This window comes from Mytilus californianus, unplaced genomic scaffold, assembly GCF_021869535.1.
Source record: "Mytilus californianus isolate M0D057914Y unplaced genomic scaffold, xbMytCali1.0.p SCAF_19, whole genome shotgun sequence".
NCBI lineage: Eukaryota > Metazoa > Mollusca > Bivalvia > Mytilida > Mytilidae > Mytilus > Mytilus californianus.
In genome coordinates, this window is record NW_026262667.1 from 3,775,059 (window position 1) to 3,847,147 (window position 72,089).

The 72,089-nt window shown below is 32.2% G+C and overlaps 1 protein-coding gene and 1 long non-coding RNA gene across 2 annotated transcripts; one reads left to right on the plus strand and one right to left on the minus strand.

The window, feature by feature from the left end:
• The first annotated feature begins 32,534 nt into the window (after window positions 1-32,534).
• LOC127727090 (uncharacterized) lies at window positions 32,535-35,579 on the plus strand. The gene is made up of 2 exons (XR_007993775.1): window positions 32,535-33,103; window positions 35,265-35,579. It is a non-coding gene; the product is annotated as an uncharacterized LOC127727090 (long non-coding RNA).
• Window positions 35,580-41,492: 5,913 nt separating this feature from the next.
• LOC127726989 (uncharacterized) lies at window positions 41,493-44,294 on the minus strand. Its single transcript, XM_052234361.1, has 4 exons — window positions 44,288-44,294; window positions 43,824-43,969; window positions 43,387-43,606; window positions 41,493-41,731 (listed from the first exon to the last, which is right to left on the minus strand). Exons 1-4 carry the CDS (start codon window positions 44,292-44,294, stop codon window positions 41,493-41,495), a joined length of 612 nt encoding a protein of 203 aa, XP_052090321.1.
• Between the last annotated feature and the right edge of the window lie 27,795 nt (window positions 44,295-72,089).

A 72,089-nucleotide genomic window follows, 5' to 3' on the forward strand; every position in this document is an offset into this window, starting at 1 on the left:
GGTACGCAACGGCGACTTCTGAACGAAATTAACGGCATATATTTTATAATATTTGATAAGTAGTTTATTTTGTATATTTGTAAGCCGGTAAAGCTTTGATACAGCCAAAATTTCGTCACTTGATATTATCTAAACAGTGATTAATTTCATCTTTAAATTACAATATATTGCAAGTCGCCGTACAGACAAAAGTTGCTATTTTGCAATTCGCCTTACAACGTCCTGCAATTCGCCGTACAATAAACAAACAATGTTTTGGTCCATATTCTTTAAAAACATCTGTGACAACAGATTTCAGTCAATATGATGTCACACTATAATAATCTAAAAACGTGTCTGGAAAAATAATGAAAAACAGTTGAATATCTTGCCAATGGGGCGACAGAGGACAATCGACCTCGAAATTTTCAGGTACTAAGTGGCAAGCTTTGGAGTATTACACACAATATTGTCTTAATTGTTTACTTATCGGCCTAATAATTTAAAGAATTATATATCAGAAAATCATTTCTTAAGCGGTACCCTCGTCAAATCAGTAGAAATGCTTTAAATTGAATGAATTCTTACCTTGTTTACTTTTTTTTTCCATTTCTCTCCGCTTCGTTAGTACCCAATTTCCGGTGGCGATGATACACAGTGAATACATTGTGATAATGTCTACAGACAAGACATTTTATTGATATTTAACTCAATGCATTAAATAGATAATTGTTAAAATTAAGATTAAGTTACCCATTTAATTTTAAGCTGTGTTTTTTAATTTTTGGAAAATATAAAAATGTACCCATGATTCTTTACATATCTCAAAATTTTATTGATTAAGCAAAAATGAAGACACATTCTTTCAACTGAAATCCATAAGTCTGACTGTTTAACAATTAAACTTTTATTAAAACTCAATTTTGACATAGTTGATTGTGTTCTCTTGAAAAAAATAACATACATTTTATCTATCAAATGAGGCTGAACTCAAGGAAATTGGAAACAAATAGATTGTGGTAATGTCTACGGACAAGACAATTTCAGTTGAATAAACAATCTGTTAGAAATAATTGTGATCATATTTAAGGTGAAAATACTGAGTTTTAATGTGTTCAAAGAACTTTGATCACCTATAAATTAGATTTAAGTTCCAAAGTAGACAAATAATTGAATTTAATACTTGTTATGTACAAGTGTCTTGTCCGTAGACACATCCTCATCTGCTGGTAATCCTAAAATGCAAAAGATCAAGTGAGAGAGAGAGAAATACTATTTCTTCATTTGATCAAGTTTATCTTTTAAGTTATGAAGAAACTGGAATAATAATATTGAAGTAAAATAAGGTATGCTTTTTATGACTGAGAATTTGCCACTTTTTAAAATCCACTCCTGTAAAGTAATTTTACAAAAAAATGAGAACAGTTAAATGGCCATTAATTAATCAAATATAATATATTTCTAAGTTTAAACAACACATAGGAACAATTTAGATCCATAAAGCCTAGCAATATTGATATAAAGACATGTCTACGGACAAGACATGTGTCTACGGACAAGACATTCTGACATTTTTTTCAAATTCTTCCTCTTTTAAAAGATGGTAGAAATTAATGTTTGTAGTGTTTTCATATCTACAAAAGTGCAGGAACTTAGCAATGCAACATTTATGTTATTACACTTCAAGTTTACTAGGAAATACATGTCTACGGACAAGACATTTTTTCACTTTATTTGTATATCCATTTTAGATGGCATATATCTCCAGCTAGGGTACTGCAATATAGATATATGAGGTAGTTGTTGCTAATTCATATACAAGAAGAGAAAACAAAAACACATAATAGCATAAATTTCATTTATTTTTCTCTTTTATTACTACACTATACAAGGTAAAAACAAAAATACAAAATTGCATAACGAACGCATAGTATTCCACTTTTTATCATAACTTTGTAACCACTGAAGATTTTTCGTTGCAACAACCAGCAAAAGAAAGATGAATAAATTGTCCATAACAGTGAACCAATAATGTAGTTCAAATTAGGTTCAATTATTAACTATCAATTGATAAAAACAGTGTATTTTTAAATGAAACAACATAACGTGAAATTTTGCCCATTTTTAGCGTGTATTTTGTGGGTTTTTTTCAAAATGGTCACACATATACATGATATTTAATATGCATTGTGAAGCCCTATATTCTTTCCTTCAGTTCAAAGATGTAATACTTAAATTAAGTTCATCTTCTTGTCTATAGAAGCCTATAACATAGACCTAATATGAAATGTACATCTGATTGTGACTAGGCCATTGGCCTGGTTCGGAACTTTGCCGTAGGGACTTGCCGAGAACTACCGAATGTGTGGTTGGTATGCCCCGTTACGTATTTTCCTTACAAACCACACATTCGGTACTCCTCGGCATATCCCGACGGCAAAGTTCCGAACCAGACCTAGCTTATTTCAAAGTAACCCAGGCTATTCGCCACTAAAATATTTTTCTGGGATCCGGGCCCGTCTGGCCACCACAGGGGTTCAAAGTCGCCCCGTATCTTATTTTTCTTACAAACCACACATTCGGTACTCCTCGGCATATCCCTACGGCAAAGTTCCGAACCATACCTAGCTCATTTCAAAGGTATTGACCCAGGCTATTCGCCACTTACATATTTTTCTGGGATCCGGGCCCGTCTGGCCACCATGCACAGTTTTAGTTATATGTCAATTATTTGTAATGGCATATTTGATAAGGAAAATTTCAGTTTTAGATTATAATAATAAATTAGTAATGTCGCATGTCGTACAAAATAGTCCACATGGGATTTTTATAGAAAATACTTATTCACATTCAAAAAAAGATTAACATTACATGTATATCGAATTGTTTTCATTTTATATATACAGAAATTGATATTGTAAATGGTTTCAATTGAAATACTAGATATTTGAGAATGCTGAGTGTATGGAAAGCTTGTATGTAATTTTTCTCTCGTACATTGCATCTTTTTTATTCAGTTCATGATGGAATATATATATCACGATTTCTCAAATCTTACTTAAATCCATTATTGACAATATTATTTTTTTTTTATTTTCTCTTCCTACATTGTTTATGTACCTCTTAATCATAAGGAATAAAAAAACGAGAAAAAGAACGGAAAAAAAACGATTTTGAATGGAACAATTTTTTATTAAACAAACAGTGTCCTCCGAAAAAAAGTGGCTGCTATCATTATTGATATTTAAAACGGACTGAAATCTTTTGAGAATCACCTCAAGCCGTGAAATTGTCGAATTCCGCTGTTAAATTATATTTAAGTAAGATTTTGAGATTTTTGGAACGTTTGAGTCTGATATTGTATTTTATTATTTTAGACATATCATGAAAATTGGCTGCTGGAAAAAAGTGGCTGCTATCTTGATTGGCTGCTTAAAGTGGCTGCCAGCTTGGGTCTGGTCAGATATAACTGACATTGGGTCTTAACAGAAATTCTCTAAAAATGTTACTCTAGAATAGACTTTATAAAACATGAACATTTCATACCCAAAATCTTTATAAAATATGTTTTCATGTAGATCTACAAAGAAAAAAAATCTTGTTTCTGAATCATTGAATGCTTAATCAATATGAAGTGTTTATGTGTATTCAAGGATAATACTTGATTTTTTTAAGGAGATGTATGCCTTGAAACAATTATGTCTATCAAATAGATTTGAGAATGGAAATGGGGAATGTGTCAAAGAGACAACAACCCGACCAAAGAGCAGAAAACAGCCCAAGGCCACCAATGGGTCTTCAACACAGCGAGAAAATTCGGCTCCCGGATGCGGGCTTCCTCTGGTCCCTAAACAAAAAAGTGTACTAGTTTAGTGAAAATGGACGTCACACTAAACTCCGAAACGTGAAATTAAAAAAACATACAAGATTAACAAAGGTCAGAGGCTCCTGACTTGGGACAGGCGCAAAAATGCGGCGGGTGAAACATGTTTTGTGAGATCTCAACCTTCCCCATATACCTCTAGCCAATGTAGAATAAACAAACACACAGCAATACGCACAGTAAAAAGTATGACAAAATAGAGGGAAACATGCCATCTGGGAAAATGCTGAAACATTTTTCCACCTTTATTGCTGGATATTATTCACCTAAGCTTGGGATCAGTTTTTTTCTAATAATTTACTGGTCCAAAACCCCTCACTTTATGTAAATTTAATTTATTACATACTTTTTTATTTCTTCTGAAGCTATTTGTGTGTAGTATAATAGTTCAAAAACAATGTATCTTTTGTTAAACTGAATGTGATAAATGGCAATTTTCCTAGCAATATATATCCACATGATTTTTAGATGATTATAAGGAAGACATTTTGAATATTTCGATTAAATAATGATCCACCAAAGCATACATACATTCAGATTCTGTAATACTTTTTCTCACTGTTTAATTAGGTCCTGAAACTTGCCAGGTGCCCTCATTTCAATGATTAATTATAATTTCCAAGATAGTTTTCATATTTACACATATTACTATCGCATACGGATACATTATTGGATATTATGCCCCAGAAACACTGTTTTCCCTTACTAAAAATCGAGCGAAATACTCATTCTCACTCGTTTCTGATCAGCTGTCCCTTGAAAAAAGTTTACATTCGAGTTATCTCCCTTTGGCCGGTCGCCAATTTTGGACCTGTTGAATTGACACACGGCCGGTTTACCTGGCGAATTATGGTAACAATAGGCATTTCATGTTCATAATATCAGGAGGTATTATCCCTCTTATGGAAAAAACGTTACCATTCAGTGTGTCATTTCAACCTACATTTATTTACTGACAAGTGTCACGGCCGCAGCACGTTTTTTCATGTTTGCCAATCAAATTATCAAGGAAATTCTACATTTTCATTTCTAAAAGAATAACATAGTGAAAGTTTGAAACCTGCCATATTGAATGACATATTTGGTTGAGCATGGTAAATACATAAAATATCTTTACGCCGGCGATTTCGTGCCGTCATTACCGTTGCTAAAAAAAATGTCTATTTTTAACTGAAAATCACGTGACCAGAATAATAAAATCGACGCCATTATGAGATTTGCTGTCCGGCTGACATGTTTTTTCAACAAACAGTTGGCAATTCCATGGGAACCAACTGTGCTCATCTTCTTGCCGGCTTGTTCCTGTATGCATATGATGCTGACTTCATACATGAACTTCTTAGGACTTGAGATAAAGGATACAACAGATACAGTTAGGTCTGCCTCATGTCTTGACTTACATAAACAATTGACAATTTGGGTCCGTTGAAAACAAAACTTTACGACCAAAGAGATTAGTTCAGCTTCCCAATTGTGATCTTTTCATTTCTATGTAAATGCCTGCATGCAGAGTATATATATCCCAGCTGATACGATATTCTGGGAGGGCTTTTGTTTCCTATCATGATTTCCTTGATAGAGAGTTTCTGCTCACAAGGAAGCTATTAAACAAAGAGTTCCAAGTTGTGAAAATGAAATCCTCCCTTCGTAAATTTTACGGACGCCATCACGAGGTGGTTGACCGTTATGAAATATCCGTCTCACAGATGACGACGGATATGTTCCAATTGTCGTTACTACAATCTTGTCTCCTTTCCCCGAATGTGACCCATCTAATTGGACATATCCCTGGGTTCGTACTTACATAAGCAACACAACGGGTGCCACATGTGGAACAGGATCTACTTACCATTCCAGAGCACCTGATATCACCCTAAATTTTTAGTTGGGTTCGTATGTGGTATGATTGCCAATGAGACAACTAATCACAAACGTTCAAATTAAGTGGAGGTGAGCAATTATAGGCAACCGTACGGCCATCAAAAATGAGGAAAACCCAAAAATCAGTTGAAAAAGGCATAACTCATCAGATCGATACAAAGCAGAAAAACATCAAACATAAACACAGACCGGACGTGGCAGGGTACAGACCTTCTATAATTCAAACTGACCACACGCACGATACACGCACGATGAATGCACGATGAATGCACGGTGAATGCACGATCCAGATCCACGCACGATGAGCGATGAGCGTTACACGGAGGAATAACGAAAAACGAATGATGAATGATGAACCCACGATACACGCACGGTGAATGATGAATGATGAACGTACGATACACGCACGGTGAATGATTCATTGACGAATGAACGATAAGCACTTAACATACGATTCGTAAAGCCATTTTATTTAGAATTGCATTTAAAATTGAAAAATGATGATTAAAATGTATAAGGGTATACAAATTTTAGATATCGCGCTTTCAGTGTTGATTGGTCGGCAATTTTACTAAACATTCAATGTTGTAAATAAATTAATTGTCGTATATCTTTTAGTGTATTTCCAATATCAATGAGTGTTGTCAAATTATAAAACTCATCGATTTTTATAATTCAACTTAATATTTAATAAGATAAAAACAAATATTTATAAATTGTTACATTTTAAAGAGTGGTGGATCCAGCCATTTTTAAAAAGAAGATTCTTAACCCATGATAAAAGGGGTGGTTCCAGCCATATGTCCCAATTCAAAAGCATTGATCGTCAAAAATAGGGTGTTCCAACCCCAAGACTCCCCCCCCCTTTTCCCTTTTTTGATCTGCCTTAATTTGTAACCTTATCTTATTTTTGATCATTTGTTTTCGTTCAGAAATGTATGAAATATTTGCCAATGGACATTTCGCAAACATCAATCCCGGCGAGGGAAGAACAAAAATTTGCTTCCGCAAATTTACAGATTTAACACTGATATTTAGAGTAATTATATATATTTAAATGAAAAAAACGTGCATTGTGAATGCAACATTGGAAATAATACTTTTTTATAATTCCCATTATAAAACTTGGGACTTTTTTAGTATTTTTGACGGGATAATGAAGTTTTGAGAATTTCCCGGCCCATAGAAAATACCCGAAAGAGACAAAAGAAAGCCCTTTTAGATAAACAAAACGTCTAAGATGGCCATTTCATTAAATATTATTTCAGAATGTGGTGTATACTTAATTATTTGGACATCTCTGTCCCTGGATCTTAACAAGGATTTGTATAATCTAAATTTCATCATCATACATGTCATGTCATTGTGTATTATTACTTATCAAATATGATTTCATGCTGCATAATGTCATTTCCGTATTTGATTTAAAAAAAAAAAAAAAAAAAAATCCAATAACTATTGATTTTTTAATATATTTGTATAATTACTAATTCAATTAGTTGACATGCGCCGATGTTGCCGACACCGTAAGTCTTTAAATATCAACGAATACGTGTTATCTCTGCGGTCAAGCGTAACCGGGAGTTTAAAACATGCGTTTTTAATTGGAAAGATAAAACCGATCCCGACGGTCCGTAAATAATTGCATATCACTAAAACGGAACTATATAGAAAAATGACAAATTCAATATAAAAAATGTTTACGAAATTTAAAGTGTAAAATAATAAGTCGTTTTATTTCTATTACATTTAGTCTTTTTTTTTAAATAATAAACATTCAATTGGTTGTCATTCTCTCTATCTCTCTCTATGATGTTTTTGCAGACAAAAACAATTAGCAGAATTAATCTAATTTAAAATAGTCAGACATTGAACTCTCTCTCTTATAAAACTTTTAGCATTAAAACCTAATTGCATGACATTTTATAAGTATGTTATTATTATCATCATTTTTTCGGATGACCTTAATAATGTTTACCTATAAAATGATTTTTTTACAGAAATTTATATATTGTAGAATTCGTTCTTTTTATAGACTCATTAATTGCTAACGTAAAATGTCATTTTTCGCGACGTCAGACTGTGAAATATCTGGAAGTAATGCATTTTATTTTCGAATGATTTGATCATTAGCTTAAAAACGAACACATGGACACCTCTTTTTTTTTAAATGACATTTGGCTTGATACTGTATGAACATTATTCGTTCCAACTTTTATGAAGGATTCATCGATTATTTTTAAACTAGATAAATATACAACAAAAATGCCGTTTTTTTCTAAAATCAATTTCTTTTAACAAAATTGAATTATTAAACAAATGTACAGCCTAATTTTGTAACGAAGATATTCCCAAACTCTTTACCGAAATCCGCATATGTTTATATTTTGAAACAAAAAAGTTAAGGATGTCTGTTCAAAGGACAGAAATGTCCAAGAAACCGAAATTTTAAGTAAATGTCGAAAAATTCAAACCCATTTATAGCTAAATTCAGTACATGAAGATATATTTTTTTATTACATATTCAAATTGATTTTGTAAAAAAATAGCTTGTATGCAAACTTTCGTAAAAAAAATCACTGTGGGTTTAAAACTGTATGTACATTGTATGCCCATAATTGCCCTAAAGCTAAATGTCATCGGGATTCATTATTTCTGTATTCTATTATTTTTAGGCCATTTTTTCTATTCGTTATACTTTTTGCTCAGTATTCTTTATTCCTTATATTCTAGTACCTCATTATTCTCTTTTCTATATTTGTTTGGTTATTTTCTCTATTCTTTATTTTTTTTGTCAATTATTTTCTATTCTGTTAACCCAATCTACACCATCATGTATAATGGAAGACGATAAACATTTTAGTATACGTACCACCTGTTGTTATTTCTCACCTGGACACAGGACTTATATATATATTACGTAATAGTAACGAATATAAGATTATCGATATAGTAAATTCAGTAGACTATAATCTGTATCAATGCACTGGCTGGTTAAATGTATTTTGATCTGACAACATTTGTTTATCATAATTTTAGTTTATTAAGTTATATTTGGTCATGTTTTAGTTTCGAACAAGGCAAAAACCATCGTATTTTCAAAAAATCTCTAAAACGTGCTGAATTAAGAGCCTATATCAAAAGATAGGTTTTACCTAGGTTTAGGGGTTTTGAAAAATATCTAATTAGGAACCAAATTGTGGCTTTTTTTATATTTATATCAAAATTGAAGTTCAAGGCCGTATTTTGTCGAAGAGAACAAGGTTAACAATTACCCAAAGTGCGACATGCGAGAAGAGGTTTCGTTTTCCCTAAAAAAAATAATTGATTCAGAAGAAACTAATCTTTTGAGGTTACGTCACGGAAATATGTTTTAAATGAAAAAGTGCAACTGGATGCATCCCTAAACATAATTTTAAAAAAACCCCATAAAATGGCGATTATGCATCAATCAGACAACAATCCAACATAAACACAAGTAGGTTACCTGACATCTAGAATAAGAGGTTTAAGCATAACCCGAGCTGGTATCAACTTACTGAGTTCTGAGTAAAATTGTTAATTTGAATATATAGCATATAATTTGGTTTATAATTGTTTCGACAGCTGCATTTTATTGCTCGTTTGAAAAGTTCTTCTCTTAATGATCCATAACGACATTCGGAAGTTTGTTTTTGTTTCTGTGTCTCGTCGAGAATTTTATAGCTTAGCAGTCAGATAGCGGTCAGACCATAGCCGTTAAAATAATTATTATTGAAATTAATTTGATAGATAACGCTGTCTTCTTGTTTCGATCAGTTTCGTTAGCAGTTCTTGTCTTACCAAAAATATTATTATTCCGGAATTAATACAATTACACTTTTTATATATATCTAAAGCTGAGTTGGAACTTTCGAATGTTTTTACGGATTACTTAACACTATGGCTTCTCGGAGAAAAAGGAAATCTACATGTCGGTTTTCTCCGGATTCAATTGAAATCAACAGACAAGAAAGTGACTGTTCGTCTTGGACAGTTAAGAAGTTCAAGGAAGAACTGATAAATATTGGAATAAACATTACTTCAAAATTAAGTAAAACAGTGTTACAACAAATTTATTTTGATAATCTCAAATCAGTGTCCGAACCTGAACAATTGTCAAATGAAGACCAGGAAGGCTCGCCAACTTTACCAAATGTGACCAGTCATTCGTCTAATGAACTTCCACTTCTGATCGGAAATTTAACAGAAGTTGTTTTAGGACTAAGGGATTCTATGAATTCTAACACCAACAGGAATAATTCTAATACTCCTTTATCAGCATGATCATGTGTTTACATTATACAAATGGTACGGGGTTTCTCCTAGTGAAAGCGATTTCGGGATAAATCCCACCCTTAACACATCTACAGCTACTATTAACGGAGTGCCATCATCGTCTGTTCCCTTTTTGGATATCATTTCACCAGCGCTTAAAAAGCAAATCATTGAAGGTAGGGACGTTAATCTAGTCGGATTACTAATGAAAGATTACGAATCCGTTCAGGCAGCTAGTATACTTTACTTACTAGCAGTGGTCTAGAAATTAATTTGCCAGGAAAAAAGGATATCCGGCTTCATAGAACGCTCACTATTAAAGAGTTCGTATGCACTTTTGGCAAATATAAGCGCGTCATGTGTAGGGTTTTCCTCAACACAGCGAAGAATTAGATTGTACTTAGCTAACATTTTACAGATTGAATCTAGCTACGGCGAAAAATTTTATGAATATTATAAGCTTTTTGCCGCCAAAGCTGCAACTGCACTTCGCGATTTCAAAGTTAAATTTGACTGGGGAGTAAAAGACAATGACATTCTTACGCTTTTAGCTCCGTATGCAAGGCCAGAAGTTTGTAGACTTTGTTACGCTATTGATCACGGAACAAATTTTTGCCCTCTTTCTTCTCAATCAGTAGAACGTAGTACTTATCCGAAGAATAGACCATCTTCCGATCGCGTTGATAGGAGGGGCAGAACACGAGTTTTTGCACGATGGGAAAGAGGTCTGCAATAATTATTACACCACAAGGGGGTGTGCCAGACAGGGTTGTTCTTTTCTCATATTTGCAGTTCTTCTTTCGCTTTTCATTCCGCCTTTAACTGTAACAAAGATACTCAAAGGAAAAAATCTTCTAGAGGGTCGACTACAATCAACGAAGATAAAAAAATGACTAGTTACAATTCCTGTTATCGAAAATTCACCTATCAATGTTAACTTGTTACGTGATTTATTTCAAACGCATCCGGATATAAATTTTGTTAATTATCTTTGTAGTGGAATAAACGAGGGTTTTGACACTATGATTAAATGTACTGATATACCGACACTTGAATGTAAGAATAACTTTTCAGCTCGCTCTCAACCTTTATCCGTGGGGGAGCTTATTTTATTGACAAATAATGTAAAAAAGGTTTCTTGTCAGGTCCGTATAAAATTCCACCGTTTAACTATTATCGAGTCAGCCCTTTGGGACTTGCTGTAGGGAAGTACTCCAGGAAAAAGCGGCTTATATTGGATTTATCAGCCCCACATGACGATGATGATAATTGTAGTATTAATGACTTGATCGATAAAGAAGATTGTTCAATGACGTATGTCAGAATAGACGATGCGATCAAAGTTATACGAAAATTAGGTCGTTTTTCATTGTGTTCAAAGTTCGATATAGAGTCCGCTTTCAAACAATTGGGTATTAGAAAGGACCAGTGGCATTTATTTTGCATTAAATGGTGTAAAGAATACTATTTCTTTAATAGACTAGCGTTTGGTTGTAGGAGCTCGCCAATTATTTTCGATAACTTATCCAGAGCAATTTGTTAGATTGCTACTAATATCTACAAAATTGAATATACATTTCACCTTTTAGACGATTTCTTGACTATAGATAAACTCGATTCTTGCGCAGAGAGAACTACGGCATTAATGGCTACTCTTTTTAAAAGACTTAATATTCCACTGGCTAAACACAAGGTTGTTGGCCCTTGTACAGTTATTGAATATTTGGGTATTATACTTGACACGAAAAAGATGGAGACTCGCTTGCCTTTAGATAAAACAAGTCGCATCAGTGAATTTATCAAGAAGTTTTTAAACAGACAATCTTGTACTAAACGTGAACTTCTACAATTGTTAGGGCATTTATAAGTTGCTATGCGGGTTATAATTCCGGGTCGTTCTTTTGTCTCATACCTAATATCTTTATCAACAACTGTCAAGGATCTCAAAGACAAAATCTATTTGACCGATGAATGTCGTACCGATTTGCGTTTTTGGTACTCGTTTTTGGTAAACTGGAATGGCATTAATATGTTTTATGATTCTGACTATACTAGTGTTAGAGATATTGAATTATATACAGATGCGGCTTCTACCATTGGTTATGGTGGTTATTTCAAGGGGAAATGGTTTTGCTCTCCTTGGCCGGATGATTGAAATTCTCCATGCGAAAAGAAATATCCCATGGCTTTTCTAGAACTCTATCCTATAGTCGTTACAGCCATCTTATGTGGTCATTCATGGATAACTAAAAGAATCTTATTTCGATGTGACAATGAAGCTACCGTACATATTGTTAATAAAGGTCGTTCCAGATGTTTATTGATAATGAAACTTATGAGAACTCTTACTGTTTATGCCTGTATAAATAATTTTTGTTTTCGCGCCGAACACGTTCCTGGAGTTCAGAATAATATCAGTGACTCTCTTTCTCGTTTACAGCTAGAGCGTTTCAAGATACTTGCACCTTTAGCGGACAAAGTACCTCACAAGTGCCCGCCAGTCTCACGAGTAATGTGGCATTAAAGTCTACAGTGTCGGATTTATGGCGACATGTGTTATCAACTAGAATATCTCAGACGTATAAAGTTGGATATCGAGCTTATACTGCATTTCTTGCTAACAACGGGGTTGTCTGGTTAGGTTAACCCATGCCTCCGATTTCTGAGGATATTTTGATTTATTTTGTCGCACATTGTTACAAAAACTTGAGACTTTTACATACAACCATTAAATTGTATTTATGTGGAATTCGGTTTTATTATATCCAAAGTAACTGTGACCATCCGTTTGATTATACAAATGAATCGACACTCCATAAACTCAATATGATAATGCGCGCCGTCAAACGTATACAAAGGAGAGCATAATTCAAAACCACCTCTTCCTATTACTTTTCAGGTACTTGGGAGAATTTGCAATTCTCTTAGAGCAGGTGTTTCTCTACCTTTACTGATTGTATGTTAGAAACGGCCTGTACAGTAGCCTTTTTTGGATTTCTTAGATGTGGTGAATTTACAGTTTCTAAACATTTTGATTCTACTGTAAATCTAAGTGTAACGGATGTTGAGATTCTCGATTCTTGTGCTATTCTACATCTTAAAACCTCAAAAACAGATTCTTTTCGTAAAGGTGTCAGTATACAGCTTCACAAATCCGATCATACCATTTGTCCTTTCTCTGTTGTCCAAACGTATATCGCAATCAGGAAAGGTAGAGAAGCATCTTTTTGTTTTTCAGATCCATTGTTTGTCAAAGAGAATGGTAGCGCTTTAGACAGGGACTTTTTCATCAGAAGTCTAAGACATGTACTAGATATTTGTGGGTACAACTCAAGCTTATACAATGGTCATTCTTTTAGAATTGGTGCCAGTACATCGGCAGGATCTGTTAATATTCAAGATCATCTTATCAAAACTCTTGGTCGGTGAACATCAGGCAGTTATTGTCGTTATATTCGTTCCAAGGACACGATTCGAAAAGCACAGAAGTCTTTGACATTGTCTAAAAATATCTGAGTCATATTCGATATGTGGACATTATCGAACTCGAATGGATGTTATTTTACCAAGAACAATGAACATTATTTGTGAACTTGTTGACAATAATTGAACTTTTATGTGAATGAACTTTACTTGTTATGAAGTATTCAGCATTTCGAAGAGTTGCTGTTTTTCTCTCGATACACTTGGACACATCTTTATACAATATCGTTTAGCAGAAGAAACAATGTATTTTAACTTTAAGCCTTATCTATAGTGACAATTATTTGAATTCGAATTTACCGATTTCATAGAATATTCAGCCGTTTCGAAGAGTTGCTGTTTTCCGCTGATACATGTGGATTTATATTTTACTGTATTTAACGAACTTGTGTCATTGAGTTTTTGCCAAAAAGCGCGTATTTCAATTTAGAGCCTGCTTGGAATGTGAAAAGAAACACATGTGAACCTTATAGTTTTCTTAATATTCAGCCATGTGACGAGTTGCTGTTTTATTTTTCTAGATACAATCAAACTTTACAGTTATGTTTTTTGCATCATATTTGTATATTCATTTTGTTCTTCTCTCTCTCTCTCTCTAATACTTTTTCACCACATGCGACTTGAAGGCTCCCTTTATACTCCCTTTTGAATTCCACCTCACTTAATATCTTACAACTTGGGGGATTACTCAGCTCATATACATTTTTATTTTTCATATAATATGAGCAATTGCCATTCATTGCATTTTTAATCACTGGTCAGTCTTTTAAATGACAATTTTTTACCCCCCCCCCCCCAAAGTTCTATCAACTTACAACTCACATTTCATTAGTTATACTACAGTTGATAGGACAGGTTACGTCGAATTTCCTGTCAACCACTGTTTCGCAAGCATCAATAGTTCGCGCAAACTACGCTTTACAACAGCTCAGGATTCAGGGAATTTGACGAGAAAATATTTTCATAATTAGCAAAAGTATTTTCAAAATTAACTGAGATGATTTCCCAAGGGAAATACTATATAATTTTATTTTTTGTAATAAATTTTATATTTCTTTTATATTTGTCAGTTTTCTCTGTTGAACTGTATTCGTTTTCAGTCAGGCATTTTGTCTCTGTTATAGCACCACCAGCCACTTAATTACAGACTACAATACTTAACTTGGTACAGGTCATTAAGGTCAATCACAAGTGTATAACAGTTGTAACCTTCAGACGATAATCAATGAGCCTTGAACTATGTCACAACGTAGTTAATTTATAGTGTACCTTCTTGGAGAAACTTTGTGGTTATAAATCTATATACATGTAGGACTCTGAAACGTGAAATATACGAAAGTTGGTTTTTTTTTACGTACGATGGAGCGTGGCATTCCCTAAATACATACGGGTCCACAGATTCTTCTTATTATAATATAACGGTAAATGAGGATCTCATGAGAGGAACAAAGTAAAGATACATGTTAACGCAGAATAATTTCCACATGCAGAAAATCAAAGAGAACGATCTCTCAATTAGTATGCAACTGTAACTAATACATTCATAGACAATAACACTAGTCAATGCAAATTTATATAATGACTTTGAAACAAATATACTGCAAATAATAATTGCACATCTGTAGATTTTAATCTAGCTATCACGCGTCATATAGACCATCGCACACCATCGAACGGCTCACCGCAATTCGGCGCAGACCATCGCACTTCAGCATGACCATCAAACTTCATGGTCCCCATTGCACCTCCCAATCATACATATATATATATACCCTTCTTTTAACTTGATTTCAATAATTGCAAACACTTTTATACCGATTTTCTGATAATGGTTTTTATTGTACTAAAGTAATAATTTGAATTCCCGCTGGTATTGCCCGAGGGAAATACGGTTTATTTAAGGGTTTACAAATCTTCATAGCTGAAATATTTTGATACTTAAGTCACGAACAGATATATATGACAAACATTTCTTAAATTGTCAGTATATAAATTTAGAATTTTTTTTTAAAGAAACGTAGGTTTCAGCTACCACTGACTAAGTTGGCCTTTGATGAATTTAGCTCTTATGTAAAAATAAGAAGATGTGGTGTAATTGCTAGTGAGACAACTATTCAAGAAAGTTCAAATCAAGAGGATGTTAGCCGTTATTAACCGTATAGTCGGTTATAAAAGGCCCCGCCCCGACATGAAAAATATGAAAATTCAATTAAGAAAACTAACGGCCTTATTTATAACAAAGCAATTTTGCCAATAAAAAAAGCCCAAATATAACAGAATTGACGTTACGACAACCACTGAACTACGTGCTTTTGACTTTGGACATACACATATATATATAAAGAATGTTGCGAATGTGTATAGGTCCTTTATTGGTCATATAGCTCTTCACTCCTATCTTTTTTATACATTCTTTGGCTTTCAAATATTTAGCCTTGAGCGTTCCTAGTGAAAGTAAATCCAGGAAAGCGTTACGGATACATGAAATCTATAAAGTGTTGTTTTGTGAGGGTATCAAGACGTAGGGATGTGAATGAGTGTTTTATGTGTGCAATAATTTCGGCCTCCTACCTATAGTGTAAATCTGCAGTTGGTTCATGTATTTGATATGCAAATTATCACAAAACTAAAAGGATATGATGGATGAATTAATTATAGTTGATCGTTTAACGTCCAGTGGCATCTATTATAGATTCATTATTAGGGGAGAACATTAATTATGATATAATTATGAACATTGGCAATCATACCACATCTTCTTTTCATATAAGGACGTACATGTGTAGATTTTCGTCTTTTACTGTAAACTGGGACTATTATACTAATTAGTATAATAGTCCCAGCTGTAAACGACAGTGTCCCCGGGCGTCAAAACCGAAATTAGACTTGTGTAAATTATTTAACCAATGTAAAGTGTTCCGAATTCACTTCACATTTCTGAATTTATTCTCATTATGAAATCAAGAAGAAAGAATCATTAAATGCTCATGCAAAACAAATAATACCGTGTTGAGCTATAAAACCAAAGCAATCCTTAGGTAAGGATACAGACAAGACCTAACGGTTCACCTTTTATTATGTTGAACCAATTTGAGAGTCAAACGTAAATTACTACATGTATATTTGATGGATGAGTCATGTATTCTGTATTATTCCCCAACAATGACAGCTTGGATGAAAAGGAATTGGAATGATTTAAAAACAAAAGTTATAAATGTACATGAACAGGCAAAAAATGTACTCCATCTCATTCAATAGTGATTAAGTTGCATATCATATAATGTACGTATTACGAGACAAAATTGCTGGACGGGATTTGTTTTATCTTGATAGATGCATACGAAACTTCAATGAATTATTTGTATTTATCAAAATAACTATTATATCCGATACAAATGAAGAAAAAAAACTATCGGATAAAAACTACCGTTTTTTTCTATGAGACAAAATATATCCTATTGGAGTCAAATTTGTCCTATGGATTCGTAAAGGACAAAAATATTTTCAGTAACGGAACAAAAAATAGAAGGATTGTAAATTATTTTTTCGGAATTTATCTTTTAGACATACATTAAAAACGGTGTCCCGGATTTGCAATCATGAACACGATGAAAAGTTAATTCGAGAAAGTGTTACATCTTTATTTTAAATAAAATAAAGAATTGTTATGATACTACCATATATTTAACTATTTTATCAGAAAATAAAAAACTGTATTTTAAACCCGTAAACACAATTTCAAGTAAAAAAAGTTTCTATATTAAAATGATCTAAAATCGTTCTTAAGGAATACGTGATATATTTGCCTGATCTTATACTTGTTTATTTACAAAATGCCTTCAAATGCATATAATGTTTATTTTTATTTAATTTGCCGCAAAACGTATTTAGCTTATAGTTTAAATGAAAATAAAGAACAGAGAATAAAAATATTGTTGAAGAGAAAATACATATCCGTGTTAAATTCGCCTCAGTTTGTTAATTCAAGTTTGACATCTAACTTCTTAATCCGCAATCCACATTTACCCGACAACATTGTATATTGTATTTTCTTGATGGACTACCCTCATGTACATGTGACCATCAGGAACTGAGACAAATATGATATTTGTAATGGTATTTATCAAAACCTAAATGAAAATATCTAAGTAGATTATGAATTTGCCAAATAAGCGAAGAATTATAATCTAGCATAGTTCAACATTGGAGAAATGACTCAAGTTGAACGTTATTAATAAGATGTCCAAAATATATATACATGTATATTGCGATTGGTGCTGTAGTGTATCAAAGGTATCAAAAGCCCGTTGAGGGACAAAAATTTGTCAGCTTAAAAATCTAATTCTAACACTGTTGGTTTTAATTTTCAGACTCAATTATAGATTTAAGTAAAGTTTATTCAATATTTTCAGATTCAATATTTTATTATAGTCTCACCACATACAAACATAAAATGAGATTCACAGAAATAAACATAAAACATTAAAACATTTGCATTGTATGCACCAATCTTAAAAAGATTTATGAGAGACTTTTAAGACACAATATATACATATAAACATATTTTTACACATTTACATTTAAAATTTACAGTGTCCATCTATACTAAATGAAAATAAAACATTTGTTTCTTTAAGAACTAGTGAAATAAAATACTGTTTCTTTTCAATAAAATATTTTTGCTGGTTATGGCAACTATTGCAGCAACATTGTCGTTTTTAAATAAAAATATAAATTTTTCGCTATCTGATAATAGGTTAAAATGTTCATTAAAATGTATAGCTTCATGTATCATGATTTGTCTGAAATCTACATATACTGAGCATGTTAAAATGACATAAAGTTCTGAGTCATCTTCAATTGTAGAGCTACAGTTAAATTTACCATTGTATCGTACAGTTTTGAAAAAATTTGTGCTGGAAACCACCATGTGTTTTACTCTTCACAATTAACAATCACAATGCTCCTAAAGCCCAGTCACAGTGTCACTTTGATCTTTGAATACAAGGACGCCATTAATGCCATTATGGAATTTTCGACATATAAACACAAGTCGATTTCTCAGTTTTGTAGAATTTATGTTTTGGAGGTGTTTTTTGTAAATTTTATTCTGTTGTTTGTCATTTATGTTTGCATGACAATTTTTAACAAGTAACAGTTGTTCAACAGTTTATATTTTTTTTAGCCCATTGATAACTTTTCCGCGGCATCTCGCTCAGTTGAATAGAAATTTCAATTTTACCTGTTCTGTCGTATAAATGTCATCATGTAATTGTTTGTACGTAGAACATGTATCGTTATATTAAAATGTGCCAGTCCCAGCCAAGACTCACTGAATAAACACGAAATGTTTACAGATGATAAATAAATTTTACACAATAAGTCATGAATCTGAATGAACGTTATGTACGATGAAGTTTATTAAGAGTGCACAAGAAAGTAAGTAAGAATGTAAATTTTATTTAAAGTCGGAACATATAAACACACTAACAGATAACATATGAATTTTGATGAGCTCTATAACCGACTATCATATAAAAACACAATGAATGAACGTTACACGATTAGGGATGAACGATTGACGAATGCACGTTACACGGTTATAAGCCTGATACACGGTTAAGAATGAATGATTGATGAGCGCACGTTACACGGTTAAGAATGAATGAACGCTGAACACACGTTGAACGGAAAACACACGGAATGATGAATGATGAGCGCACGATTGGTGAATGTACGATACACGCACGATACACGCACGCAACACGATGAACGCACGGAAAAATGGTCAGTTTGAATTTCAGAAGGTCTGTATTTATCCATCCCCCATACCTAACAACAAAAAGGACACTAAGTACAGATCTGAGAGTTCTCGCAGCTACTGACAGCTAGTTCAAAGCAATTAACAACTAATAAAACAATCATGTATCTAAGACTAAATATCAGTCAGTACACATCCAACATCCAATAGATTTAGTGTAAAGACGTCATTAACAGTCAGAGAAAAACATTACCTTTTGCAATGCCAAAATAAAGGTATCGACCGATTGTAGTACTATTAATGTCCCTTTGTTATCCTTCGCCTTCTTTTTAGAAATGTTTTTTTAAATTTGACATGTTTGAGATACGTATTATTTTCTTACTTCTGTAGAATTTATATAATTTTAGTTGATATGTGAAAAACGGAAGAAAAAACTAACAGATGATTTTGTATAGTTTTCAACGTATTTGTTTTGACGGCCAATTTGAGTCATATGTACTATTATACCAAGACACATGCTTAAGAGATAGAAAAGAAAAAAACATGTTAATTTGCCTGTTAAATGCTGTAGGGAATAAATTAGCTGACAGATATATAGATTTCTGGAAAAACAGTCTTTTGATGACCAAAATAACCCTAATGGAAACAAACAAAGAATGTACAGAAAATTAAAAAAAAAAGATTAAAACTAGTATATTTTCTTACTTTTTAAGTTGGGTGGTGGTTTGGATAAATTGAGATGTCCCCTCGGGACTTTTGGCTGTGTGGTCACTACCTTCAATGAACACCTAGTGTGGAAAAATGTATTGTCGTAGGTTTGTTTTGTTTTAAGGTGAATCATCGGTATAGAACTCCTCAGATGGAATTGCCCAAATTTTATAGATTATTCATGAAATCACTTTTTTTTAATAACAAGAAACCAATGCGATAGAATTTTGAAGTAAGATATGAGGAGATAGGTCTTATAATATGCTTTGAGAAACTACAAATAAAAACAGTGTCACCAAGCTTGTTTTCTTGTTACGAGTAAAAAATAAAAATGTCTTTAACATTCCTTTATCAGATTTTTACAATTTGGGTTATATCCCCTTTAATGCCTTAGTTGATTCGAACAAGCACAAATATTTGGTATTTGCATTATTTGCCAATCTGTCTCAAAGTTTGCAAATTTAAGCATAGAACTAGACCGATTGTGTACTGCTTTTTTTACATTTTAAAGATGGCGATATAAGGTTAATCTACTTTAAAATTCGAAATTTGGGCGTTCGGATAGGTATATCCTATCAAATCTTAGTACATCTGAAACAGTACACCTGTGCGTCGCCCCTTTGTTTTTTGTTCATAATTTTTTACAAAGCGGAGCTCTTAGGCCATAACCAGCCACTAACAACTAATATGGAAAAAGTATTGCAGTAGGTTTTTTTAAGAAATATCGAAATAGGGGATGGGGACTTTAAATGACAGACCATGTATTTGAATATACGATTTGCTATTAGTGTTTAGCCTAATTGACCGAAGACCTATCGTACCTAGTGTCGATAACAGTATTTCTGTAAGAAGTGTTTTTTTCTTTTTCTATGTCGGTTGAGACAATGTTAGTCCAACATAGGTCCATAATCGGGCCTGATATTACTGATACCGTACCTATGTGTTGTAAAACATTTTGTTAATAAAGAATTGAATTTACTGACCACTCTGCACCTCAATATATTCAATATGTAAACATATCCTTACTGCAATGATTTAATCTACATTAGTTGCAAATGATAAGACAGTGGACTAAGAAATTCGAATTCATAACCGAAAGCCCAGTTGGATTAACACACGGATGGCCTACACATATAGCTCAATCGCCGGGGCTGTAAATACAACATATACAGTTAAGTCTCCCGCATATCTTGACTTACATCTAGAAATTGACAATGAGGGTAGCTTGAAAACAAACTTTACGACAAAAGAGATGATTTCGGCTTCCCAATTGTGAACTTTTCATTTCTATTTAGCAACATTCCAGCAGCCCCTGCATACGGAGTATATATCTCCAAGTTGATACGATATTTCAGGGCCTGTATTTCCCATCATGATTTCCTTGACAAAGGGTTGCTGCTCACAAGGAAGTTATTAAACCAAGAGTTCCAAGTGGTGAAGTTGAAATCATCTCTTCGTAAGTTTTACGGACGCCATCACGAGTTGTTTGACCGTTATGGGATATCCGTTTCACAGATGATAGCGGATATGTTCCTTATGTCGTTACTACTATCCCGTCCCCTTTTCCCGAATGTGACCTACCGAATTAGACTTATTACCGGGTTTGTACTAACATGAGCAACACGACGGGTGCCACATGTGGAGCAGGATCTGCTTACCCTTCCGGAGCACATGAGATCACCCCAGTTTTTGGTGGGGTTCGTGTTGCTTAGTCTTTAGTTTTCTTTGCTGTGTACTAGTTTTGTTTGTCTTTTTCTTTTTTAGCCATGGCGTTGTCAGTTTATTTTCGACTTATGAGTTTGAATGTCCCTCTGGTTTCTTTCGCCTCTCTTTTGGTTTATTTGTAATATTCTTGTACACCTTAGTTTGATGAATATATGTCCAGGACACGAATGCTCCATGGCAATATTGTAAAATTATATTGTACATAACAATGTTTACCGTACATGTGTACTGACTGTATTTCAGCTAGTTCGTGTTGCTCAGTCTTTAGTTTTCTATGTCGTGTTTTGTGTGCTGTTGTTTGTTTGACTTTTTCTTTTTAGCCATGGCGTTGTTAGTTTATTTTTTACTTGTTATTTTTAATGTCCCTTTCGTATCCTTCGCCTATCTTTATTTTTTTGTTCCGTTCTGAATAAAATGGAAGTACATTACAAAAGTCATGTTATAATGTGGTTACATGCATGAAGTCCAATATGTCGTATAAATGACATTAGAAAAAAACAACTTTGTTTTTAAAATGAATATCATTATTTATTAAAAACTATCAATTTCAGATGATCAGGCAGCTGCAAGCAATCAGTCTATTTCTTGGGATTTGTGTTGGGGTAGTTACATCACAAAGTAAGCATTATTACGCATGATGTCGATGGTGTAATTCATCAATTTATCAAATATTACATAATCAGCTTTCGAAAAACTATTCTCTTATAGAAATTCTTGAAAAAATATCCATTTATTTGTTTTTAATTTTGAGGATGGACTAATAAAATACCAAAGAAAGATAAGTTTAAACTAGTATTTGGAGGATTTTGCATATGCAATTCAACATTGCCCATCAAAAGGAACATTAAATGTATACATGTTCTTATAAAATATAAATAACATTCAAAAGAGAAGGACATCTGGTGACTTTTGTTTTGAAAGAGTTGATACTGATGAAATAGTTTGATATTTCCATCTTGCCATATTTCGGTCAAAATGTTCTTTTTTTTTTAAAGATGCAGATATTTTCACAAACTACAAACCCAATCATTGAGGAATCACGGTTTTTTTTTCCTCGAAAAAATAATATGTTTTAACAATTGTTTTTGTCTAAGGACCATATTTTATCTAAATTTGCTCATCCGCAATAAACAAAAACCTTTTTTTGTTTTTTAATTTGACTGTATATTAACATTGTTATCAATGGATACAGAAATAAATGCGGAAAGCTGGTATTCTCACAATTTTTTTTTCTATTAGTTTCAACATCCACACAATGGCTCAACTGGAACGAAACTCGAAATGCTCATTTTAACATCTGTTACGGCTGATTGCGAAAACGCAAAGGGAAATCGCAAAAACGATATAGCGAAAATGCAAATTGCTAAATGAATTTGATTTCGCGTTTTCTCGTTTTTGCTTTTGCGTTTTTGTGATAAATTGGTGGCATCCACCTTCCATACTACTAGTTAGATAAGTCCCACATTGCAAATTGTCAAATTTTACTTTTTGAAGTATGAAGTATTGAAGTCTTCCATAATTTTTTAAGTAAAATTTCTATTGTATTATTCATGTTATTTTTATGTGGATTATTGATGAGTTCCACATTAATTGCAACACAAGATTTGTATGTTAGTACTGTAATCAGTCGCTACTTCGTTTTATATCCTTCTTTACGAATTGAGAGACGTGTCGACGATGTCTTTTATGAGGCGCCGTTTTACTATGTATTCCTTATTTTCTGATATAAAAAAATGTTTCTTGATATCAAAAAATTGAATTCCTGATATCAAAAATTGATTTTTTTATATCAGAAAATATTTTTCTGTTGTATAATTCGTGTATAAATAATCTTTATTTCTTGATATCAAGAAATCCATTTTATGATATCAATAATTAGGTTTTCTGATATCAAATAATACTGACGATTATTTGAAAAATTCGAATTCCTGATATCAAGAAATGATTTTATGATATCAGAAAATAAGAAAAATATCAATGATTGCTCCCTGTGTGTCAATATAAGCATCCGAGCTCACCCATAACCCTAACATATTAGATCTGGTATTTCGGTCGTGTTTAAGGAAAGAATATCTCAGAGTTCGGCTTCATCAGTCATAAGAAGTTGTGTGTGTTTGTATTTCTCACATATTAATTATTGTAAGGTTTATAGTCAACTATTGTAAGTTCCTGCTTCTTTTATAAGCAATTATTGGTTTCCTCTGAAACAGATTTGTGCAGCCAGGTTTTTGTGAAATTAAGCCCCAGTGTTTTGGTAATCTTGTTTTTTAGTTTTTTTCCCGTTGTTCATGTTGCGAATTTAGTAAGTCAGTTAGTTCTGTTTAGTATAAAAATAAAGAAATGTGGTATGATTGCCAATGAGACAACTATCCACCAAAGTTCAAATGAAGTGAATGTAAGAAATTATAGGCAACCATTCGGCCTTCAACAATGAGAAAACCCAATACCGTATAGTCCGCTATAAAAGGCCACGACAAGAAAAATATGAAACAATTCAATTTAGAAAGCTAACGGCCTAATTTATAACAAAACATATTACGAAAAACAAATATGGCTGACATGAACCAACGACAATTACTGAACTACAGGCTTCTGACTTGGGACAGACACATAAACAATGTGGCGGGATTAAACCCTAACCTGGGACACTGGTGTTAACTCACAACATAGTGTACGAACAAACTATAAAAATCAGTTGAAAAGGGCTTTACTCATCAGATCGATACAAAGAAGAAAAACAGCTAACAAAAACACAGACCGAAGGTGGCAGGGTAACAACAACAAAAAGACACAAATAGATATAAGAAGATGTGGTATGAGTGCCAATGAGACAACTCTCCATCCAAGTCAAAATTTATAAAAGTAAACCATTATAGGTCACAGTACGGTCTTCAACACGGAGCCTTGGCTCACACCGAACAGTAAGCTATAAAGGGCCCCAAAAAATTACTAGTGTAAAACCATTCAAACGGGAAAACCAACGGTCTAATCTATATAAAAAACGAGAAACGAGAAACACTTATCAACCACATCAACAAACGACAACTACTGAACATCAGATTCACAAAGTACAGATGTGAGAGTACCTCATGCAGTTACTGACAGCTAGTTCAAAGCCAATAACAACAAATAAAAAAAAAATTGCATGTCTTGTTTTTTTCAAATACTTCGTCTATTTCGTCTTTTTACGAGACGTTTTTTGAAAGACTGCTAGTATTTCTTATGTACCGCACCTTGCATATATCCTTTAAATACATTTATTTTATATGAGCTTTTTCTGTGAAGTTTCAGTAGGCTTGATGTACGTTTTCATTTCTAAAATACCTTCATTTTTGAAGCGTTTGTCTTTGTATTAAACGACTGTCAAGAAAGTTACACTTCATTTTGAGAATATTGGTATGTACAATTCAGGTGGGTATATGCATTGTATTAGATATATAAGGCGAAAAGATCGTGTATTACGTCAGTTGAACCTGAATATATCATCCAGCCATCGTATCTAAATCTTGAACACATCAGTATTTTGTTTCAATGTAAAACATTTTCCAGTATTTAGTAACTTCTTAGGTCGACTAATGCCGCCGATTGGGATTGTTCGACACAAAAGTAAATATGTTATATTTTAGAATAATTTAAAAAATCTTCAATATATTGTCTTGTAGTGCATTGGACTCGAATTTCGTAATTAGTTGGATCGAGGTAATTCAGTACTCGTTCAGTTTCGTCAAACTGAAGATTAGTGTACATGTTTTTTGCTTCAAATATTGTTATTAAATAGAAGTTTTCAGCAGACTTTGAAGTCTAAATCATATTTATAAAACTTGAAGTGTATAAGCATTTTGTTTTTGTAACAATGGACCCTTTGTCATCAATATAATGACCAATATCGTGTAGCGGTACTCCACATTATAAAACAATTGGTCTACCGGAAACATTATTTCAGATATTTCCTGATGTTTGGGCTCATGGGTGAGCTTGGATGCTTTTATTGACACACAGGGAGCCATCATTCATGTATTTCTCATTTTCTGATATCAAAAAATGGAACTTATATTTTCTGATATCAAAAATTCGAATTTCTAATATCAAAAAATGAATTTTTGATATCAGAAAATAAGGAATAAATAGTAAAACGGCGCCTCATAGTCTTTAACCTATGCCAACATTTCAAAACTATGTATTCAACCTTATATGCCTACAAACGAAAAACAATAGGTGTGGTTATACTTATATATATATATCAATAAAAAATTAATTAAAGATAAAAAAAACCAACATTATTTTTAAGCATTACAAATCATAAAGAACAATAAAATACTTGCAAAATTATATTGAAGTCAATATTAACACTTTAACTCCTGAATTTTATTTTTTCGCGGGATTCCCTGGCCGGAATTTTATTTACATGAGCCGTTTGCCTGATCGGAATTAATTCAACATGTTCTACCACAAAAAACGACCTTATAGTTTTGATCATTGAAATATTAATAACCCTACTGTGACAAATTATGCGGTCAAGTTTTTACAAAACGTAGAAAAATAACACAGGTTGAGTGTCCATAAACTTTTCAAAGAGTAATAAGCAGTTGACCCTGAAAACGTGTGTCAATAACGTAGATCGATTGAGTCGGAAGATAATTTTTGTCGTTGCAGCACCGTATATCGCGTTTACTTACATTCAGCAATATTTTTAAGCAAACGAGTGTTTCAAAATGCTATTTCTATAATAAAGCCACTGAATTGTTTAGCTTCAAAAACCGTTTCCGTTTTCGTTTTCCTGGCAAAAATACTTGTAAATCTAGCATGACGTTCGCGGAGATTTTTGGCCGACATTGTTTACGTTTTGGAAAGAAGAAAGATAACTCGAGCTCGGTAGGTCTTTTCACCGCCGAAAACCACCGAACACATTAAAATACCATCTCGAGCTCGATAACGGACAAAAACTCTTCCAGACGAATTATATAATATTCCACACGTTGATGAGTTAATTGAAAATAAATTTAACTGCAGCAACAATTGAACGAACTGCTTTACTTTATGACTTAACATAAGTCCGGTAATGCCTTAATTCTTCTACAAGTGAATGAGATGATGCTATCCAATAAAAATCTCAAATTAAACAAAATGAAATGAAAACAAGAAGTGCATTTTGTATAATCAATAAATCCATTAAATTTGCAATGAATATGAACGGTGTCATGGGGGTAGTATAATATAAAAACATTTAAACATAAATAGATGTACTACATGTAAGCAAACATTCATTTGTTTCTCAAGAAAAAAAGCCCACTAACAAAAAAATTGTAAAAGTAAAATCTAAACTATATAGAGTAAAAATTTATCATATATAAGACATTATAATAATGGTAACTACATAAACTGATGTTTGTTATAGCAGCACAAATAAATAACTAAGGCTGAACATTCATTTTCTTATAAATTCTAATCAAAGTTAAATTATAAGTTAATCACAGTAGAAGTAATGAAGATCTTTCTACTCATGATATGCAAACATCTACACAATTATTTCTACTCGTGATATGCACGCAGGCAGCTGCAAGTCGTTGAAAGCTATTGTCAAAAAAGGGAAAGTATAGATATTTGAAACATATGTTTTCTTGCAGAATTCTTTAGTTTTAAATACATTTATGGAAAACTACACCAGTAAGTGGATGAGCTGATAGTGCCTAATAACATTTTGAAGCTGTGAGATTTGTTTTACAAGTTTTCGGTTTGTTATGCTGGGGTGAATGGGAGGGCTTATATCAAAAATCAATTTTCAAATTGACCGAGAATAATGGAAATTGTGATTTGTTTTATTTTCTGTTGATACTGTTAGATTGAATGGAAGGGTCTGCCAAAAAAAAAAATCAAAATTATTTGAGGTTGTTATATTATTTCCAGTCTATTTCCAATGTATTGAATAATCGATTGCTTGCCCGACATCCAGCAGCAAGTATTACTTACATATAAGCCTAGATATTAATGTGGTATGAAGATTACATGCTTTGTACTAGTCCAATAGCTATATGAATTTAACAAGCTGGCTTACAAGGTAACAGTCACAGGAAGAATCTAATCTGTACACATTATTCTGACTCCAAATTGATTAGTCTTGTCTCTTACTCCTTACTGCTATATGCTTGGCTTCTGAGGGAAGCAGCAAATAGCATTATAAGTCTCTTTTTTACACAAAAGAGGTGTTTTTCCAGTGTCAAAAATGATTGTTAATAAGCATGAAGCAAGTAAAAAATTCACAAAAATGTGGCAATATTTGCATATCAAATGCATCAGTGAACAAGACATTTAGGATAAATATTGTAGTGAATATACATGTATTATGTCCAGAAAACTCAGTAGACCCTAAAACATCTTGCCAAACAAAATCTGCACCCTCCAAAAAAAGGGGGAACAGGCCTAGGTCTGGAATCAATATACATGTATAAGATTTATGCAGTAACTTTTAATATGGCAAACAAAAAATGCTCTCCAACTTCTAAATTGTTAAAACCAGATTGTACAACATCAAAGCCTTAAATAACAGCTGCAACCATGATTTAGAGTCTACTGATATGGACAGAATATTTCAAAAAAGTTTACATTGGTAAAATAGGATATATAAAGTTTTATAAAAATTGTAATATAACTTTAGGTACCGGCCATTCAACTATTGTGTGTGTGTGTGTGTGTTCAGCAAGCAATTCCTTAATAATTTTCCAATTTTCCAAATATTAAATATTAAAAAACACAATTGTTTTCAGTAACATATAGGAACAATATTTTTGTTCAATAGTTTATGATCAACACCCCCAACCGGTAAGATTGATCAGTAGTAGAAACAAACTACCATATATTTTTTCACATCCCTTCTGAAACAAATATTTTTTTCACTTCCCTTCTGAAACAAATATTTTTTTTCACTTCCCTTCTAAAACATGAAACAAATATTTTTTTTCACTTCCCTTCTAAAACAAATATATATTTTTTCCCTTCCCTTCTGAAACAAATATATTTTTTTTTCACTCCCCTTCTTGAAAACTTTTTTTTCAATTAAATGAGAATAAAAACATATCATCTTGTCCTCATTCAAATTATTTTTTACTGCAAACTGGATTTGTTTTACCAAAAAAATTCAATTTTTGTATGCTCACCTAAAATAAAGATATTTGAAAACCTCTGTTAGATATGACAAATACTGGAATATTATCTATACTCGATTAAACATGTTAAAATATTGATAACATTGAAGCATAAAAATTGTCTCATCTTTCCAAACCCCTTTTATGTTAAATAATAACACACTGAGATGCAACAACACGTGTTTTTATTAACTGCACTATTTTTAGACTCAGTCGTCAATTTTTTCAATATTCGGTTCTATTCTAATAGGAATCACCCTTCATATTTTACGCGTCAGGTGGCGTTGTTGTTCCATATGTGGTTAATCGGGCGTTTTAAACGCGTCAGACGCTTGAAACCAACGTAAACAAACAATGACACCAAGACATGAACATATATTTTAAGAACTTTCAAGCGTTGTAAAACCATAAAATGCCCCAAAGATGTTGTGTGCCTGGGTGTAAGGCTTCTGGGGGACATCGGTTTCCGAATGATCCGACAATGAGGATGAAATTGAGGGTTGCAATCAGGAGAACTGACGGTAAAACAAAGAAGTTGTGGAATCCTGGTCAACATGACGTGGTTTGCTATGACCATTTTCTTGCCACTGATTACCGAAGAAGATTGTCAGGTTAGTTATACTAGATAAAGGATTGATATGACAGTAGTTTTTTTGTATGAAATTTATAAACTTTTATTTTGTTACAAATTTTCAAAGTGTGTGATCTTTGACTTATAGTTATAGTATTGTCTATTGACATTGGTTTTTAATTTATATTTAATATTTTGTGCAATTTTTTTTATACAATGTGTACCCATCTTAGTGTTTTAGGTACTTTCCTTTAATTTATTATGTGTGTGTGTGGGTTTTTTGTGGCCTCTATATTATTCATATATCATATATTAATATAATACTATGAAAAATGTTTCAGTATGTAAATGACTGATCGAAAGCAAAGTTTGATGTTTACTGTAAACTTGTGCTCTATCATTAAGTGTAAAATAGTTTTGTTTCTTGGTTAAAAATCGAGAAAAGAAACTGAAATCAACTATGATTAAAAAATTCTTGTTATAAACATTCACAAATGGTAGTTTAATTTTTTGTCAAGCAGATACAAAAAATTCATAAACAAAATAAATCATGTCTATCACAAAAAATGAAAGGATGTTTATTTCTTTTGATACAGCTTCATACTAGGTTTTCTTTTATACTTCACTCTAAGTCATTGTTTATTGTAAAACATCATACATGTTTATTTTGCACCTGAAACTGAATATCAAAATACAAATGAATACATGTACAAATGTATGTAATATTGTATTAATATTTCTTTTACCTTTTCATATTAATAAGAAGTGATGTTTTTATAAATATTGTTTGATAGTATAAAAAACACTGAAAATGGGTACACTTAAATATGTTTTTGTTTGCATGTTGCTTTGTGTTTTTTGTTTTCTTTCCCTAGGATAACCAAGAGGCAATGAAATCAACAGATCAAGGCTTCTAAAGAAAAATCTTATGAGCTGTTGGGAAGTTTATTTTTATTAGCTTTGTTTACTTCTATTTTAATCCTTAAATTTGAAAATTAATGATATATACAGCAACTGTACATGTAAAAATGTACTATCCATCTTCAATACAGCAAATCAACAACACAAGTAACCCAACACATCTAGTTGTCAACATACATACATGTACATACTGCTGTTTAACAATATACAATGCAAGTGTCTATACAATATCTGTATAATACAAGTATTTCAAGCTCAAAATTACCATGCAAAAAAAATGTAACGAAATATAAAATAAGCATGATAAGAAAAACTAAAAAAAAAAAATGCCATCTTCACATATTTCATCAAATATATATCTATAGTTGTTATATTCCATGTCATTTGGTCACTTGTACAGAGTTGTCTCATAGGCAATCATACCACATCTTCTTATTTTTATATAAACTTACACAAGCTCAAAGTACTTTTTAAATGTGTTGTTTCACAACTGCATTAACTCAAACCTGTAGCTTTAAAATGTAAAGAAAATGGATATGATGTTATTAAACAAATTCATTGTTTTTATATGCAGGTGATCGCTGCAGACTTACAGAAAATGCTATTCCTTCTGTGTTCGAATTTAAGATGAAGACATGTTCTGAAGAGTCTCCAAGAGCAAAAAGATTTAAAAGTAGATCTGATACTTCATCAGCAACACCACACTTAATTAATGATGATTCTTTAGAGATCCAATATGAAACTGAAATTGAAACTACAAAAGAAGCTCAGGAGCCAGTTAAATTCAATCTTAATGAATCCTCACAGCAAAACCAAAGTATCCAATGTGACATTCAATCGTTTGGTAAATTTTCAATAGAATCGTTCAAAGAAGATAACAAAATTATCAACTATTACACTGGTTTTCAAAATTTCGACCATTACATGATGTTTTTTCATTGTCTTGGACCAAGTGCATTTGAACTTGATTTTAGGTGTAATTTACTCGATCCTATTGATCAACTTTTTATGACTTTAATCAAACTTAGACAAAACAAAGAGGATATTGAATTGTCAATGCTTTTTAAAGTATCACAATCCACAGTTTCTAGGATCATCATCACTTGGATTAATTACCTGTATTTTCAGCTTAAAGAAATTAACATTTGGCCTTCTAAAGAAATAATAAAAGAAACCATGCCTAGTGATTTCTCTAAAAAATTTCCCAAAACCAGAGTGATAATGGATGCTACAGAAATACCAATTGAAAGACCATCAAATGTAGAGTCACAGAGTGCAACTTGGTCAAATTACAAACACAAAAACACGCTAAAGACCATGATTGGATGCAGTCCACGAGGAGCTATAACTTTTATATCTGATTCATATGGCGGTTCTGCATCTGACAGACAAATAATTGAGAAGTCTAATTTACTTGACCCTGCATCGAAATCTTTTGAAAAAGGTGATGCCATTATGGCAGATAGGGGTATACTTGTACAGGATCTATTTGCAAATCAAGGGGTTCAAGTTTATATACCAAATTTCCTGAAAGGTAAATCCCAGTTGGATCCAGCTGAAGTTCTTCATGACCGAAGGGTAGCTTCAAAGCGTATACACATAGAGAGAGTTATAGGTTTAACAAAAAGTTTTAAAATATTAAAACATGGTATTTGTAAGTCAAAGCGGCAATTGGGTTCAAGAATAGTTTTTGTTTGTTTTGCAATTTCAAATTTCAGGAAGAATATTGTACATGGAAATGCTTGATGTTTTAAAAACACAATGTGACTTTATACATTTATTTCCCGTGCATCAGGGAGATATGAAGGTTTGTTCACTCAAGAATATTTATATCTCACGAGGGCTTTGCCCGAGAGAAATATGATTTTTCAAGGGGGGAACAAATCTTCATATCACCCGAATCCAAGGGAAATAAATGTTTTATTCCACTGCCTATGCTTTGTTTACTACATGTACATAAAATATTAGTTTGTATACATTTTTATTCCTTATCTGCTAAACAACACATATGCATTGATAAGGTCAAAAAAATAATATGTGTGTTTCCTACTACATCTTTGAAAAAAATTTGGTAAGAAGGTATGGATTTTTTTTTTATTTTACCCTTTTTTTTACATTCAGTCTATGGGAGAGACATTCTGACTTTAAAAGTGCTTATTGAAAATGACAAAAAAACTTTAGGGTACAGTGGGAAAGCCACACGTCAGTTCTACGCCTCCTTCCATATGACGTAACGGACAGGAATTCAAGGGCGACAATCGCGATTTTTACATAGACGGCGACAGTATCGCACCATCTCGGTAATTTGTTTACATCGTGTACGTTTGATTTTTCAAGAAATTTATTATTAAAGACAATTAAACTTGCATCATTTCATCATCAATTAGTTATATAGGTAAGTTTAACAGGTGACCATGCTATTTTTTCTTCTTAGGAGATTTTATTTTACAAGAAACAAACATCTGAAAATGGCAAGTGACGTTGTTGTTTTGGAAGATAAAAATATGGCGGGTGTTTTCCCCTTCTGAAAATAACTGACACATTTGCATCCTAATGGCTATTTAAATATAAAATGACCAAAAATAGTATCTATGATGATGGGAGTCCCTAAATATTTGCATAACTACCCATCACTCCGTGTCAAATTGCAACTGAGGCTGCGAAAGGGAAGCACATAAATCGACGCCATTTTTCAACAGATCCACATGAATAGTAGGTTTCTGTGCTTACAAAATCCTAGTAATATCCTTTTAATGGTTAGTAGAAAGATATGAACAATATCCATAACACAATTTTATTGATCAGATCGGTTTATGTCAAATTATGGCTATATATTTGCCCCTTTTTCGATGCTGAAATTTCCAGACCACATGTAAATAAACGCCCCTTTCCCAGCGTGAGACTTCAATTTTAAATAAAACTTTAATTTTGGCCTATCAATGTTAGCATTTATATTTTAGTTTATTTATAACGGTTGTGTAAAGTATTTGTGATCAATTGTGACAAAAAAAATAACAACAGAATAGAGAACTATGGCTAAAAGTATAAAGAAAAGAGAAAAATTGACTAAAAAATATAAGGAATAGAGAATAATGTTGTGCTTATTTATTGAGAAAAGAGAATGATGGGCAAAAAGTATAAAGAATAGAGAAAAATGACCTTAAAGATTTAATAATAAAGAAATGGAGGACACCCCATCCAGAACCTTGTTTATGTGAACAACAGTGCCATTTTTTTTGGTTAAATAATACATATATGGTCATGAAAAATATTTTTAAAAGATTTCAGGTATATGAAATATTAATCATTAGGAAAGTATCAGTTCTGACCCTCCTTCCATGCTAAAAAAACACAAATTATATGTGATTGATTGTTAATTTTTAATGCCACAGTATTGGCTAGGTGTTGTGGCCAGGTTTTATTGGTGGTGGATGCCTGATTGCTCATATACTTTATAGTACAGCCCGAAGAATGCCCTCAGATTTGAGGGAATCTCAAATTTCACAACTGATAAGCTTCACAGTTTAAAGTCCTTGTAATTTATATATCACTCTTCCCAATAAACTGACCACAGATGTTACACATAGGTTATCTGATAAGAAAGTCAACATTTTGACATTTTCTGTCTTTACTTGAAATATAAATATTCTTCATAAGATTTTGACAATCTAGTCAGTGTTTTTTTTTTATTAATCATGTTCAGATACAGTTAAAAGAATGTAATATGAAGTTATGATTTTTTTTTATTAATTTTCCATTTTTTTAAAATTTAGAATAGATCCATAATCTGTTGTCATTTTGAAGATTAATTTTCATTAGAAATGAATATTCTTAGTAATTTTCACATTTATTTTGATAAATGTCATTTAATGATAAAAGGAAATTTCCTAAATATTTAAAAGAAATTCTTAATAGAATATTCATTAGGCAAAGACAATTTGGAAAAAGAACCCTCCTTTTTATACGCCTGTTTATGAGAGGTATTATGGTATACCGTTGTCCATCCGTCCGTCTGTCTGTCTGTCATAGAAAACCACAGACCTTTGGTTACAGCAATCCTAATCAATTTTGATTGGAGTTCAGATAACCTGCACAAGGAGAGTTTGAACTCACAACCTGAATGCAGACTTACTTGTGCATTTACTTTATATTTTTGCTCTCATACTGATATTTTGTTTGTAATTATGACGTTTACTTACATTTAAAATCATTTATGAGGAATTAAAGATATGAATGATTGAATGAAAAGTTACCTTTGAAATAACAGATATGATAATTTAATGTTGCATATGAAGTTAAACTTTATTTAAATATATATTAATATCCATTAAAAAGATTGATATGTTGTTATAGTGATGAATTTAACTTTAACATGTTAAGATACTGAAGTAAATGAATAAATAAATAGAAAAATTTCTTTGAACATATGTTGCTGTATATGATTATGACCTTTTCTTATCAGACATATTATATAAAGTCATTAAAATAAATTATTTATTTACACCAAAAGTCTAAATTTTTTTGTTTATTTTTATTGAAGCTTATATACATACTTTTGATTATTTAAGATTAAAATAAGAATAATTTCAATTTCAAAAAAATAATAACAAATATCTAAAAACAAAATTAAGTATATATATTATGGAATTTTCTCATGTTTGAAGGCTATAGTGTAGCATAAAATTGCTTATATCCACTCCATTTGAGTTTTTGGGGATAGTAGTCTCATTGGCAGTTATATCACATCTGATTAGTTTTACATTAGTGAAATTAGAAACATTCAATTTAAATTAAAACTTGGACTACATAAGAATCAGTAGACAATTAAAATATAAATTATAATTTCATATGACAACTCTAGAGAAGTTGGAAATTATTTTCATTTAATATCATATGCATAAATTTATATATTTACAGATATCAATAGAAATAAGGAATAAAGAAGAGCAGGAAACATTTCCATTTTGAGGATTTATGGAACAGAGAACTATTCGACTTGTTTTTACTTTAACTTGGACTTTTTAACAATAATGCTTCTTAAATTTTAAACTTTATTGTTATGCGTTTGTTTTTTTTTTACTTTCAAAGTATTAAGTTGTATTAAATTTTGTTTATTTGATTGAAGTTTATTTTTCTTATAATAATTTAAGATATTATTTACATATGTTTCATTTTAACATTATTTTTATGCATTTGTATTTATTTATCTTTTAATAAACTTTTTTTTCTTAACATTTTTATATTTTTAAATATACAAAGTTAAACACCATAATCATTTTATATTGATGACATGGGGTAGATGTACATGAGACAATGCTGCTGCTGCAATACAATAAAACATTCATAGATGCAAAGCAAGCATATTAGCCATAAACATGTATGTACTGTAGTATTTGAGACATAAAAAAATATCAAAGATGTAAAAGGTGTACTTTAATGATTTATTAGGTGTGAAGGACTTAAACGGAGTGGTTTTAGAATCGTTCACTTCTCCCAGAGGTATCCTTGATGTCTCTCTAATGGCCTCTCATGACATGACTTTTCACTGTTATATGCTTCCAGGGAGATTTTGAAGTGTGGTGACCCCTGCACCTAAATACATCATTTTCAGCAGATACATATATCTGTTTTCAGACTATTGGATGAAAAGTTTAAACTAATATACAAATTAGAAAAATGAAAACTGAGCAACTTGAACCCACAAAATACAGATGATCTCAGGTGCTCTGGAAGAGTAAGCAGATTCTGCTCCATGTGTAGTATTTAGAATGAGATGCCTAGGTGCCCTTTTCCTATATGTAATCACATGATTTTGCAAATTATTGTGTGCTTTTATTATTGCAAATACAAAATGTATGAAGAATGGAATAAAATGTGTGAAAAAGTATTGCTTTTGCAGAAAAATCAGCACACAGATATAGGAATGGTATGAATCTGATTTAAGTATAGATCCTGTGTCCAAGCTTTGTTTTCTTGTAATAAGCTTGGACACAGGATTTGCATTTTAATCAGATTAAAAGGTATCAGAATGCAATTTATTATTTAGATACTCACCCACTCACATTATTGCAGTAATAAAAACTTTGCTATCCTTTCTGAATTTACAGTACCTAAAATATCCATCATGATAGACCTCGAAAAAGATTAGTGTGAAATAAAAGTTGTTGGTCAAACATTAATATCAACGCAACAAAACAGGATAACCAAAATCAGAGTGAGACATTCATATGCCATCTTCAAAGTAGACCTCAGAAGCAATATAGCTTTTTTTAATGCTCTTAATGGTCATATAGCTCTCACTTGTATTAAGACTTGTATATGTACTATGGCATTGAGCATACCTGTTGAAGGTTAATCCAGGAAAGCCCTTGGATGCATTCGATTTAGAAATTTTTTTTTTTTCATTTTCACTGTGAAGGAATAGTGTAATTAATGAATGCTATATTTGAAAAATACCATTGTTAATGTTAATTTCTTCAGCATCATATCTGGGTTGAACTATTTTTTTCAACTTTAGTTTTTCCTTGGGAAAAGTTGTTTTTAAAAGAAACCCATATTGACATGATTGACAATTGATAGAGGATGATAATTATAGGGAACAGTTTTAGCCTTCAACAATTTGCAAACCAATTTGTCAAGTATAAAGGACCTTATAAAACAGCACGTGATAAAAATTCTAAATCCAGAACTAATGATAAAATAAATACAGCTACTATATATATATGGAAGAAAAACTTTTTCAAAACAATTCTTTAAGAACAAGCACACACTTGAAAACACAATGACAAATACTTGTTACCAGGGCCCAGACACACTTAAACATGAATGGTTAGTGTACAACAGGTTCCTTGATAAGGACAGGCAAAATACAAATGTTTGTGTGTTAACTTCCCACTTGCATAATAGTTTTATTTATACAAATAAGAACAAAAAACTAAAAATCAAGTGAAAATTATTGACTCATTAGATTTTCATGTCACAGTGGCAGGCAGGCAATATTTGTTGATTTATACTTTTAATATTTTTAAAATTGACAAGTTGACACATTTCAGGTAAATATTTACAGAAACAAAGAATGACTGTAATCATTAGACTAAAAAAATGGCTTAAAACAGACATTAGCTGAGTGCTTACACTTTGCATTTGTGCAAGCTTTTCATTCAGACAATATTTTTTGCCCAACTGAAATTTCTTGAAAGTGGGAAAAGGGGGGGGGGGGGGGTGGGGGGGCTTCCAGACAACTGAAGTCATTTATATGGACAAATTCATTCATAGAATAAACCAGTTTCAATGTACTACATAAATCTGTTATACACTGCCGCATAATTAAATAAATGCAGAAAATTATTAAAACAAGGAGTCTGAGCAACATGAAAAAAATCAACAAATAACGGAGTGAAGCCTTCAACCTATCAACATTTTTATGTAAAACATATTAAAAATCCCGGAAACATCATCACACATCATTGTCTGAATCAATTTCGTGGTTAAAAACTGGTAAAATTAACATCATTTGCCCCATTTTGCAATGAAATAACGCCAAAAACGTTAGAAAAATGTTGATTTTTGACCTCCGGTTGAGGTATTTATTATGTAAACAAGACTCGAAGTGACGGGGAATTCTTTACATAGTCATGTGCCCATATGTTTCTGGGTCACATTTATTTATATCTCATCCAATGAAAAGCTTTAGGATGCAATTGTGTCAGTTATTTTCAGACGGGGGTATTACCCGCGGTTTTTTGGAAATCAACGGAGGTAGTCTTTTGATTTATCATATTTCAATAACGAAGCACTTATTTTAATATGTTTTTGACAGTCGTGTGACAAAATCTATTCTGATGAAGATTAAACCGCAAATACTGTTGGATGATAAGTCGTTTTGATAAATTTATTGTCTGAATCATATGCTACGTTTTTGTTTACACGTTGATTACAGCGCCACCTCGAAATTTTTAGATTATGTCCCCTTTCCCGCGTGACCACCGGAAGGAACTCTTCAATGTCACTGGCTTTCCCACTGGTAGGCTATTTTTGAGCTTAAAAAATAAGGAGGGTAGGGTAATGGGAAACACACATCTTTTTTTATTTGTCCTAAACAGTCCGGATCAAAAGTTAATTATTAGTGTATTTGCTTTAGAGTCTGAAATAAATACAAACACGCTAATGATTTTTCCTATAGCTTTTTAATAAAAAAAGTTCAAATCGTTATGTCACACTATGTAGTCCTAACATTTCAGAGGGGAATATGAAGATTTGTTTAATGACGTGTGGGATAGTCTCAACCAATCAAATATTGAACTAACGTGTAAGCTGTTATATACAATTATAGCCTTTGTATGAGGTCGATACAAGGATATATTGACCTGAAAGAAATATATTGACTGAGGACAAAATCCGAGGTCGATATACTTATTTGGGATGATATATCCTGTATTGACCTCATACATGGGCTATAATTGTTATATTATTAATTTCCGACCAAATTTGTATCAAAATTGTCATTTGATTTTGTTGGAATTTTATAGATATCATATTGTCTCCTAGGCAATAACAACATATCAGATGTTATTTCATTTATTTTTATGTTTGTTTTTTTTTTACATCGTATGTATTTGAAGATTTTTTTTCTTCAAATACTCGATCATAGATATTTTTTTATAAAATTTAAACAATATCATGAAATTCATTACATGACGTCACAAAGTATATCGGTTTTAGAGTATTCTAAAAATAACCGTGCAATATGCTTTTTGCTATGCAATATGCTTTTTGCTATCCGCCGTTTTCTACCTAGCTTCGAAAATATTGTTTAACATGTGACTATCCCTAAATGAATCAAATTAGTTAAAATATACGAATTAATAATATCAATATGTATAAGCAGTGGAATAAAAGGATCTTCTTTTTATTGTACTATAAATTCTAATCATAAAATATGGTTATCTGAAAGGTAACCTTCTTCTGTACAAGAAGATGTGGTATGATTATGAATGAGACAATATCGACCAGAGACTAAATGGCTTGGATGTAAGACATAGATGCAAGAAACTAAAGATCACATAAAGGCCTTCAAAATGAGAAAAACACATACCATAAAGTAAATAATATAACTATATTATAAAAAGCCCAACTTACAAGAGGTAAAATTATTCAAACAACTCAATACTGGTATATTTATCACTAAAGAAAAATTTATTATGATTTTTTTAATTGGCATCACTTTATTTGATTTTAATAAATGAAAATTGTAAAGTTAAGTGTTTGAGATTCTAGCATGTACGTCAAAAATTAGTATTTACTGGTTACAAATATTGCGTGTTATAATAATTATCTTGCATCTCAAAACTGTTTAATACATACATGTACTAAATAAATTGGATTATCAAATTAAAGAATTAGCTCTTCAATAATATAAGTTAATAATTTATTTCTTCTTTCATTATAAAGAGATATTTTGCTTGCTTCAGTAAGTCATTCTTAACCTTAAAAGTATAATGGGATAACAGTTCAATCAATTGAATTAAAAGAGTTATCTGTCCCTTTTTGAGAGATTTTTTTATCATTCCTGGTTGATTGTATAGGTAGAAACTTTAGATAAAGATATAAACCAGCATATTACAAAAAAACTTCAAAGAGATTTGTTAAAGGGGCATTTAATTTTCAAATCAAATCAATATATTAGAAAAATAATTTTATACATGTATCAAATTACAAATAAAATGACATTCCAAATTGAATAACTACTAGTTGTAATCAGTGAATATGTATTGATAAAATATTTATTTGTTTTAATTGAATTTCGTATGATTTTTACTACAAATTTACAATGTTGAAGCAACATACGGTCTGAAAACTCTTTGGTAAAATGACTCCAGTTTTGGAACAAGACAGTTATTACAATACTCCTCATTAAGGCTGATTTTTTGTACAAACAAATCACATAAGGTATAAACAACAAAGTAACATAGAGATCTTTTGGTGACAAAAAGCTGCCCTTGAATTTGATCATAATAATTACTGCTCTCTTTCAAAACAATATTGCCATTACTATCCATCTGTAAAAAATTGAAACTTGGACCAGGCTTAACATCTTCATTTCTTCCATTGTAGGGGCATTTAATTTCGACAATTGCTTTACCATCCTCTAAAATGGCATCAGGTGAAGCACCAAGGAAAGATTTATCAATACTGACATAAAAAACACATCTTTTAGCATTCATATTAAATTTTAAATTAAAAGCCTTCAATGCTTTAGCTTCATAGTTTTTGCCATGACTAAGTGCTTTGCTCTGAATATTTGAGCCATAAAAAAGTGAATGACAAAATTTGTTAGTGTTCCGTCTTAAAGTGACTTTACAAATCTCGCCGAAGGTAGATGCTGTGAGTCTCCATCTTCTTTCTTCTAACCACTTGGGACTGCAACTTTGTAGGCGGGTAGACCTCTCAATCAAATCTATATCTGATTGTGTAACCTATATGAAAACATAATATCATTCTGATTGATTGATTCTAATATCATGATCCTGTAAATTAAAAGAAGAAAAACTTTGAATAATTTAATTTAGTCCACTCCTTTTTGAAAATAATTGTTTATCCATGATTCCATATCTTTATTAAATTAAGACTTAAAATCATTACCAAAGTAAAAATATCTAAAGCATTTTGAAGAACATAATAGGAAAGCTCAATGACAATATTAAAAACCCTCTCTTATTTTGTCGTGTTAAGCATTAGGTAAATTTATAAAACAGATTAATGATTGATGAACTTCATGCATCCTTCTGTCATTTTTCCTGGGTAACTTGCATTTACATTTTTATTATATTTCTAGGACAAAGGGGGATAACTCAATTTTTTACCAAACTGTGATCCAAATTTATTGAACCAGTTTTTAATACCTTATTTGCTCTATCAACCCAATGCTCAGTAAAAGGCATGGGACAATAATCATGATCTTTGGCTACTGCCTGAAAATAAATATAAAACAATGAAGTGATTTATGATATTAATGGAAGAAATGAATATTTATGAATTTATTTAATGTTGTTATGACTCATGAAGGTCAGTGTTTATGATATACATAGATTAATGAATTTACCAATATATGTTATTTTTATTGTATTGTTTATTCTGTTAAACTGTTTATGTTGATATATTTATACAATTATAATAAACAGTCACACTTACCTGAATATCAGCTTTTTCATACAAGTATCTAATTGATAAGTCCATTGATGATACACTGCAGAAGTTTGTTACAGTGTTTTTGATGTGGTCATTGAAACCTGGGCAGTTTCTGTATTTAATTGGTCTAGGATCAGCAAGATAAACTGGTGCCAGCTTTCTCTTAGTTGGCAACTTTTCTGCTTTCACTGGAGACCCTTAAAAGAACAGAAGTAAACTGCAAAGATGCATTTTACTATGCAACAAAAAATCTGGAAGTTACTTTTTATCTAGTTAATTGGTAGCATTTGTCATACAGTTTTTTTGTCTCGCCTTGGAGATTATTTGGCCCCGCCCCCTCAGGCAAGGGCTATTGACTTTGAAACTTTTCATAGTTAACATGTATTAGTTTGTGATTAGGTCAATTTATGGGGAGGAAACACTAGTGGTAGGTCAATGATATTTGGTATGCAGTTGTATAAGCATTAGCATATTCATTTTAATGGAGATTATTTGGCTCCGCCCCCTTAGTCATGGTCTATAGACTTTGAAAATTTTGCTAAGTTAACATGTTTTAGTTTGTGATTAGGTCAGTTCAAGGGGAACCATTAGTGGTAGGCCAATGTTAATTGGTGTTCAGTTGTATAAGCATTAGCACATCTCATTTCCATGGAGAATATTTGGCCCCGCCCCCTCAGTCATGGTCTATTTACTTTGAAACTTTTGCTTAGTTTACATGTATTAGTTTGTGATTAGATCAGTTTAAGATGAACTGCTAATGTTAAGTCAATGATATTTGGTACGCAAATTTATTGGCATTTGCAAGTATCGTTTCCATGGAGATTATATAGCCCAACCCCTGATCATGGTTCATTGACTTTGAAACTTTAACATAGTTTACAAGTTAATGTTTGTGTTTAGGTTTGTTTAAGAACGACTTATAATAAGTCAATGGTATTTGGTATGCAGTTGTATTAGCATTGGTACATCTCATTCCATGGAGATTGTTTAGCCATGTACCTTCAGTCATGGTTCATCGACTTTGAATATTTGTATAACTTACATGTTAAAGTATTGCTATTTTAATTTCAACATTTGCATTATCAAAATTACAAAAAGGCGAGACATATCTCTGTGATAACAGTTTATTTTACCCAAACTATGAATACAGATTCATGTTGTGGTCCAGTTTGTAGTAACTGATGCTGATGTGTCAATGCATCTTGGTAAATACATTGTTGTCAGATGGTTGTCGTTTGTTGGTGTGGTTCATAGGTGTTACTTTTTTTATATAGATTATTAGACTGTTGGTTTTCCAGTTTGAATAGTTTTACAATAGCCATTTTTGTGGCCATTTATAGCTTGCTGTTCCATGTGAGTCAAGGCTCCATGTTGAAGACTTGTCTTTTGACCTATAATTATTAACTTTTATACATTGTGACCTGGATGGAGAATTGTCTCATTGACCATGTTGACACTCATACCACATCTTCTTATTTATACTGCAGATCTTAATTGGTACTGAAGTAAGCTAGACCAAGGGAAATTATGTCAATCTAACCTACATTTCACAATTGAGTATCTGTGATGAAGTTCTGCTCAATACTTTATTCTACAGCATAAACTAAAGATGATATTTTTATAACACATGGTACAATGCTAGATCTGGTTCATAGATTGTTAAGGTGTATTACCAATGTGGAAAAAGTTATAAAGTATGTAATTGAAATTTATAAAAGGGTAAGTTTTGGCAAATTTCTGGTGATTAATGAGATTTTTGCTTAAACTGTTTCGTCCCTGCCAAGGGTACTCGTCAGGTGGCTTTAGGCTACCACTACAGTTTTGCACTATGAAAATCACAAAAATTACATACCACTATATGATGATTTTGGCTTGGTAAACATCATTAAAGTGTCAGTACACGACCTTCCTGTATTTACATTGCCAGTTGCTATGAACTCACTAATCATTATTAGCACTGCTGCCACATGCTTGCAGGATCCATGTGGTCCCCTTCCAGCTGGACATTCACAATGTGAGTTCAGTGGATCACCGGAGCTCTTTTCAAGTTTCAACCTGTAGTTGTAAGTTACCTGAATACAAAATAAATTGTAAAATTGAAGGTAATAGAAACAGAAGCAATGAAATTTCATGTGTGATCTTTTGAAGTGAAGCTGACATTTAAAAAATAATGAATAACTAAGATGTAAAAATAAATGTATCTTTCAAAACTAATAATAAGTGAAGATTCATGATTACTAAATATTTCTCCACTAAGATAAAGATTAAGAGCAGAAAGTGTAATGATACCTTTTTCTTCATAGCTGCTCCTACCACACCACTAAGAAATATCCCATTATCATTTTTTAAAATAGAACACGCTAAAACTCTATGGCTTTCAAACATCAGTTGACCCTTTGTCATAGATTGCAGGTCACCACTATACACCTTGTCCTCTAAAAGATAAAAATTATATTAATCAATTATAGGTATGTGTTGCTAGTCCGTAGTTTTCTATGTGAAGTTTTGTTATTGATGTTTATCCTTTTCTTTTTTTTTTAATTTATTTTTGTCCGTGGTATTTTTTTGTTACTTAAATGTATAACTTAAGAGTGTCCCTTTTGTGTCTTCCTTCTCTTTTAAATATTTAAATGTGAAGGTATAACAGTTATAATAATTAAGAAGCAAAAAGATTTTTTAGGTACAAAAAAACACAGTTATTATAAATCAAGCATGAAGATCATAAATAAACAGGGTTAACAACATGTACTTACCTGCCATCCTATACAAGAAATAAGCCTCTATTTGCTCTCTTGATAATTTCGGCATGATGAGCTTGTGCTCCTTCTTCAACTGTTTAAACCCTGAAACAGGCCATTCTACCTCCAATGGCTCTGGAGCATGGATAACAGGATTTTTGAAATTCTGATTTTTATCATATGCTCTTAGTCTACAAAAGAAAATAAAAAATGTGTTTTTTGCAAATGAATTAAAAAAAAAAATAGAATGAAGTGTTCTCAAGTATACAATTACAAAATAATATTTGAGTATTCTAAAATTACATTTATTGAATTAAAATGTACAAGGCATTGGATAGTTGTCTCATGGCATTAGCAATCATATCACATCTCCTTATTTTTGTTTTAAAATGAATGTTTAAAAAGTATATAATGATGTGAAGTATTCGAGGAAATAAAAACAGTAAGTATAAATAAAGAATATGTTTGAGAAACATATTTTGGAAGAAACACATACATGTACATGTAGCTGGTGCTTATTCTCTACCAAATATATACAGGGAGCATAAATACTCACTGTAATTTTTATGACTGAGGGGGTTGGATATTTGTTTGCAATTCTTTCCATGGCCAAAAATATGTATCACCTATCACCTACCAAATTTTGCTTTATATTATATATATATATATATATATATATATTTCCTATAAAAATCTTTTTTTTGCAGTACAATATTATGTTGAAGCTTATCTCCTTCACTGGCTTCAGAGCATTAACCAACACATATAGATCTATCACTTATCTTCTTTTTTTTCTAGTGTATTTGTATTGTTCAGTCATTGGCTACTATTGATATGTACAAATATAATATTTTTTAGGTTTTATTAGATGGAAAAATATATAGCAACAAAAACATCATCAGTAAATAAAAACGTTTCTCAACAATAACATAATCAAATACACAAACGAACCTGTGAAAATACTTTTTCTTTTGGTACCAAGTTGAATAATATTCGACAAGAAATTGCTTTAAAATATATCTTTGAAAAAACGTGATGTGGCATCATGTATGCATGTACATCATCATACTACATGTACATGTAATGGAAACCGGCAGACTTTAGCAGGGTATAAGGATCAATAAGCTTCATTAAAAATACACATTATATTTAAAAACCTTTCAATAAGGTCTGCCTTTCTTCCTGTTCCAACTGCACCACGACTTGCCAGCTCATTCTTTAACTTTTTAAGAGGCCAGTACAAGTACTGGTCGTTGACGTCCATTTGTTTATCTAAGCGGTAAGCGTTTTCCGTGAAATCAAGCGTCCAACTAACCACCTATAGAACCGCAGCGCCGCCTCTCGTGAAAAGTCGTGAATGATTCCTATTGAAAGTGGACTTTCGTTTTCTCCACCTTCAGAAGACCAAGTTGCTTTTCAAGTTGCTTTTCGATGAAAAGAAATAAAACCTGTAGCACCACAGCCTCCCAAAAATGTCTATAATGACAGTAAAAACTCTGATTCATTCGGTAATGAACGATTGACTGTCAAAAGCCAGCGAGAAATGAAAAGTGATAGTCGTGCACCTGCTGACGACAATCAAAGACTCGATTTCGGGTTGTTTCACAAATATCTCTCTCACAACTCCAAAGTATACGTACAAATATTACTTTTATACAAGTTCAACTGCTCTCATGACGGCAGGTTAAGTTTTCTAAATGTTAAAACTCCAAATGAAACACATGACAGCGATTGTTTACGATTCCGCCATTTTGTTACGTCACGAGTTTTTTCTCTCAACATTCTTTGAAAAAAAACATTGTGTTTGACAGCGTACATGTATTAACGCCGGATACGAATTTATGGAATACAGTTGGTGTTTATTATACTATGTATGGACCAACTCTATCAAGAAATTCGTTCGTGCGTTATTTTTTCTGTTTGATTTGTGATCGTCTAAAAAGAGAAACTCGTGTATCCTTTTAAAGAATACTTTCAGCATCTACACCGTTTTGCCAAAAGGATAATTTCGGAATGCGTACGAGGGTGCCAAAAGGATACATTCGGTATGAAAGGGTTTAATTAGATTTGAAAAAATAGACTATAAACTAATACAATAGAAATGTTAGTACTTGAAAAATGTTATTGTTCTAAATATGAAAGACTTCAATACTTCATACTTCAAAAAGAAGAATTTTACAATGATTAATTTAAAAAGTATTTTACACATGTTTTTTTTTCTAAAAAAATATTAATCCTTCAGTGGGATTTAATAGTGAACATATGTTGTACTGTTATACCACTGTTACAGGTTAGGGTGAATGTTGGCGCCTGTTAAAACGTTTTAACCCGCTGCATTGTTATGCACCCGTCCTAAGTCAGGAGCTTGTTGTTCAGTGGTTGTTGTTTGTTGGTGTGGTTCATAAGTCTTTCTCGTTTCTCGTTTTTTATATAGATAAGACCGTTGATTTTCCTGTTTAAATTGTTTTACACTAGTCTTTTTGGGGACCTTTATAACTTGCTGTTCGGTGTGAGCCAAGGCTCTGTGTTGAAGGCCGTACTTTGACCTATGATTGTTTATTTTTTACACATTGTGACTTTGATGGATAGTTGTCTCATTTGCACTCATACCACATCTTCTTATTAATAAATATTAAAATTTTATTTGATTCACATGTCGGTACTTGTTTATGTTTTTGTATATAAAAAATACATGGAAATACTTAATATAGCTAGAGACATAGAATACAATGGGTCTCTGATATAGCACTACTGTAACAAAAAGTAAGAAACATAATAAAATAAAAAAAATACATATTTCATAAAATACTGACTGACATGTGAATTAGATACACATTTCAATGAGAATCTGAATTTAGATCGTGCTATATTGAATATCTCGAGTGTTTTATGTAATTCTACTTAAATTGTCATTAAATATTTTCAATGTTTTATTATGTTAAAGGCTAATATCATGAATATGAAAGAGATCAGAACGCACATAATTACCTACATTTTCAATATTACATGCAACAAAAAAAGTTTTTAGTACACTTTAAGGTCGAGTTACAGTAAATGGGCTATTTTATTTTAATGTCCTGTACCAAGTCAGGAAAATGGCCATTGTTATATTATAGTTCGTTTCTGTGTGTGTTACATTTTAATGTTGTGTTTTTGTTGTGTCGTTGTTCTCCTCTTATATTTGATGCGTTTCCCTCAGTTTTAGTTTGTAACCCGGATTTATTTTTATCTCTATCGATTTATGAGTTTCGAACAGCGGTATACTACTGTTGCCTTTATTTACAGATTTTGGTGAAAATTTGCATACATCTTTGACTCTTAGAACTATAACTGAAAATCGAAAAATGATGCATTTATCTCTTTTATTTTCTGAAATATTACTGGTTGAATTCTTTCAAAATAGGTGAACATTTGTATAGAAAGCACATAAAAGAAACGAGAAACGTTCTTAAATTTGTCCTTAAATTGTCAAATCTCAAATTTCGACTACAAGTTGAAACTGATAGTAAATTGATTAGCCAAAATTACTTTATGTTTTTATAACAATAATCCATGCCAACATTTTCCCATGTAAATTTAATACCTAAATTTCAAAAGTTGGCATAGCTTGAATGCACCGTGTAGACAACCATGGTCGATGAATTGGTCGTATACAGACTATTACATAATCAAAGAGCTGATTGCTCTGAGGTGGAAGAAGATGCATAAAAGGTAACTTGAATTACCATAAGAGCAGCCCCACCAAACCAGTCTGCTTTGTCCCATTATTGCTTTTGACGTATTTTTTTCTTCAAAAAATAGACTCATAACTCAACCAAAACTCACTATACTTAACATAAAAATCTGCAAATACTGTTGATTCAAATTAATTTTTCTATAACTAGATTCCATACATTCGTCTCGGAAAGATCAACTTGATGCAATGCAAATTCGCCAAGCAATTATAACATTAATTGATTTGGTTTCACTTAAAAGTTTTCTGTCAAAGGTAGGTAGTTGACCTTATAAAAAACTGGCTACCAAGATTTTATTCAAGTTTGTTTAAACTAGGGTTTTCAATAAAAAATTCTAAATATATCCAATGCAGATATGTGTCAGGCCAAGAATTGGGTTTTGGGCACTTATCAGCATTTCAAACTGGTTCCGTACTCGAGCCTCGATAATGGGTGTACCTAAATGACGAATAACGGCAAAGAGCTGGACTATTTAGTTGTTAAGATCCCGTTTTTTAAACTTATATACTTAAATATTATAACTTTCGTATTAAAAAACACATGTTGTCTAAAACTGGAATATGACTTGATTGCATTAAAGATATAAACGTAGACGGAACAACCCAATCCGTGTATTTTTTCAAGGATTATTGATCAAGTTGAAGTCGTACTCTCCACGAAGATACTTGACTTCAACACAAGATGGATTGTATGAATATATGCAATTCTGTTTATCGATAAATATTTTGAAACTTTCGTACGCACAAATTGTCTATTAAATTTCCCATTTGTGCACATGCGCAGATATGTAACCAACATGGTTTAGATTAACCCGAATAATCCAGTTGTTTCATTCAGATAATTCCAATAATTAATCTAATAAAGACAATTATTACACCAATCAGAGAATTATTATCACGACCTATTAATGCTCCAAGACAAGCCATCAACATTTAACTTTATTTTTTTTCACGTGTTTTCATGAATTTCGAGAATTTATACCATATAAATATCTGAATAAGTTTATTAAAATTGAATACCCTTATTATAATATTTTTTATTAAATGAAAGGCCGTTAAAACGTCATTGATAAAAGTAAGTAGAAGAAACTTAGGGCGAACGTACTCTATGGGCGGAAGAACTTAGGACGAACAGACCAAGGGCGAACTTTTAAAAAGGCTAACCAACCCGATACCAAATTCACGCATGCGTACTACAATAATCTACATTAAAAACATCCGGTTACAAGTAAACAAATAACGTTCATGTAAGATGAGATGAAATCTAATAATTTACATAAATAAAAGGGTATATATTTTTACATTAAAACATGAGAAACTATAACACTTACGATAGTGATTGTTTTTCAAGCCTAACTTATAAATTAAATGATGCAGATCCTTAATCATGTGTAAAAATCGGTGTCACGAAATGGCACGGAAGTTGTAATGAAATTGTAATACACAGAAAGGGATACGGCATACAACCTGGTAATGGTTCAATGATTTTACAGCCGGCAGTAAAGGCTTTCAGAAGACTTGAAGTCTTCTTCCACCAAAAACTAGCAGCTATGGATTATTTTACTACTACACTCGACATCTGTTAGTATCGTTCTAGCTAAATGCTGGATTTTTTCCAAGCAGTGTTCACTTCTATTGTTTACCTCATTTTTAAGCCTGACTTTTTTTACCTTTAATTTGAAACTAAATTAGTTTTCGAAAAGATTTCTAGCCTTCAAATCCACAAGTACTAAATTTACCCTTTTTCATATGTTATAAGACAAACAATTTTTTTATTTTTTCAATTTCTTTTGTTTTGATAGCTTTTTTCTTGGTCAATACGAATCGTATTTATATACCATTGGGTATATATACGCAAACTATATCTACTGTCTCATTACAAATGAAATGTTTGACAAATTTAAGTTTGGAACCCAATCTATACATATATTTATACATAATTACTCTAAATATCAGCACAACAATGTTAAATCTGCAATTTTGCAGAAGCAAATTTTTGTTCTTCCCTCTATCGTAAAGGATCGTAAGATACAGTCACAGAAATAATTATTTTGATAAGTACGTCTAAACAAGTGACAACTCTACGACAGATCCATCCATTGGATCAACAGTGAAGTTGATACACGGCTGAAAACACATATTATATTCATAATTACTCTAAATATCAGCACAACAATGTTAAATCTGCAAAGGACAAGGTACGATAAGCATCAGAGAACGGCCCCCAATTTTCGTTCAAATTAAAAGTGACAAGCCATGGATTATAATAGTATATTTTTAAAGTTTAAAACCTGTATTTTTGTTAACATCAATAGATTTGTCAACTTCCGTTGATATTATTCATGCTTTGTTGCTGTAAACACCTCAAGATTCGAGAAAAGGGCATAATAATGGCAGACCCATGGCAGTTTCCAAACCTTTTTCTGTATTTTAAACTATAAGCGTACCTACGGCCCACGACCATATTTATACCAGATGTTCCTTGAATATAAATGTTGATGCAGTTGAAATATCTAAGTGGGCCGTAGGTGCGCTCATAGTAAAAAATTAAAAAAGTGAAAAAAATTCGTCGTAGTTTTCAATGAATCATTGAAATATTTGAACAAACTACGGACCGGAGATGATTTCCGGTATTCACTGGATCCGACGACAAACTTTTGTTCGTGCTATAATGATCTATACTGGTTAGTTTCTTTATGACGAAAATTTAACATCTATGAGAAAGGATCATAGGATATTCCTGTATATATTATTGTATGAATTTAAAGAGACATATTAGCAGACACGGTCGAGTTTTGACACAAAATCAGAAGGATCTGTGACAAACCTCAGAGAAATTTTGTGAATGTAAATGAAACGAAAGTGATTCAATAACAGTTCCTTTTTTACAAAATTTCAATATTTAGAACACTGTGACACAGAAGTTAATCATGTTGAAGCATAAACATGTCTTTTGTAGCGTAACTGCAAAGATTTGTTAAGCATGTATTTTCCGTAGAACTGTAAGCAAACCCACATTTTAAATCAAAATTATTTACTCACCAGATCGATATTGATGTCAACATTATATTTAAGTACAAATTACCCATTCAGAAACACCTATTTTCTTCTATAAATGACGAAATCGTCGCCCTGGAATTTAATATCTCCATTGACGCTTTTATCAAAGTGCTTTCTTTCACGTCCGCATTTCTATCAAGTATGGCATGCCAAGTTAACATTAAGGCAATCATTGTGGATGGCGAAAATGAATTACAAAACTGTGAATAATCACATATATTGTAGTTCATACGACATGAGAAGAAACCATGTGGCAAATTTAATCATTCAATTTTGTAAGTGTAACAGTAATAAAGATCAAACAAAACTATCCAACACTAGTATGTATATTGAGTATAATTTGTGTCTTTGTGAAGTTTGTATTATTTGCAATTGTCCTCCGCCTTGCATCCGATCTTTTTCAACGAAAACGCATGCTACTTCGTATGTCTTGTCTGAAAATTATTCTCTTTATTACTTTCCGTCAAAAGTATGCATGAGGTGTTTGCCACTGGGCGGTCAAAAAACAACATTCAATCAATCATATCTCCTCTTAAATTGCAGTACAATTATGACTTTAAACATATTTCAAAGAACAGAAGACTCATCAGTGACGGTCGAATAAAACAAGTCAAAGGCCATAAAAGGCTCAAAATTCCGAAACGTTTGCAAAATACAGCCAAAGTTATCTTTTCCTGAACAGATAAGCTGTAGTTTTTCAAACAATTCAATTTTTTAAATCAGTTAGTTTATTAATTTGACCATATCAATTATAATTCATGATATAAACATTATCTATACTGGACATTGTGTTACTGCATGGGATGTTTGTGTAACTATTTTTAATGTGCTCATAAAGTTACAGTCCGCAGGAAAACATATCACCCTAACTGGACACTATATATTCTGACTCCGAAACTAGTCTTTGCTCTGACTCCTGAAAGCCACGTGATACGGAAAATCAGCAAAGTCTTTGGTTAGACCCAACACATGGTATCCGATACTCGAGGTGAAGACGCTTCAACGAAACAACTGAGGCGGTGTTTGTCTCATGAGTTAAATGCTGGGTGAGAAAAAAAACTAGCAAAGCGAAACTGTGCACCAAAATGTGCATGGTGTTTTAAAAGATGAATATGGAACATTCGAAAATTAACTACAATAGATAAATGTAACTATAAATGATTTATATTTTTAACTTGAAAAAAAATACTAAACATATCATCACTTTTATTCTTAGCTGTATGTTTATGCGCATTTAATTAGTGGACCAATTAAGAATCAAATACTCAATTAAGAATCAAATACTTCTTTTTGTAATTGGGGTGTAAATCGATGAGCGAAGCACATTTTGGATGAAGCACGGAAGTTTCTAAAGAGGCATTCAAAGCGTTATTACATTTCAATGATTTAACTATGAAATTTTGAGTTTTGTCAAATTCTTCGTTGTTTTTTCCTATGCATTGTTGTGACGTTGTTAAGAAAAGTATGTGCTGTCATACATGTTTCATTTTTTGGGGAAATAACATCTGATTTTGGAATGCCTCTCAAGTGTTGTCATGCAATTCAAAATATGGCTTCTTATGAGACATACATGTAATGTGATTATTGATCATAAAAAGTTGAGATCACCAAATGTCATTCTATTACAACTTTTTAAATTGCACGATTTGATAAAACATCAAATGTGCAGTCAGTTTTCAGAAGACTTTGTATAGTTTCAATTCATTTGTTCAATATATTAGTCCCCTACCGACGAGGTCGAAGGGGACTTTAGGTTTGCATTCCGTCCGTCTGTCTGTCTGTCCATCCGTCAGTCCAGCAAATCAGTTTTCCACACTTTCTTTCTTCGTGCTTGAAGATATTGATTTGATATTTGGTGTATTTTTTATCATGACAAGTCACAGATCAAATTCGAGTCTTGTTTCGGTCTGATAATTTCTCGGGAGGTCCACTTCCTATATATCAGGTGACAGGACATGCCGCTGGAATGGGTCACCTATTTAATCTTGAAAATATGTGAATAGGTCGGGAAAACTATCAGAAACATATGATAAGGTCAATAAACTTCATCTGTCATCTTTTTGGTGTTCCTGGCTTTGTTTTATCAACCAATTTTCTACCTTTTGCACTTTGGTATTCCATGGCCACTGTTACATTACACACCAAACGAAACCAAAACAATATGGGAAAAGGTAACAATTTAACCTACGCAATATATGAAAAGGTATACATTTTTTTAAATTCAAATGAAAAGGGGGGTAACAGAAACCCAGCCTATCAACTAAGTATTGAAGTGCCCCGCCCCCCCCCCCCCCCCCCTCCCGGATAATTTAGTGCAGAGTTATGATTCTTGGACTAAATAAATCACTCAAATAATCAGTTTTTTGTCATGCTTGAAGACATTGATTTGATAATTGGTATATAGTTTTGTCATGACAAGTTACAGATCAAGTTCGGATTTGAGTTCGGTCTGATGATTTTGTGCAGAGTTATGGTCCTTGGACTTAAAAAAATCGCTCAAACAATCAGTTTTCCGCACTTTATTTTCGTCATGCTTGACATATGAAGTTATCATTTTGTTCCAGTACAATGAATTTTTAACCGGTAGTGGACTATGTATTGCTATGCAATACTCTCAGAATGCTTGTTTAATTGTACAATGACTTAAATGAATTCTTCTTATTGATACAAATCCTCGCTTAAACATAAGCTTCAACCCAAAGAATTGACTTCTGTTTTCATAATTATACTCTTATTAGTATCTTACATGTCCAAGTACAGTTGTTCATTTTGATAAAAACATTAGAAAAACACAAAATCAAAACGTAAATCAAAGTACTGAAGTACTGAACATCGGATGACCGCAAGTTCTTGTGGATGGTCCGACAAGCGCTTGTCTCAGAAAAAAATAACATCTCTATACCTGAAAGTGAGGTTAATGTACAGATATATTTTTCTTCTGGGAAAAGTTCGTGCATGGATGATAAATTAATGACAGCGAATGCATCCTCACCGTAATGACTATTATATTGTAGTGATACAAATCAGTATACTCTGGTTTATTGTTATATATTATATTAATACTTGTCTATTACAGTTACATGTATGTATAATTTTCATGCATTTGTATATCATTCTATTCTACTATATTAATAATGGTGCAGAGCAAGTGCATGGTGGACACGTCACTCTTCTGTAATAATTCGATTTTTCTAATATACATATAACAAAACATTTTAATATTATTAATTTATCTTCTTTAAAAAGTATTTGTTGAGTATTCGTTGAAGAAATGAATTTATAACAAGCGATAAGGAATGTTAGTTTGCACTTGATGATGTGTACGTATTCATCATGTTTATAGATCGGTTAAAAACCCAAAACGAATATTACGTATACGTAATGGAAATCTAGGTGATAGCAATACACCGGAATGCCCTCACGGTCATCCGCTGTGAAAACACCATAATGCACAATAAACATATATTATTGATTTTACCTGATATTTCACGAATCAATCGACAACGATAAGAAAGAGATATCATTGTTTGTCATCGCAAGTATCCACATCATAATTACAGATAAAAAAATCGTTCCATATTTCATTTCATCGAAAGAAACAGCAGTTTATACAGTACTCAGTTCCAGGGGCGTAGCTAGACTAAAATGATGTGCACGCCGATTTACCGCCGAGCGGAGCGAGGCTAAAATTTGTTTGACCATTTTATGCAGAAACTGATATTTTTTTTGGTTTTCGGTCATACGAGGGTTAAAAAATGTGCTACATAGGACTTATAGACAATTCATGAATGCAAAACTATTCAGAACTCTTTTGAATAGGGTATATCATGATAAATTGAATATATAAGCAACACATTTTTGTGAGACAGAATTTACTCAAAATTGTCAAAATCTGCTCTTCGGGTCTTAACAGAAACGAACTTCTCAATTACTTTGTCAATATTCACACTGAAATCCCGATGAATATGCATTAATGCTAGCGATGATAACCTATCGTTATTTATGGTAGATCGTACATATGTTTTCGACCGACGTAGTACACTGGACGATCTCTCCGCGGTAGCACTTGTTATAGGGGTGCATTGTCAACATAATACTCAAAATAGTATCTTCAGAAGGATTAAGGAAATGGGTTACGATAAATTCGGGTTCAAACGTTGTAGTTTACACAATCTATAGTATAATAATAATTTTGGTCTGTAATTAACAATTTAATTTAGGACGTGTGTACTTTTCCAAATTGACTGTTTTTCGGGGAAGGGATTTTCATAAAGTAAAACATTATTTATTTTTTTGCCGGTATACTTTTGACTCAGACATGATTTCTACAAATGAATTGGACACAATTTTAAAGTCATTTCCGCATACGGTTTACACCATCAAATCCAAAGAGTTACCCATGGCATATGCTATTCCATGATTTTGGGAAACGTTTTACACACTTAAAGTGACTTGGAAGAACTAAAATACCTCGCCGGGAAGTCAAAATTATTTACATCTTTTCAGTTGAATGTTAGTAATTGCATCTTAACTACTATCGTCAGCAAATTGGAATCGTGCAGACTTGATATGTCTGGGTACGGAGGGGTGTTGGCTTTGGAGGTGACGGTCGAAACTGAGCTGGATCTTGCAGTTGCATTTTCACTATCATGATTTATTCTCTCAGACTCTGGCAAGGATTGTTGGGAAATGGGTTCTTCTGAAGAACCTTTCGTTTCTATTGAAACGGGTTTAGTAAAAAAAAAACTGTCAATAGTTTTCCATTAAGCCTTTTCACCTTTTTTGCTACGTCACAAGTTCGACGTCATGTCGTGTTCAACGCCGGACATGTTATGTGCGTATACATACCAGAAACGTCATGATTTAAATTTAAAAAACTTTCATTTTGAAACCAAATGCCGTTATTTAATGACATTTCATCAATTAAAAAAGCGACAACATATATATGTGTTTCCTTTAACATTTTATTCATATTTTGTTTTTGCCCTTTTTATTTTTTTCAGCATGCCGAAGTGCACGCAACTACGTGTTGGCGTATAGGGAGCTACGCGCCTGAGTTCTCACTATTTTTTGTCATTTTCCCCTTTCTTCCAAGATGAACTGAATGGATACATTATGTTTAACTTAAGTATTCTTCTTCTTTTTCTGGATTTTATTCTCATACACACTTGTCCGAGACCACACTTGTTAAATTTTGTGACATTGACTTATAATATTTGGCATATGAGATATCAGTTTAATATCATTATGAACTTTGCCGTTAATCTCAAGGTCAAATAAATGATGTTTTGTTCGTGGTAAAATGATTGAGCTTCATATGTTCAACTCTTAAACCATATATATTCTTAGACATTTTATTTCCCTACGAGGACTATGTGTGGTACAAGCCAAGTCTCTTTCATTTCATTAACTGTTGACTATCTTTAAAATCTATTCAGACCCACCCATAGTTAGTAAATCCTTTAAATTCGCGGTTTTATGAAAAGACTTTTCACATTGAAACATAGGTTGTGAAGTTGTCTCTAATTTAAGAAAATGTTTGCTGTTGCTTAGCAACATGTGGGTTTCTATGCTCAATATGGAATTCGTAAAAAAAGGATTAATGATACTCTTAATGATGTTCGTATTATAGTGTTACGCCATATGGGAAAGTACATTCTTTCAAAATGACTAAATTCATACTTCATATAACATTCAGAACTATTACTGAACGGTTGCTAAGCACTTGTTATGTTGCTTAGTTGTTGATAAGCAGAAAGTGAACTACAATTGAACTTACTTTTCATTTCTAACTAAAAGTTGTTCATCAACAGACAGTCTGCATTACATTTCATTTAGTTTGTTCAATAAAATGACTAATTGATTTGTATTTGTCTTCAATTCAAACATATTTTCCCGTTGCTAAGCAATATTTTTGTTGCTATGCTCAATACGGAATTTGTTAAGAATAAAGATGTATATGATAGTATATGGGAATGAAACACCTTTTGAAATGTAAAATCTTCAAATAAGTGCTATATGCATGCTTCAGAGGGAAAAAACACACATTTTTAACCGTTGCTAGGCAACATTTCTGTTGCTAGGTTGTTTCTAAGCATATATTAAACGAAATCAAAGAGGCTTTTTATTTGTGACTTCAAGTTCTTGGACAAACAATATTATTTTTGAAATATTTGAATTTGTACAGATAAAGCAATTCCTATGTGATAATTTAGATACTTAACTAAAACCGTTGCTAGGCAACCATCCTTTCACCGGAACAATATAAAATCATTGTTTTTTCAAGTTTCTTTACTAAGACCATCAATTATATTAATACAAATTTATTTGGAGAGGGGGCCAAAACAACCCTTATCATACCTTGTCCTTTGCGGAAGCAAATTTTTGTTCTTCCCTCGCCGGGATTCGAACTCATGCTACTGGGATATCGACATATATATATATATATAAGTCTAAATTGAAAACAACGTTCAAACCTATGATTGCGTTGGATAAAAACCGCAATTTTTATACGTGTGCATGCAAAACAAATTTCCTGGTAGAGGGGTATATATACTGCACAGGTAGCAATACACAGTTAGAAGTTTAGTTTCGCATTATGGCCATGGTGAATTTTTTTAAATATGAAAGTTTTTGTACAATAAAATTGATTTTTAGATAGTTGAAGAATAATATAGCCTTCGAAGTGGGTTTATATGAATATTTAACCGCCCTTAGGTCCAGAAATTATTGTATTGTTTATCAACAAAGATTTGACGCTCGATCTTTTCAATTCAATTTTATGGAAAAACGAGCAGAAAGGCATATGAATTTTTTTGGACCTCTTGATAGATAAATGTCTATGGTTTCAGGAAAGGTATCACTCTAATTGATTGAAACCCGGGACTTTTGTCTTATGTATGAATTAATTTTTGCTTCAATTACTTTATGTTAAGTATTGTATTAAGGTATGTAAATATTGTAGCCAAAAAGTAATAATGATTATAAATTAAACAGTCATGTGGTTTGTAGTTAACCTTGCTCTGGAGGGTAATGTGTCACAATCAACAACATATGTAGATCCGTCCAACTATGCATACCTTGCAATCCGAGCTATAGAGGGAGAAGAAACTAATAAATGGGGAAAATGGTGTTCGCATACAGCTCCAGGTCAAAGGAAGGCATGATGGAGTCTATACCTTCCGAAGCTTGCTTTCATCACAGATATAAAGATATTTTACCGAAATACTGGTAAGTGTCATACATTTCGTAATATGTAATGGTCACATTAATCATAGAGAGAAATTAAAGTTTTTGTATTATATTACTCCATCGGTAATGAAAATGTTTTAAAGTTAATGTTTCAAATCTTGAAACGTTTTTGCACTTCTGTAAAAGACTAATTGAGTATAAACTTTCAAGTTCTTTTCCGCTTTCCCAATACGCACTGCGACCTTATTTCTGAAGCGACAGTATTACATGAAAAATAATAGGGCATGATTTCTCGATGGAAGCACCAAACTGAGAAAGAATACCAATCAATTAAAAAAAACATGTGTACCTGTAAAAAAACAGACACTCAGAACAGACAAGAATGCTATTACTTTCTAGTCAGCAAATAAAAGACCACATTAAACATGACGTAATATCAGGTTTTCTGGAAAAGTAATACTAGCCTGCTTTTCATACATTAATTATATTTTCCTTTACCGTTTTGGCAATGTAAGTTATTCATGTTATTTGAATATTAAAACCATGAGATCAGAAAGTTCATCAAAAAGATGCATAATTCATTCTATTATAAGTATAATCGTTTACCTGGTCGCTATAAACCTGTCTAACAATGTACCAAAACAACTCAGATGAACCAGAGTATACTTGAACGTTAATGTTTTTATTTCTTTTTTTCTTGCATAAGATATTATATTAGTATTTCGTTGTTTTTACTACCTTATAAGTATAAAAATAAGGAGATGTGGTATGATTGCCAATGAGACAACTATCCACCAAAGTTCAAATGAAGTGGATGTAAGCAATTATAGGCAACCGTACGGCCTTTAACAATGAGAAAAACCCATACCGTATGGTCGGCTATAAAAGGCCCCGACATGAAAAATATGAAACATTTCAATTGAGAAAACTAACGGCCTAATTTATAATAAAACAATTTACGAAAAACAAATATGACAGACATGAACCAACGACAACCACTGAACTACAGGCTCCTGACTTTGGACAGGCACATAAAGAATGAGGCGGGGTTAAACATGTTTGTGAGCACTCAACCCTCCCCCTAACCTGGGACAGTGGTATAACAGTACATGTACAACATAAGAACAAACTATAAAAGTCAGTTGAAAAAGGCATAACTCAGCAGATGGATACAAATATTAAATAGTAAGTGCAGATCGGAGAGTACTCGCAGTTACCAACAGCTAGTTCAAAGCCAATAACAACTGATAAAAAAAAATCAAGTATCTAAGACTAAAATATCAATCAGTGCAAATCCAACATTCAATGAATTTAGTGTAAAGACGTCGTTAACAGTCAGAGAAAAACACGACCTTGTGCAATGCCAAACTATAGGTATCGACAGATTGTAGTACCGTGAAAGTACATATGTGTAATATTTAGTATGGTTTTAATTTACTGATAACAAAATCAATATTTATACCAATAAAAACAATATTCAAAGATTTAATTACAGTGTTGAATAGGTAACCTTTTAGAATAAGTTTATTTAAAGGATTCATAAGTTTTCCCCGATCGTATCTAAATTTCCGGGCTCGGTTTACAACATAACGGTAAAATTTAGGACGGGTTGTTATGCACATTGTTAGATTCCAAATGAAAAGAAAATAAAGTTTGTGGTGAAAATACACGAGGACACACAGAACTAAGACAAAGTCAAAAATAATTTAGTGTTTTCTGCATAATATTCATATCGTAAAATATCAGCCGCGAGCCACAATGTGCTAAAAGGCTTTACATTGTGCCGAGAGACTGATATTTTACTATATCTACGTTGCTATAGAAAACCCTATTAATCTGTTTATGATTCTGTTACTGGTCTTTCCATTAAACAATAGCCATAAAACCAGGTTTAACCCACCATTTATTCTCAAAATGTCCTGTACCAAGTCAGGAATATGGCAGTTGTTGTCAAATAGTCCATTTCTATGTATGTTGGCGTTTGTTTTTGTTACAGTTCAGTGTTTCTGTTGTTCCGTTGTTTCCTCTTATAGTTGATATGTTTCCCTCGGTTTTGGTTTGTGACCCGGATTTGTTTTCGCTTAATTGATTTATTACTACTGAACAGCGGTATACTACCGTTGCCTTTATTTACTCTTGACAAAAGGAAGCTTGATAACATTTCTTCATTATGACGTAACTTCTCCTCAGACGTCGATGGTAATGTTCTTCACTATTATTTAAAGGAAAACCTATTTTTTCATTTTATTTTCATTAACATTTCACATTTAAAGCTGAAGCATATTTTCATTATCAACTATCTTGTTTCTCCTAATATGAATAAAAAAATAGATGCAAGATATACGCCAACGAGACATCAACCCATGCATGTATTCGATACTGCGAAGAACCATCTTATTATTTTTCCATATTTCGTATTTTCACGTTTTACTTATAATAACTTCATTTTCCTGTATATTGCATGCTGTATCTGCGTGATTAATATTTTTACTTTCTGGGATGCTCTGTTTTCAGTTGATAGCAACTTAACCGTTGTCTTTTGAAAATATTATCCATACACAAAGACATGTACATGTAAACACATAAAGAAACCAGCTATGAATTCATATTTGAAGTGAAAGTCAAAGGATGGATGTTCCTGCAACATAATGTATTTTTTTGTAGCAAATCATCCAAAAAATAAAACACTTAACATGACATTCATCGCTTTTGTTCATCTCAACAGGGACTGATAATGTCTCAAAAGCAGTTTGCACACATGGCTGTATGAACACACCTTTACCTTAAATTTTACATAAACCAACCGGTATAACTTAAGTTACAGTACTATGTTTTATTTCTTCTAAAATAGCTTTCTTTTTAAGTTAAATTAATATATTACTTACATTTTGTACAGAAATAGTACGGAGACGTATGGAAAGATTCCGTTTATATCTAACAAATGGATCCGACATTCTTGATACTTCTGCGGTGTTGTGTTACAAAGATTCGGGACCTGGCACACCTGCAGTTACACAAGAAAGAGTCTGCAACATGCCTGCAAAAAGATTTTTCTTCTTCAACAGTAGAGAAAATGAAGACACCTTTGTAGAATTATGCTTTGTAAAAGTACATGGTAAATTTTGATCATAATCATCCACATTGAACTATGTTTTGCCGCAGTAAATCCGGAGAAAAAATTCCTACCTACCGCTTAACGCCAACAAACATCTTATTTAATCCTATAAATCTGTCTAATGATCCCTACATTTGTACCTTTTTAAATAGTAGTCGACTAAGGACATTTTACCTTTTTTTCACTGAAAATCTTATTCCTTGTTCCTATCCTACGGATGCATCACGAGTTGGTTGACCGTTATGGAATATCTGTTTCACAGATGACAACGGATATATGTTCCAATTGTCGTAACCACAATCCCGTCCTATATTCCTCGAATGTGACCTACCGAATTAGGTAGCACTACACAGTAAGGTGTGTAGTTTCGCATTTTGGCCCCTGCGAATTTTTCAAATATGTAAGCTAGTGTCTAATCAAATTCATTTTTGGATAGCTAAAGATTAACATAGCCTTCATAGTGGGTTTATAGGAACATCAAGATTGTGTAATGTATGTATTACGGGCTGTGTCTGTTTGACAGCCTATTTTCATTTACCATACCAGACATTGGTCCGGAATTTATTCTAAAGTTTTTTTCGAACTTTTTGTCGCACGAACTTTGTGATAAAATTTTAACAAAAAATTAGGCAAAAGACACCCAATTTTTATTTAATCATTTGGTAGATTTATGTTAATAGTTTCAGAAAATATATCCCTCAAAGGGATTCATATTATATTTTGAACCACATTTTTGGGAATATATGACATTTTCATGCCCCTTTTTGCAGTATGATATGGTAAATAAATGCAGAATGTTGCCATGGATACACAAAATGAGTTATATTTCATCATTTTCTTTTTAATTTCTGAAAATCACATCATATAGAAGATACTGATTATATACATATGCACATGCATGACACAAACAGATGACTTAATGTACTAGAAAGCCAGGATTAGAAGATGATTGAACATTTTGTGGTTCAATTTTAATTTTATTTTCTAACTGTGGAGTGCTACCTTAGACTTATCTGGACCTATGGGCGTTACGGATGTGAAGATACGGACTGTCAACATAAAATGACCTATAACACACGCAAAAAACAATCTTGGAATAAAAATAAACCCACATTGAAGACTATAGTATTCTTCAACTATCTAAAAATCCATTTATTGCCAAATAGGCGCCTTAAATAGAACACTATTTTACAACTTACTGTTTTTGATGCTATAGTTATAAGATGTGTTCCGTAATTTGGATAAAGTCATTACACATCATAATTTTATTTCGAGACGGAGAAAACATAAGCTAACATGTTCCGTCGTTTATTGTCATAATCAGACACTCGATACCTTTTAATTCATTTGAATTGCTTTACATTTGTCATTTCGGGGCCTTTTATAGCTGACTATGCGGTATCGGTTTTGCTAATTGTTGAAGGCCGTACGGTTACCTATAGTTGTAAACCTCTATATCATTTGGTCTCAGCTGGAGAGTACTGTTTGGCAATCATACCACATCTTATTTTTATGTTAACAGTGCATTTTGACATTAAGTCCAGGAGCAAATATTATAATCATAATCAGAACGATGATACCATTTTTTGTGTTATTTGAGAGAGGGAATGAAGAAGATCTTCGAAATATTAACAAAATTTGAACTTAAGAAAGAAGAAAGATAAATGTTACTATACCAAGTTACGACTTACCAAGATAAATATAAATACAAATGTCATAAAGCAAAATAAGAACTTTTAGAACGAGTCCTGTCGGGTACCTATAATAAGTATTGCTTCTAATTTTAATATTGTAATGGTGACTGAGACATGCATGGTATATGCAGGCAAGTAATCCAGATATTGCCTACTTTGTTTAAAGTACATGTACATATAATTGGCATAGTTAAAGACTAATGATAACAAGTAATTGAATAATGTAACATTGTTTATGCACAAATCATACCGTAACGATTAGATTTCTCGTTTGAATTGATTTACATTTTGTCATGCCTGGGCCTTTTGTAGATTACTATAATATTAGTATAATATTAATACATATAGTATTGAAAACCTACATATTTTACACGTGGATCCAGACAAAAAAACACGGTAACACTATCTCAGTGAAACTGCCTGTTTTGAGGATTGGATCTATTGTAGTAGTTAGAACCTCCGTCTTTACATGCTAGTCGCATGGTCGTCGAAAGATGTAAAAAATGGTTGGATGTTTGTCTCGAGGGAGATGACTTAAATCACATCTGTGTGTACAGACGATTTTGAGGGTGAAAACTACTAACATTGTTCGGATAAACTATTAGGCTCTTTATATATACACGCCTGAAAAAGTGTACAAAACAACACCAATATTTGAAAAAAAGAAAACAATAAATGTTAGTATCTATTTCGGATAACAGTTATCCTTCATCAGTATGAAAATGCTTCACCTACGTCTTTTTTGAAATTTTAGAATTATACGTAACAAGCGTTGACTTGTTCGGTCTTTAATTGTATATTCATAATATCAGTAAACTTTAAGATTGTTTTAGGTAAATCAAAATAGATTGACATGACTCATTGTGCATCATCATAATCAAACTGGTACTCACTTATACAGGTAAACGTGCTTTTTGTTCTATAAACTAGCACTTTATCCAATAAAAAAATCAATACTAAGCAGGCGTCAATGCGTATGTTTACATTTCCCACTAGAACACATCCGCGACATCGCAGGTCTGTTCCTCAATTAAAGTATCTATGCTTATTTTAAGCCTAGATTTTTAATATGAATCATTATTCGATATAAAGTCCTAGTATGGACAGTGTGTTACACGTTAATTCTACCCAAATACCTTTCTAGTCTATCTCCGCATGCTACAGAGGAAAAAGGGCAAAGGGGTCAATTTATAAAAAAATCTTTTTTTGAATCATATATTCTAACGCAAAGACTTGATCTGACCCATTCGAAAAGGTTAAAAATGAGAATGTCAGGCCTTTAGGTCACAAAAATTAACTTAATACTCGGAGTGCAAAATTTGTGCTCGAAACACCAAATCCAGTATTTTGATTGGTTGATTTTAGTCTGAGTATACTAATCGTACTGGAAAGTTTGATGAATGTAATCCTTGAGCTGTCAAACTAAAATGATACCAGTGGATTTAATTTTCCATCTTTACCAACATGAACTATTAAACACAAATAAAGGGATGTCAAAAATATCGGGAACAAAGCTAATTTTGTTGTGCGTTTCTGAAGAAAAAAAAATGGATGTATATTATATACAAAAATATTCAATCTGACAACTTTCGACGTTCTCATTTTGTACCCTTTTCGAATAGACCAGATTCTTTCTATGCCTTAGAATTCACGACAAAAACAAAGTTTTTACAGTTTGATTCCTGCACCAATTTTGCACTGTCCATACTAGAGACGATTTAAAGTCATTGTTTTATCACATTTTGAAAAGGGACTGACATTGATGAAAGACCATTTATTGTCAATATGATTTTATTTCATCTTGTTTTCTGACAATTTTGTCTCATTGATAGGGGCAGGTAAGGGAACAGTCATTATTTATCAGCTGAGGGGGTCGGTGCATTTTAAGGGGGGGGGGGGGGGGGGGGGGGCATCACCAAAATATCATACAGCTAGGGGGAGGGGGAAAGGGGGGGGGTCACACAGTCACACAATGAAAGTGTTTATGTCTGACAAGCATATAAATTGTTGACAATATTGAAGTGAGTGTGAAATTTCTTAAATAATATCTGTCTTTATTAAATCTTTGATAGTGTACAGCACTAGCAGGATGCCTATTCACTCAAGGGTAGTGAATGTTCACATACCTCTCATAGCTATTTTTCAAGTCAATGCCCGTAACTTTGTAGCTTGCAGTCAACTTCTTTTAACTGTTTATTGATAGGGGTATTTGTTTGGGGGTAGACAAACTTTTGAAACTATGTTCTAAACACGGTGGGTATGGAGGGGCATGGAAGGTCATTATGTGGTTCATAAGAATTATGGGGGGCTTGCTAACAAAACTTTTTAATGCGAAAAATTTTAACCGACCCCCTCAATTGATAAAATATGAGCGTTCCCTAAAGGACACAGATTAAAACCTCTCGAGAGTAGAGATGTTTCGGCCTCTGTCGACGAGTGTTTAGATTGATTGACCACAATATATGAGTTTGTATTCGGTTCTTGTGGCTTATGCGTCGTCCTCTTTTCTTATTTTCTTTTAATGGTACAAATGAATTGGACGTTCCCAATGTGTCGGCTAATGTTTGCAATATATTTAAGCATAAAACCCGGTAATCTGTTATATCATGTCATTTTTTGTCTTTTTTGTCTTCGTTCTGACAGATTTGTTTTTTGGAAAACTCACCAAAATACAACGAAAGGTTAGTGTTACACGATTTTACACAATTGACGAACAAACAAAAAGAAGCAGAAGTTGAAGAGGCGCAGTGACTTGAGAAATTGAATAAAAAATGTGTTTGAGGAGATCGCCTGTATGGGGACTACCTATCTAATTATTTAGTCAAATTATTTTGTTTTTAAGTTGTCACATTTTATGTTTATGGATACAGCGGTTGTTGTGTATACTGACTAGGAAGCTGTAGCAACATATAAACCCCTTAGTTTCTGTCACCGAGTCGTCAGCGTCACGCGTTGTTAATGCGCAACTTCTTAAAAACTGATAACAAATTTGATTAACATCTTCTGACCTGAAGTTTTGCACCTGCTATTCCAACTTTCTTAGAAGACTCACACATTTTGTACAGAAACTTAACACAACCACCTTTAATTCAATTAATCAAACAATTGTTTAATTTATTCTTGCAAAGCACATACCGGTAATCATTTATACAAATGTACACTGCCAAACCTAGGTGACCCCAAAATTTTTATTGCATTGATCAAAAAGTTTAAATTAAAAAAAAGTCATTGCCTCAACTCTATAGAATATCAACCAGTCTCTGGGAATTGTTTCATACATGTACCTCTGGTCTTTGTTTTTTAATAACTTAAATCAATGAGGACATTTCCATTCTTGCATTTTATACTCCTTAAGGATGCTACAAAAGTCAAATTTCCAGATTTCCTTAAAGATTCATCTGATTCAGTATGTTTTATAAATCTGTTCTTGTAAGATGGGTAAAAACTGGGTACACAAGATTAGTCCCAGGAAAAAGAAACAGTACCAATACGAGATGTAGGATTTCTTCAGAAAACAAAAAAGCCTGCAAACAGAGATTTATGTCCTAAAGTTTTTATTATATTAAAATATGTTCTTTATCTGCTGGTGACCGGTGTTCAGTCTGTTGTAAGAACACTTATTATGTTTAAAGCGTCTGAAAAACTTGGAACGATCTGTAATGGCTGTATATAATGATAGACTTTGTGGGCTTGCTACGCTTGATGTCCATATAAATGACTTTGGATTTGACAGGGAACTTGTGTTTTGATATTTGAACGTTCTGTTACCGTAGAATCGAGAGGCTTTGATGAATAGAAATTTACTTCCAGATTGACAATCGACAGTTTTTATAACTATTTGTTGTAACTCAAAGATAGGAATACATTAATAATTTCAGGTTTATTTTCTTATAAATACACCAACCATTCCCTTAGTGTCTCGCAAGTGTTCAGTTCAATATAATGATATATTTTGCCTTAATTCCTGACGGACTACGCTAAGGTCGCGTCAATATGTGAAGTTGTTCTTTGGCAGACTATTTTGAAATTATTTCAAATGTGATATAAGATGCAGTGAAATTTAGCGTGGGCAAAGTAATATGTTTATGTTTCTTTGTAGGTTGCTGGAAAGGAACTTGGGGAACAAACTGTTCCCAGCAGTGTTCAGCAAAGTGTATACACCAACAATGTTACCCTGGAAATGGTTCTTGTGTTTGGGGTTGTCATTCAATGAACTGCCTTCAAAACACATGCGATGCTAATACACGTGTTTGTACTACAGGTTGTACGTTTGAACGTGCGGGAACACACTGTTCACATCGTATGTATTGAATAGCTTTAACAAGTTTTAACTGTTAGCCATGACCACATCAATTAGAAATGTTTTAAATGTATTTTAATTAATTTCAAATGTTTTATTTATCAAAATTAAATATTCCGCACTTAATTGTAGTATGGTATATGTATGGACTTTAAACCACTGGATATATACCAGTACTTGTGGACGTTTCATTTGCGAGGATATCAAAAGCCCATTGTCAGCAATCTAGTGCTGCGAAGAAATATCATTGATGCTGTCTATTTCGATAAATTCACTGTTCATCAAAATTTAAAAACAATTGATATATCCAGGAATTTTTCCCCTCATTTATGTTTTACTTTAGATAGATATAGCAAAACATTTTTAAAAAATATTTCGCTCTCTGATTATGTTTTAAATTTTAATGAACGTATTACTGATAAATTATTTTGTCAGGCATTTCGTACAATATTATACTTAAAGGGGAATTAGCTACGAGATATAATAAAAAATTAAATATGATTTTTGTTTTTGTTCAATCATTAATGAAAAAGAAATAGTGAAATAACAAGTCGCAACTAGCAGCCAGTTTGGTTCAGTTTTGTCAAAATAAGCTAAGAAACATTGCTGATGAATTATTCACTTGCAGGTGATTAATTCGACCTCATTTATTCTGTATTAATGTGACCTTCAAATTAACCTCTCCGCTGGAAATGGTTTACGCATGTATCATCTATTAAAAGGAAAAGAATGTCGACATTGAAAGTGATACAAGGATGAACCATTTGGTTGACTAATTCGATCCACTGAAATCATTCTTATTCAAGTAAAGACGATGACAAACATACTTTTTACCCTAAAATATGAAATCAAATAGACCAAGAAAATTCCAATTGCATGTGGTCGCTATCTATTTATATTTATGTTTATGTTTATATCGGATTAAATGGCCGTCGGTAGTCTTTGGGAGTCATCTCGATGAATAATTAGATGACGTCTAGACAAACAATTTAAGATACGAACCACCTAATCTCTTTGATACTTTGAATACAATATATTCTTAAAGGGTATCAATATAACACCGTATCTTTGCATATTCTTTTAATCAGTACTGACATTGGTATTGTATTTGATAAAGTTAAACATAACTAAATGTGCAATTCTATTACAGATATGAAAACGTGTTGTTCTACATTCTGTCGATATTATGATATTATGTATTTAAATTTTGCATTACGTTTTTCAAACTGTTTATTACATATTCACATTAAATTCGTTAGCTGTGTACTGATTGTTACTTAAAAGCTTCAATTTTCTTTACCACCAGTTGTTTATATCTTCAAAAAAATAAGTAGTTAATCTCTCTCTCTTTCTCTCTCTCTCTCTCTCTCTCTCTCTCTCTCTCATTGGATGAGTCGCCAAACTGCCGCATATTTTTTATTCATTTGATTGGTTTAGAGATGAATATTGCACAGATAACGTAGTTAAAAAGGTAAAAAAAAAAGACATGTCATAACCCATTCAATTTGTTTAATCTGTTTTATCTTCAGATAATATGGCACACGACGGAACTGCAAATCAGCATCCTTCTAACTCCAATCGACCTGCTAGTTTATCAATCGATGAAAACCGAACGTCCTGTATCAGTTTTACAACAACTGAGCAAAGTGCATATCTACAAATTGACACTGGATCTTTTAGTATTATAGCTACAGTTTATCTAGCTGTAAAAGGTGAATATTTCAAATTAACACAAAGTTCGGAATAATAGTATATAAATGTACATGTATATATTGCAAAAACGGATAAATTTAAATCAAAAAAGCAGAATAAGCTTTTGTATATATGGCTGTTTTAAATACTTGAAACTTAATGATTGTCAATTTTGCTGATGAGGCTAAATCATCTCTCAGAGCATTATAGAAGGAAATACATTCTGGTCTAAACAATGGATATACGTTATTTCTAGTAAAACTGAAGTACTTTTAGAAAGATAAGCCATTTGACTACCACTACTGATAGATTGTACCTACTTTCTGAAGTTTTGCAATCGTAGACATCATTTATCTCGGAACTTGGATGTTTACAAGACATTTAAAAAACACAATCATTATACTGATGCAGTTTACATTTGGTCGATCTATAATCAAAACAAGATCTTCTACGGTTAACATTTGCCAAAATGATTTATTGTATTAATTGTGATTGTCATTTTACACAACAAAGTGGTAATTGTATACTAACCTAAGAACGAACAAGCGGCTAGGATGACTACGCTTGAATAAAAATCTAAAACTATCAATAAAAACATTTTATGATACTCTGACAGTTATTACTTTAAATTTGTTATCAATTCGGAAATTGGATTTTTTATTTAAGAGATATTGGCCGTTTTAATGAAAAGTTGGAAAAACTGTGTCACTTAATCTGCCGAAAAGTTGTTTATTATATTGATAAAATTGTTGATTTTCTATATTTACCGTTGAAAAAATATTCCAAAAAGCAGCCTCATATAGAATATTGATAATGATCATCTCCAGTAAAGCATTTGCTTCAAAAATCATTATTTGTTACCTTCCATTTAAACAGTACATTTTTTGTAGGCAAGATACTGTGTACAACGTCTTAAGTCGTCACGATAAACTTTTGAATCTACAGGCCCCAAGCTGAATTTTACCAAAACTTTAGTTAGAATCTATTGGCCTGTAGAGATAAATTTTACAGGCCCTACAGCATTTTTAAAAGCCTGGGCTGGTGGGCCTGTGGTTGAGTGCGAAGACTGCGTCTTCAATTTGTTTTCTTCTAAACTGTACTGATAACCTATTTGACAAAAAAAAATATTCATCTAATTGTCATATATTGACAAAAGTTGTATCTTACTTTACAGTTTTTACTATTCTTTTCACGGAATTTTCTGATCTACGACAGTATACCCAATCCGTTGCGTTGCATTTACTGAGGATGTTAAAACTCTTGTACAGTTGATTATATTCTTTATTCTTTGCATTTTGTGCAATTTACATATTTCATTTTGATATGTTATTATATATAACACCAATCAACATAGCGTTTATCTAAAATTTTGAAAAAATAGACTATTTTTATCAAATTTAATGTATTTATTTCCCCCCAAATTTTTTTTCAAATTCGTAAATTGTTTTTTGGTTCAATGACATCCTCTATCCTCCTGTGTTAGCCAGCTTTTTTACATTTATATATACAACTTTGGAATACTAGGTAAATTTTGATCAGAATCCGTATACATATAAAATGCTATGCAAAATGTTCCTTAGCCTGGAATTAGGTTGCCATTTTCAATATTTGTGTTTAATTATCGATCTATCCATGATACTGTTATTGCTTCAAAGCGACTTTTAACATCAATTATTATCAAACCCCTGTTTTCATAACTGCCATTTGTTGTATTTCTTTAACTTTATCTGGTTTGTCATGTCTCTAAACTTATAAACATTTTCTTTCTATTCCTTCTGTTTTTCTGCTGAAAAAAACCTCGCTGAGCTAGCTAAAACCGAAATCAGCTTATTTTTATACAATGCGATTTCCTATCAAAATGCTAACTGATTTTTTTTTATATCTTTGTTAAGTCGCAATGCCAATATTGCAACATATATGACATATAGTAGAGTAGATACACTTCAGGACACCCTTGGCTAATCCTCCATAATTTTTAAGAGAAACCCACCCATTATTCATAAAACATATTTCAATATATATATACAAAGTTTTAACAAAATGAATGATTCTTTGAAACGTATCTAAAATAAATCTTTATTTAAAAGAGTCAAAGTTTTTCTTTAAAATCGATATACACTTCTATATAATATGTGTCAGAATAAAGAATAATCTATAACATCTTGTATTTGCCTTAAAATTAATCTAATAAATCTACGTTTTATCTATCCAGATTGATCAGAGTTTATCAATTTTGATAGAGGTTGTTTGAGTGGTTAAGCTAGTGCATAGGGTAAAATTTTAAGAACTTCATTTAATGTTGAAATGTGTCTATAATTTTCTAATTCTAACACCCCCCCTCCCTTTTTTTTTTTTTTGAATACTGACTACTAAACACTATTCCGTTAGGCTAATACTTTTTCTTTATGACTCTAATTATACAATGTATACATTAAAGGGACAATTACTGTCAAAAACATGTTCATTGATTGGACCCAATTTCTCATATTTTATACCACACTAAAACTTATGTCAAATTTACAAAAAGTCCAAAAGAAACAATTACCTATACCAGAACTCTGAATAATGTATAAGAATTTCAAAGGTATTTTAGGCTAGACGCCATCTAAAGAAACCTGATGTTCTCCGAAAACAGCGGTTGGTCATATCATCTAATCATAACACATTAATTGTTTGCATTATTTTATTTGGTTTTTTTTTCTACTTTTGTGTTGTAAATGTATTTTTGAGATAATGTATCATTCGGATTTTGTGATGCAATAAATAATTGTTTTTAATTTCAAGCAGTATTTTGCTTTAAATTAATATTTATTTTCTCTAATTATTCATTTATCATGTTTATCGATTTCTTAATTTTCCCTTGCTTTTCAAGTCACCCAAATTCAACCCTGTTTTCTCAGGCTCTAATTTGTGCACCAATGGCTTTCTCATTTAATCTTGATATTCAATTCTGATTCTAAATTTTCAATTCGATCATTCGACTGTCATACAAGTGAGAGGTTTAGCTAGCTATAAAACCAGGTTTAATCCAC

What these genes read in the sequence shown, in the direction of transcription:
- LOC127726989 (XM_052234361.1), bottom strand. An exon ending in GAGCAGCTATGAAGAAAAAG is followed by an intron (nt 43,607 to 43,823) that starts GTATCATTACAC and finishes TTTTGTATTCAG; the next exon opens with GTAACTTACAACTACAGGTT. An exon ending in GCCAAAATCATCATATAGTG is followed by an intron (nt 41,732 to 43,386) that starts GTATGTAATTTT and finishes TGTTCTTTTAAG; the next exon opens with GGTCTCCAGTGAAAGCAGAA.